The sequence below is a fragment of the Neolamprologus brichardi genome, chromosome 14, assembly GCF_056152115.1.
Source record: "Neolamprologus brichardi isolate AB-2024 chromosome 14, ASM5615211v1, whole genome shotgun sequence".
NCBI lineage: Eukaryota > Metazoa > Chordata > Actinopteri > Cichliformes > Cichlidae > Neolamprologus > Neolamprologus brichardi.
This window is the reverse complement of record NC_142117.1, coordinates 17081621-17144118: the sequence shown is the minus strand read 5'-3', so window position 1 is coordinate 17144118 and position 62498 is coordinate 17081621. Positions and strand designations below refer to the sequence as shown.

General features: G+C 40.9%; 1 protein-coding gene across 3 annotated transcripts; it reads left to right on the top strand.

Annotated features, from left to right (window-relative positions):
• Window positions 1-7785: 7785 nt before the first annotated feature.
• ets1 (ETS proto-oncogene 1, transcription factor) lies at window positions 7786-42755 on the top strand. 3 transcript variants are annotated; one of them, XM_035913825.2, is made up of 10 exons: window positions 7786-7859; window positions 9256-9332; window positions 12959-13106; window positions 31757-31876; window positions 32451-32651; window positions 32937-33014; window positions 33493-33741; window positions 35413-35673; window positions 39293-39411; window positions 39592-42755. In XM_035913825.2, exons 2-10 carry the CDS (start codon window positions 9264-9266, stop codon window positions 39805-39807), a joined length of 1461 nt encoding a protein of 486 aa, XP_035769718.1. In that variant the 5' UTR covers window positions 7786-7859; window positions 9256-9263; the 3' UTR covers window positions 39808-42755. The 3 variants fall into 3 exon arrangements, with proteins under 3 accessions (XP_035769718.1, XP_035769719.1, XP_006804698.1); XM_035913826.2 differs by having other exon boundaries at window positions 7800-7859; window positions 33541-33741; XM_006804635.3 differs by lacking the exons at window positions 7786-7859; window positions 9256-9332; window positions 12959-13106 and adding an exon at window positions 20614-20992.
• Window positions 42756-62498: the final 19743 nt, after the last annotated feature.

Sequence of the window (62498 nt, the reverse complement as noted above, 5' to 3'; positions counted from 1 at the left end):
TGGTAGAAACAAAGAAACACCAACCTGCAAGACAGCTGTGAAAAGCAGTGGGTCAGAGAATAAGAGGCCTCAGATAGAGACAGAGACTAAGTGTGCAGGACTGAAAGAGTGAAAGTGGATAAGAGACGACCCCGATTGAGATGAAAGACTTCCCTGTAAAACTCTCTTTGGTTCTGGAAATAGTCAAGTGAATTTGGCTGGGATCAAACCATTGCTTACCTGTGGCATACAAGGAACTTGGTGCAATTAGCAAGTTTTTTCTGGTTTTGTTTTAACTGAGAGAATTAATGACACCTGTGTTTATGATTTACATCACACATTCAGGGAAGGACTGAAAACAGCACAGAACCCCTTGAAAACGAGCCACTGAAAAGCAGCTCCTTCTTTGCTCTCATCACCCTGATAACCGCTCCTCTGCAGGTTACTCCACAGCCCATCACTGGCTAAATATATGTTGAACAGCAATGCTACTAGTGGCTGCATTATTATCAGTATTAAGACTCTAATGAGCATTTTGTGGTCAAAAAGTGGCCACAAAATACAAAGGTAGATTTGCAGACTCAAGCCCTCAGTTACCTAACAGATTGAAGTAGATTAACAAAGTGGTTATCTACAACATGACATTTCCTTTGGTGACCAAGCACATGCTGTTTTACGTGGGCTGGCGACAACATTTCAGAGACACTTTGACAGCCATGCCATAACATGGCTTCACAGCCTTGCCCATTGTAACGCAGCACTATGATGCAGCATAATGTGAGGCTTCTAATGTCACAGCTTTCCTCTTAAATCAGATGGAAGCTGGTTAATGGTCCCATATCCCTGATTGGGTTGCTTTGCCTTGATATACACTAATAGGCAATGCATAGTGTTGCACTCATAAACAGCTCAGGACGAATGTGCAAATCTCAAGTTATCGGAGGAAAATCGTGTAATCTCTCTGTGTTTATTTCTGGTAGCACTGAGCACCAAATTCCAAACCACGTTCTCATATCAAGATAATTATTAATAACATTAGTTATAAATATTATCATTAGTTTTTTACAGACAGGCGATTTTCCTGGTTCTTGTAACTCTGCTGTAATCATACACTTTGATCCAGTGGTAATTAATAATTACAGATATATTTCTAATCGTTATTTCCTCTGCCAAATTTTAAAAAAAGAAAAAGTTTTTAAAATATAGAAGGAATATTTTTGAACTGACAGTATGTATAAATACCAGTATAGTTTCGTAACAAATCATAGAACTGGAACAGCTCTTACCAAAGTCATCAGTGACCTGAAGAGCAACAGTGATTCACAGAGTTTCATTCTGACTTCTGCTTGATCTCACTGTTGCCTTCAACTCTGCTGATCTTGACATTTTAATTCAAAGGCTTCATGATTCAGTCAGGTTCTCGACCGCTTTCATACCTAAAGGGCAGCGGTTTTTATGTTTCAATAAGTAGTTTTAGAACTGCGCAAATAAAACAGGTGTTCCTCAAGGGTCTTCTCTTCGTTCATTGCCCTTTAACTTTTACAAGCTATTGCTTGGTACTGTACTATATAAAAACATCTCCTTTCACTCTTATGCAGATGATATACAGTTGTACCTATTATTTTGCTCTCAAGATCTATGAACTCCGCTGATGACACTAACTGCTGGATGACTAAAATCGTTTTAGACCTTTAGCCAAGACAGAAATATTTTTTCATATATATCATAATTATTTCTAAAACAGTAAGGAAGCATGGGCGGTGATTTTTGTTTTGATGATCATGTTAATAAAGTCACCAGAACAGCTTTTTGTCACTTAGAAAAATATGTGTCAAAAGTTAGAGCATTCTTTTCTCAGCCTGGCTCTTGGTCCATGGATTGCTGGCATATTTAGAATGAAGCAGAGTCACTCATACATGGAAATTTGAACATATTACCCCAGTACTGAGGACATTTCATTGGCTCCCAGTTCAATAAAGAATTACCTTTAAAATCATTTGATTAGTTCATAAAGGTCTCAATGATTTGGCCCTTCACTATATCTCTGAATGGTTCAGTGTATAAGCCTCTCTGGCCAGGTCTTTAACTGTTCCCAGAAATATATCTGAGTGTGCTGAGGGTTACTGTGATCCTGTTCTTTGAAATAAGCTGTCTGCTGACCTGAGGTCAGTTACAACTGAGTCTACATTCAGAAACATACTCAAATCCCTTTTATTCTCACAGACATACATTTAATAACTGTAATTGCAATTGGCATAGTATTAATACACTTTACACTCCACTGTTGTAGCATGAAGAGACAAAAATCATGGCACCAGTGAACATAGCTACAGCTGCTTAAAATACTTGTCAGACTTTGTCTCAGTTTTCACAAACAGTTCCTTTCCTAAATTTATGTTCAGTACACACTCCACCCCCGAGTCCCAGGCACAGTTAATAAAAAATGAGAACAAATTTGAACAAATTTTAAGAACATTTGCGTCACAACAGACTGCTGGTTATTGGTCTCCATGAACATGCGCAATGATGTTCCACTGCTTTGTTTAGCAGGCTGTAATTGTCTTTGCTGATGTTTTGCTAATTGCTTGCCTCTTATTTGTATTTAGAAGCAGCTCACAAAACAGGCCAGGGGTTTCTGGTCACCTACGTGGGGTTTACCTCTCTTACTGAGGACTTAAATTAAAAGCCTTCTTCAAGATAGCCAAACTCTTTTTCAAAAGGCTTTGAATTGTAGCATTGAATGAGGCTAAAAGAGGATGAATATGTGTTTTATTAGCGCCCACCCCCACTTATGTTGTCTTATTATCATTTATTACGTGACACAAATGTCTGTAAAAACAGTGTTTCTCTCATCGACTGTGTGATGCTATCAGGGCACCCATAGGGCATCCTTATGCACTCTGCAAGACTCGTATCCTTACACAAAGCGAGGAATAGCAGTGAAGGAAATCTTTCATGGAACACCATACTGGGCATCTCCATGAACTTTCATGTGATCACTACATTTTAAGTGTGCTGGACACTTAAAGAAGTGTTAATACATCAGATGCTTTTGTGCACATGCTAAAAGGTGTTGCTCTAATCCAGTTACTGATTAGTAGGTTGTATTGTGTGTTTTCCTTATTCCAAATTCGAGGGCCTAGCCTTCCATGAACTATAATTGTGCTTAAGTACTGTGATGCCAGCCTAAGCGTATACAATAGGCCTCTAAGCTGGCTCCACCTGTGTCAGATAAAGAAAACTCAGGTCACACGGGTACAGTATCCACCAGAGAAACAAATGTTCCAGATGACACATGAACAATTTTGCTTCATACCTGATATGGCTTCAACAAGAATCATAACATTTTATACTTTAGAGACTTTCTCCAGACTTCTGCTACATTAGGTGCTGAGAAATATACAGCAGTATTCATCTGTTTCTTTTGACTAATATCTTAGCTATCATAGAGACCGAGGACAGGTCATCAGGGCCGATAGTCATTCAAACATAAGCACAATTACATGTTTTTCAACAGCTAAGGTAACTTTCCCTTTACACTTATACTCATTATTCATACTTGACTTATCTGTTTCGTTTTACATCACATTTAAATACGATGACCCTGAGAGAAAACCGAGGAGGGCTTGGCTTAAACGACCTCTAGAAGACTTTTTGAATATTAACGAGAATAGCAGTTGACTGAGGTAAGTCGTTATAATTTAGTCCAGACCCCCGTAATTGTCAGTTGTGTCCCTAGCTGGCATGCGGAAAGTCAGAAACCTTGCCCCTCGACATGTAAGTCACTGTTTTTCTTGCTGCTCTAAGCACGTTATTTCCCCCCCCCTCCCGTGTTCTCTCTGTCCTTCTGTCCGTCTCTCTCCCCATCTGTCTCCCCTGATTGCTCTCCCTCTACGTGCCTCCCAGGCCTGCCTCGCCACCTCTCCTCTCTCGCTCCAGCCTTTTTTTTTTCCGCTTTCCTAATGAGAGCGTGCGTTACGTAGGCATTCAGAAAACCTCTGTTAATTACATGACAAGCATCTCGTTCTGGGACACTAATGAAGAGGGATAGCGAGCTGGAGACGCCACTGGAGTGGTGGTGTGTGTGTTGGTGTGGTGGTTGTGAGGGTGGTGAGGGTCAGTGCTCACCACTGGGCGGGGTGTTTGAACATGCGTGTGTGAGTATGTGTATGTTTGAGGGGTGTGGGGATGGGGATTTTGGCGCCAGGCCAGCAGCTTATCAACCAGTGAAAGTTGGACTGTGCATCTAGTCCTCTCCCTACATCTTCAGACTGCTTGCCTTTCATCTTACTCTACTCCCATCTTTTTTTTCTTTCAGTGTAGAACATCAGTGTTTTGATTTGTTTTTCCTAAACACCATTACATTTACACTTATCAAAGAATGCATTAGCTTTGAACAGCTTTGACTATGACACACACAACTGCTCGATATCCTGATATCGTGAGCTGTTCGTGAGCTGGGGGGGGGGGGGGGGGGGGGTGTAAAAGACCAAATGCATAGTGTTAACTTCAGCACGAATCACTTTGTCATGGAATTAATTAAACAAAGTATTGACTGGCAAAAAAGCAAGAGCTACAGTTCGTGCACACACATAGCTTACTGATAAATCCACACACAGTGGAGTCAGAAGACCAGCGGGGAAAGAGAGCATGAGAGGGAGAGAGAGAGAAGACCTAGGCAGAAGTCCAGCGACTCAGCATGTGATTTGGAGGAACTTGCTCTGTCAAGAGGCACACTCGAACAGAAGATTGCTGTCCCGTACCATCCCTCGTGAAACGCTTGAGAAACACAAACCATCTGGAGGCTATAGTGCACACTCTCAACCCATCAAATATTGAGGATGTTTGTCTGATTTACAGAGCCTATTTAGAACTGTTTGGACAACTTGGCTGAAGGATTGGTGCCTTAATTAAAAATAATATCAAGAGCTAATATTGCCCCCAAGACCTTTGCCTCGCAGTCAACAGTGCAACAAAGTCACGGTTCTGTGGCTGAAGATGAAAATCTGAGCCACAAGCACTTCTAAACGAGTATAGTCAGGCCCGAAACAAAGGCTTCTCCACATTCGTGATTTCACTGAGGTTACTGTCGCATGTGCCCCCCCCCCACCCCTTTTTCTGTCTGCTGATGCCAATAGCAACGTAGGCTGTTCTAGGCCCAAGTCTACCACAGTGATGGCATATTGATACTGTCATAAAACATTACATTCTTGCTTTATTCATTAGAACTGCGCTTTAATCTAAAAATATCATGGGCAGAGAATAAAACAGAGTTTTCAACAGCAGAAAGATTAGGCCTGCACTTCTCTCGCTGAGCACCACAGCTCGGAAACGCTGAGGCCCAAAATAGATGTTCCTCTCATAAAGGGCTCCTTCTTTGTAGTCGACATACAGCAACAACATCTGCAGGGCAGTTTCTATGGGGGGAACAGATTCGGGCAGGCTATCAAAGAGAGGCGATCTCCTGTGAGAAGTGGTGGGTGGAGGACTTCCATATTCTCCCTCTCTGTCTGTCTCTCTCCTTCTTTTTTTGTTCTCCTCCCTCGCTCTTTTTATCTTGCGCTTCCAAAAAATCTGTAGCAATCAGGACGATGCTAATAAAAGGCCATTAATATCACCTGTCAGTGCTATCTTTGGAAGATCCAAAACGAGAAAATGAGACAAAAGGATTCAGTCTGGAGCTGCTCAACAAGATGTGGGATACCAGTGGAGGACAAACGGCTGCAGCGCTTGAGCAGTGAGCTGACAGGAAACCATCAAGAAAACAAGAAGGATGATAAATATTCCTATGTATCGTAACTAAAAGGAAAAACGTAGTTTAAAGTGATGCTTGAGAACTGTGTAATTTCAGTATAAATATTTGCATATTTTATATAAGGGGTTGTGTTTCAGTATGGGCTGTACATAATGCTGTCATGACCTTAAGTTCACATGGTTTTAGATCAAATAAAAACAAGAAAAAAATGTATTAAATGTTGTTCTTCTGGTAAAAATAACCCAACATAAGTTTAATTCCGAGCTGATGCAGATGCAGTTCAAACCAAGAGAGTGATTGTAAAGGTCGTAAAATCCTGCAGGTTGTTTGACTGATGGTTTTCACCGACTGGGATGGCAAGGCGTTCACTATCTGTTTAATGTAAAACATGAGCAAAGCCAGCAGACAGGCTGAGGCTCTGAGCGGAAAAAGATGGCACCGTAATGGGGAGGTGCAAAGTGATGATAGTAGCTTCATGCAGAGCAGAAGTGTATCTGGGGCCTCGCCTTTGAACTGGTGAGCCGGCTAATTGAAACAGCATTGCCAGGGCATCGGCTGAAGATCTGGATCTCATTCACCCCCGCTTTTATTCAATTTGGTTTCATCACGGGGGCGCGTCTCGTGCTTTTTCTCTCCACATGGCAATAAGTCATACCCTCGCCTTTTGCCCTCGACGTGTTGCCCATCTGTGTCCCCTGGGGGCCCAGAGTGCTGAGGCCCTGAGAACGCCAAGGGATTCAGATGAGGTCTTGAGAAAGCCCCTTATGGTACTTTTTCACGCCTCTCACCTTGGACTTGACCCCCACCCCACATCCCCACAGCTCTTCACTCACTCATACACAGACACACACACCTCTTTACCCCCCAGACTTAAGATTTACTGGTAAGAGCAGTGGTTGTCAGGAGGTTTGGACCGTGCACTTTCTAATTCAAACAAATGCGGCACTGAGGTCACGCTATTATCATGGAGCCACAAGGTGTTTCAGATGCCTCGCAAGTGTTGAGTGCTGAGCTGATAGAGAGAGAGAAGAGGGGAGAAGAAGCAGTGTGGGGGGGAGCTGGCGCTTCATGCTGTTAGGGAGCAATGCTGTGGAAAGCTTGTGAGTTTTCAGCGTGGAAATAAGCAAACAAATGCAGCAATGAATAAGCAAATAGACAGATAACACTGCCCAATCTCGATTACTTATCACTATCCTCTATCAGAACACGTGGATGTAGATTTTGCCTTGTAGTGGGGGGGCTTCTTATTTCGCAGAAGAGCAGTCAGTGTTCCTACCACTGCTTTAATCAGTGTCCCGCATGCACCGGCTGACGCTTGCAGTTAAAGGTTGGAGGATGATATGATGGTCAGGGATGTACAGTAAATAAATATGCAGGTGCTTTCTGCTAAGACAAACTGATCTAACAGCCACAGTTTCCTTTAAAAGGTAATTTTAGCCTAGGTTGATGCTAGATCTAAGAAGTCTGGGATACTGTGCCAGGTTACACAGATAATACAAGAATGTAAAATTGCTGCTTGACACACATGCTCAGACATCTGAGATTCTTATTTTAAAGAGAGAGAAAGAGAGAGAAAAATGCATTTGTCAGACAAATAACGGTGTCAGAGGACAACATCGCAGGAAAGTCAACAGTTGCAATGATAGTCAAAACCTTTGTTTTTTGCCTCCCTGCTGTTTCCTCCCTGTCATGACTCTGACGGAGGAAGAGGAACAAACAAACCAAAAAAAAAAGGACATAAACAAACCTAAATCTAATTTAGCTAAAGAAAATAAATAAATACACTATTATATTTACTGAAAGAGAATATAGATATTATAAGCTTTTGAAACACAAGCTGACTGAAAATAGAGGAAAAGCTACACATGGCAGCACAGGTTCTCTACAAGTTTACACCTACTGTGGCTGCATGTGAACCACATGTGAAGTCCAAAGACTACATACAGAGGAAAAAATGGATTTGGAGAGGATCACCGTAGGACTGAGGGAGGGACTAAAAGTGTGCATATCATTTCTTCCTCCGTGGGATTCGCTGCGAGGCAGGTACAGCATCTCTGCAGTCCACCGCTCAGCTGTCACACTCAGCTGTCCAGCGCTCACAGGAAACTTTTAAACACCGCAGTCGGTAAGTGCAAAGTTGTTGTTTTTTTCTTCTTCTTTTCTTTCTGCATCTTCTTACAGGTCAGTGGTAGAATAAGAAGACGCTGTTATTATCTGCGCTCGTCGCTCCTTTGATCCAAGTGTTGGCTTTAAAGTTTTAGTTTTTTCCCGTCGGGAATTCTTCCGAATGCGTGACGCGTTGTTTCCGACCTGTTCCACCTTTACTTATTTTGCGCATAAAAACTTGCTTTCACGTTTTTGTTTTATTTTATTTTCTCTGAACAAGAGAAATTTCAGGATTGCTAATTGCCTTCAATTAACGGGCTTTAAACTGACTTCTAACAGAGCTCCGAAATGTAGCTTCATATATAAATAGCATCTCTTTATATGACTAAATGTGGAGTTAGACCTATATGAATGTTTTATCTAGCAGTGATTTATTGATTTTTTTTATTGATTTTTTTTGCCTTTTTCTCAATAAATCAGAGAGACTTGAACGGCTAAAAGTAAGGCATGCGTTTGATTGACAGAAGTAATTATTTACTTTGTGCTATTTTTTTCTTTCTACGGGAATAAAAGCATTTGAATCTTTTTTTAATTAATCAATTAATTTATTTATTTATTTTGATATGCCGAACATCTGCAAGCATTGAGCGGCTGCACATCTTTCTGTCAGCAGCTGCCACAGACTAGAAATGCCAAATTGCTTAACATATGAATGTGACGAAGATGAGACCTGTATGAAACACAACACTGCCCATATCACAACCCACCTCTAATGCAGTCCTTCAGTTCACTTTTCAGTCTCTTTTGTTGGTGCTGCTTTGAGTAAACAATGTTAAGTGATAAGCAGAAGCGTGGAGGAGGGCGGCAAGGAGAGGAGGAGGAGGAAGGAGGGTGAAGGAGAAGAGGAGGAAGAAGCGAGGTAGATGAAAGGAGGAGACAGACGGGTGTAATGGGAGGGAGGACGACAGTGGAAGAAGTGGTGGAAATGTTCCTTAGTGGATGGATTTACGTCAGCTGAAATCCATTTTTGTTGAGAACATACCAAGATTTTCTTAAAAAAATAACATCCTGTCAGAAGTAGCGCAATGTGAGATATTGATTGATTGACTATGTGAAATAAAGTAACGCAAATATATATTGTAAATCAAAAACAAATGTAAAAAATGGCATGAAAACAGGATGTTGTATTTTTAAAAAACAGCTCAAATTTCTATTTCCCCGTATTATCTTGTCTCTTTTTTGACCCCCGTCCCTCTCCCAGCTTTTCCCCTCTCACACACCTATGCATACATGCACATATACCACGGACCTGCACACACAAAGTGTAAACAGTGTGTGACGGATAGGCTGCTTCTCTCTGCCTGCACTGTTTGTACGTTGATCCCTTCAGCAGGCCCTGCTTCTCCTGTCCACAGTGTCCGTGATGAGTTACTACATGGATCCAGTTTCTTCCTACCCAGCCCTTCACCCCTGTGACCGTCTGGGCACACTGGTAAGATCTCCCTCGTAAATTATCTCTGTGTTAAGACTGCCTCGGCTACCTACCACACAGACGTCCACGAGTGTGAGCGAATGAGCGTTTGTGTGTGTGTGTGTGTGTGCAAACTGCTCAGTGCAGGAATGTGTGCAGGAGCATTAGAGTGGTGATCTTGTCAGTGTATTAGCAACTCTGGATTCCATCACCTTACAGGAGATACTCTATTTCTTTTTCAGTTCACTCCACCAGGGTTTGCAGTAAAAGCGCCTGTATCTGTACATGCTGTTCCTCATGATTTCATCAAAAGTTAGGAAACAGAGCTGTTGAACAAGACAATTCTCTACACGGCTGTGAAATTGCCCTTTCGAGCTCCTCTGTGTTGCAGAACAAGCCTGCACCGTGTACTTCTCTTTAGCAAGTAATATTGTAAATAATGAGACCTAGGCCTCCAGCCTTGGCACTAACCAATCAAACTGGAGTCAGGCAATCCCAGCAGACCAGCACTTTTCTCAGCTGAGCCACCCGCACTGTGCTTTGCAGCAGTGTGTTTGCAAGAACCCTTAACACTTTCCAAATGGTAGCGCTGAATACAAAGTCAGAGACAGTTGCTGGGAACATTGGGATTCCTGTCAGGTGAGCATTTGAAGGGTGAAGGCCACTGTGCTGCAAAATAAATGGCTCCATTTGTATGCAGAGCGCCAGCACATTAGGATAATAGACTGAGGTTACATGCAAATGGCAACCCCACCCCGTTCAAATACAAAACACAGAATGATGCCTCTCCCTGTTTCCTAATTGGCTCAGGTGGTGGGGCTTGCCTTTGAAATTGAGACTACTGTATACAAGGGCAGCTTGGTCAAAAGGTGAGCCCATGTCACCTCGGTAGCTTTATCCTCTTGAATTTACATAAATTATCAGCAAAAAGCAAAGGCTCTGATATTTTTTTCTCTCTTTAAGACAATATCTAAGTTCTATGTATTTCACAAAGGCAGTATTCAGAAAACAGCTGCAAAAAGAAAAAGAAAAAAAAAGAATCACACAGCTTGTTGACAATGAAATGGATACAAATGCAAATAGTTTCATTTGTAACCTTACCTTTTGTAATGCATTGAATTAGTCCTTTTCTTTACATATCTTTTTCACACAAATAATGAACACAATGAAAGAACCCCAGACATGAAGGATGGAGTGAACAGCAGCAGGTTGCAAGGGCTGTGCCCAGAATCACTCATTACCTCCACAATATATGAAGAAAACTCATTGTTTTACTCAAAAGTGAGTTGCAAATTTAGATTTTGGATATCTGTACACTCCAAGTTGTTTGCATGGACATATGGATGTATGATTTCAGACACGGCTATTTTTGGAAATTTACATTTTGTCTTTGCAGAAAAGCAAAAGTGCAAAAGATTATAACCTGTTAACAACACATCATTTGTATTAAGTATATTAAGAACCCTTATAGACCACATTTCAAGTAACACAAAGGTATGTTTAATTAAATCTGCCTGGTTTGCTAGCAATAGACAAGGGCTTTCCTCTTAAAACCACTCGGTGGTAACTGAGTATGTGTTTGTGCGCATATGTTTGATTGTGACACAGATGTAGCACCTTGTAAGAGTGGGCGTTTCAGTTGTTTTTACATGTGCACTGTAAGATTTCTTCACCATATTGCAAAATATGTTGCAATATTCTAAAGTTATGCCTTTCTGTACATGGAATGGTCTAACTGGATTACTGGAGTGAGGCCAAACACAAAAATACATCTAACTGTGTCACATACATGCTATATAAGAATGCTGAAGTCCTATACACCAACGACTATTCAGTTCTGCAACAACAGTAAGCATGTCATGCTCTCACTGATTAATAGATATAACGTTTTGAAAAAAAAAGCAATTTTCACACATTCCACTACACATAAACTCAATGTGCTTCACATAGATTATTAAAACAAATAGGATGCTGCTAATACTCATACTCAAAAATGGTGAGCATTGCAAGCCCCACATCCAAAATATATGAATTTTCATTTACAGTAGTCGACAGTAGTCTTCCCCCTGAGAAATTACTTGACCCTAAACTTCTATTAGATTTCCCAATACTTTAGTCCCTAAAATAACAGGTAGGCCATATAAAAGCATGCATTATAAAGGCAAGCTCCTCCAAATATAGGCTGACCCCGACATTTAAAGTTGTTGCGCTGAATATTATGGTGTCGATGGTATCTTCATTGGTATCTGCGACAGCCTGTCTACTCCATAAATCCTCCATGTGGCTCCCTTCTTCCCTATCTAACTTTCCCTCCTTTGCTGACTGACTTGATAGAAAATGCAAATCTCTCGAGAACCTTGTAAACTGGCCTCCTCGATTCTTTGGTCATGTTAGTCATCCATAAAACTAGATAGCTACTGATAAATGGTGCAGTGCTTAAACAGGAGCTGCTTATCAGATTGCCAGTCACTCTGTCTGCTGGGGCTGTCACTTACACGTGTGACATAAATCATAGGATGCTGTAGCTCTCAGTCTCTTTCCTTGTGCTACAAAGTCAACTGTCTTGTACTGAATGACACTGTAAGTGAGACATCTATGAAATCAACATCATTTCATTTCATTTCAAGATAAATTGCATGTTGTAGCGTGAATGCTGAGCATGTATTACTCCAGCATCAACAGGCTAAACACTGTATATCAGTATTTATAAGACATTGATGTAAGCTCATTCTAGGCTGGATGAATTGGATAGTTATATCCAATTATATATCCAGTTATATAAGCCGTCATGTGCCTGTGAGAAAAGCGGCAGTTTTAAAGAATGCTATTTCCAGATGTTTTTCACGAGTGGTCAAAGTTAGATTTTGATTTACTAAAAATGGCTATCTTCTTCACCACTGTCTCTTGTTTCCTCAAAGAATTTCATATCGCTTTAGCTCTGCTGCCAAGTGCTGACTTTAGACTTCCCCCCAGTGCAGCCTCTTACGTGAACAGTTCTGCGATAAGCAGGATAAAACAACAGAGCAAAGATAAACTGAATGAGTCAAATTTAGCTGCAGGGGTTATCTGTATGTGAGTACAATGAAAAAATGTTTCCAAAATACAAGGTTACACTCTGGGACAAAGCCACCGGACAGCTATATTGATAAGCTCATACGTTAACATTTTTCATTGGTTAACACATCAAATTTAGCTGCATAATTATTCCATGGAAAGGCACACTAAACAACAGGCTTTTCCTCTTGTTCTTCGAGGGTTCAAGTGATTTTGGGTGATTTTAAACCCTGACCATATCTTTTATTCTAACACTTACACACTACAGAAGTTTTAAAAGTAGCATTTTCCACATACATGCTCATTAGCTATGCTATCTGAGCTCACTATAACCAAAATCACAATTAGTAAGACTGTATAACTTACTGTTAGAGGCATAAACTAAGCCCATACCACATTTTGTGTTGCTAACTGATTTATTTAATGTTTATCAAATAAAAAGTCCCCATCCCTCGTTTGAGAAGTCTGAGTGATTTTTAAAAAGATTTCTTTTAAGATTCTAGTCTCTGCATGCAACTGCACATTCTGTTTGTCATCTTGTGGATAAATGATTACAAATTAAATTTTGTCTCCATTGTGTATTTTGTCTCCAGAGGCAGAGTGGAGGTGTGGCAATGGGCCCACAGACCCAGCACCCAGGTGTGGTTCACCCCCATCAGCAGTATTACCCATCACAGCCCCTTTACCCTCACGATATACCTCTGCAGGAGGTTCCGGACGCACGTGAAATGTGTCCTACAGGTAAGAAATCATCAGTCTGATGTCAAATGTATGTAGTATTTATGAACTGATTCTCAACCAGGACCCATAATTTAACATTTTTTAATTGTGATAGCATTTTGATCAAGTTAACCTTTTACAATAAAATGTTAATGTTCCTAAAAGACCCTTAGTTGCTTGATAGAAACATTGTCATAGCTTGTATGAAACCACAAGACGCAGAAGTGGTAATCTGTAAGAAAATAGAGATTAAAATTTGCCTCCTTTTTATTCCTTCCTGTATGTGATTCGGCACTACAACAACAAAGAGCAACCAAAAGAGTTTGTATGCTAAATGGATTCATCTCTTTGATCATGGCACACCAAATCTTGCTCATTTTGTTGTTATAACACAATAAAGCTATTTTAACACATGTATTGTCACCATGAATGTCAAACCCCGATGCCTGTTTCAGTCAGAGCTGACAGCCTTTAACTTATCGTCTTCCAGGTACAGAATAGTGAAGGTAATTGTCTGGAAAATTCACACCAAGCTGAGTGGGCATCATGTGCTTAGCTGCCTGCATAGGCTCTATGCAGGAGGCATCAGTGCTTAAATAAAACTGAGTATTTCCAGTTATGTGAAAAAAGTCCCTGCTGTATGCTAGATGGGAAAAAGGGAGCTCAGGACAAGGGTCCAACCTGATTGTCATCTTCCCTAACCCGCAACCTAACCTTAAACCAAGCTTTCAAAAGTAAAATGTGATGATTTACACTGTGGACATGCGTTGCTCCTATTAATAGAGACCCCAAAGTGGAGCAGATTTATGTCTCCACAACTTCAGTATTGCACACATTTAAGGACACACACGCACACACACATGCACGCGTGCAGAGTCTCAACTTGGCCTGTTGTTCTGCGTCTGCTGCACGGGGGATGTTGGTGATGCTGACCCTGAGGGCAATGCCTTTACCAGATACCCTCATACCCCCCTCTCTTACGTTCTCTATCTTCCTCCCACTCTGTTTCTGGGGGCAAATGCTCTTCATTTTTCTTCCAACAGCCCTCTCTTTCTAGGTTTTTTTTTTTTGTTCATTGTTTTTCAAATTAGTTTTATTTTAAACTGGAACATTCCTCCCAGTGCATTTGCCTGCGTTTGACTCTGGCCTCTTCTACTTCTCAAAAGTGATTGATGCTGTTGGACTGGGACGCACGCCACGGGAGTAAGATAGGGGTGCTGGGGGGCACAGGCTTTCTTCCGTCACCTCCCTGAGCTGGATGCAGGGGCAAGACAGGGGGCCAAAGGGCGGCCATCTTTTTCCCAAGCCTCTGGTTTGGTCTCTGGAGAGGTGGAGGGGGGCTAAGTGCTTGTGTGTGTGTGTGTGTGGGTGAGAGAGAGAGTGTATGTGTGTGTGTTTGTACGTGTGTGTGTGCATATGCTTGCATACGCCAGTACAAGAGGGAGTCAGGATTTGATGGGATTTGCTGATGTTTGTTACAGAGACACACTCTTTTGGAGCACTCACTTCATTCCTCCCAGCGCTAAACCATTGACATAAACATTGCTAAGTGGAAAAAAATGACAGAGTGCTGACCTTCTTTTTTTTTTTTTCTTTTCTCGTTCTCGTCTCCAAAATCCATGGAGACCGCAGGTCTCAGAGCATTTGAGCCACCTGGAGATGCGGTTAGAGTCATTTAGCTCTTAACAGCAATGTCATAAGAACTGCTTTGGTTTCTGTCCTACCACCATACGCTGTTATGAGTTGCCATTAACCTCAAAAAGCTGCTCAATAACCCCTGACACAGTCTCCACACCCCGAGCCGTTGATTTGACTCATTTCTTTCAAACTGAAAAAAACAAAGAGAAACTTCTCTTAATAATTTCACATTTGCAAATTCTTAATACCCACAAACGATTTGTGTAGACTTAGAAATACAGGTGCAAACAATTTTAAGTTTCTGGTGCTGTGCAAGCAGAGCTTTGGAGATTTCTCGTATTTGAACACATGCTTGTTCTTTTTCAGACAACTGAGGTTTTGCCAATTTTAAATTCTGTTATTTTTTTCACATCTTTAAACCCCCCTCTTTATGTATATTCATGCAACAAATCCATTGGCGCTATAAATATAACCGCAAACATGTCATGTCTGTCTTGGATATTTGGGATGAAATATTTTGTGTGTCTTTTAAGGTGGTTAGAGCCTGATTTTGCAACTGAAGTCACTATTTTTTCTCCTGTGAATGGACCGGGTGTGCTTAAAATGAAACGTGTTACTGTGAGAAAGAAAAGAGTACAGAGCAGATGTGAGGCAGGGATTTTGGATGTTACATGCTTGGCCCTGAGCCCAATGTCACACACACTGCTTCCTGACAACAGCCATGACATGGTGATGTTTACACTAACCCAGCTCTACTCTATACTCTCCAACACTCACACCAAAGGATCTGTTGCAAACGCCCACTGAGGAAATTTACTTTATGTGCATGTGTGAGTTAAGTATGCGTGTGTGTGTGTGTGTGTGTGTGTGTGTGTGCTAAAAAAAGAGTGAGCGTGCATTTCTGCACAATCTCACCAAAATCCAGGCACAGAAATCACACACATGCAAACACGCTCCACCAACATCCTAGAGTGATACACACTCGCATATTCATTCATTAAATTCACACCCTGCACTCTTGTGTGTATTGTATTACAGCATCCTTCCATTCAGTGAAACAGGCACACACACACACATACAGGGAGCCGCACACACACACATACATTCACTCCCAGGCTCTCCTGAGTTCACTGTACATTTAAACATGCACTCCCATTTAGTACACGCAGACACAGCTGTGATCTGGCACTCAGAGACCATTGGCCTGTGTTTTATATGATGTGATTTGACAGCTGGACAGTTGCAAGAAGAGGGGAATTGGGGGGGGTGGGGGTGGAGTACAATTTTAGGAGAGAATATGGATAGGGAAAAAGAGAAGTCACAGAAGTGGGACTGCAGTGGTGGGAGGAGAAGAGATGAGGGGAGGAGGATCTAAGATGTGGGGCCTTGAGTGGAGTTGGGGGGGGGGGTTCGCCTCTGATGAGGGGCACGTCCTCACGGGCGAAGGCCCATTTTTTATTTTCTAAAAGTAAACAGGCAGCCTGCGGGGGTCTGGAGGGTTATGGGAAAGGAGGAAACATTGATACTAATCAGGCCAGCGCACACTTCCCCCTCTAACAATAAAACAAAACAAGAGTGGAAACACGGAAAAGCGACAGACAACTGCGGGGGAATGGGCTACACAACTGTGCACATTTGAAGCGTATGGCATGGTGATAGAGCTAAAGCAAGAAATGCAAGTCAATAAAAATAGTGAAGAGTTCATCTGCTTCTACTACACTGCACATTTGTAGTTTTATTTTTAGATGTCTGAACCGTTTGAATGAGTTTCCACATTAGGCTTCTGAGACACGGTTTACAATAGAGCCACTCTGGAATCTCTATAACATAATTCAAAGTTCTGCTTCGGTTAACTGAAATCTTGAAACTATTTTTTCGCTTCTTCTCCTTTGATGAGCCATTTCCTCCAATGCTTTTTTAAAATATCACTTGAGATCGTCAGAAATGCGTTTTTCCCCTTTTCACCTACAGCTTTTGGCATTGTACCCTGATTGAAAAAAGATTGCTTTCTTCCCTGTTAGCGTTTTAATTTTATTTATTTATTCTCTTTTGGAAACGCTCTGCTTTTAAGTACCAATCATTTCTTAAACTTCCCTTTCTCAGAGTTCTACAGGCCATATTTCTAGGAAGTGTTCGTGTAGTAAGTTCCTCTTGATAGCGCGGTGACTAATTACAAACCACTTCAGTAGGAGAACATGCAGTTCTGAAAGACATGCAATCACTGATGGGGATGATGATGCAACAGATGCCAGCTCACCAGGAAAGGTGGTGCTTTAATGAATCCTGTCATAGACCTCCCATTGTTTTAATGTTTATGTCGTGAGCATAGCAATATGCAGAGCCTTTAACAACAATGAGCGTACTTTACCAGTAGCGGTAAAAGTGAATTCCTCTGACCGTATCCCGTAATTTGCGTTGGTTGTTGAGTCAAGTCCTCTTTATAGTAGTTAATGATCAGTTACTCACTTTAGCATTTTAATATAAACTGAATTTATACAACAATTAACCAAAGGAAGAAAAAGAAGAATCCCACAACTGCTTGTTTCTTAACTGAGTGGACCATTCCTTTGGGCATTGCTATTTACTATGATACACAACCTTCATTTTTCATATGAAACATAGAGTAACACTGATGTATAATCCCTTTAGCTGTGAGGACTAGCAGACTGCGAGACTGTGCTAATAACGGAGAGGAGGGAGGGAGGGAGAAGAACGCAAGACAAGTAAAGGGAGGTCTGGGAGGCAAAGAGACGCGGAGGGGGGTGGGGATAATTGAATTATCTGCACAATGGAGTGATGGGGGGCACGTGGTGCCGCTAATGGAGGAAGAGATGTCCTTTTTAGCGGAGCTAATTGTTCAGAAAAGAGCTGAGCCTTTGTTCAGGGAGGCCCTGCTACTTTCCCAGTGCACTTTACATCCACACAATTTAGCGGCGTGTGCGCACACACACACACAAAAACACATGCACACGCACAAACACATTCTGGAAGAAAAAGATTTTGGAATGCGAGGCATAAGAAAGAGATGTGCACAAGCACAGTAGACATCTATGAGCAGAGACAGACTCACACATACAGGGACACAGCACTCCTGTCCCAGCTAACCCTCTGATCTCAGCAGGAGTGCAACCAGCCTGTGGCACCTTCAGACAGCATCCACCACAGATAGAGCTGAGACTGAGCTGTTAGACAGAAGCCACAAGGACCCCACTGTTTTACTGTTTGACTGTCTGCCCTGTGTGTGTGTGTGTGTGTGTGTGCTTGAGTGGCTGTAAATAAATGACTGACTGATTACATGCTAAATGGCTTCTATTCACGCAACATACCATACCCATCAGATCATAGACATTCTCTGGGACTTTGGGATTTTATCCCGGTCATCTTTTAAGGCTTCACGTTTAGAAATGTGTGAGAATGCACACGCCAAACATCAAAAGCCTCAGAGCATCCAAGGCTCCTGCAACTACTGCAAGGGTGCCGCCATCAAAGACAAATATCACTTGACAGCTGTATGGATTGCTCTAAATCAAATAACCTTTCAGTTAACTCTGTGAAAAGTAGCAGGTGCAACGGTTACATCTGAGGATTATAGACAGGCAGAAAGCACAGATGTGCCAGTAAGAGACTGACAGCAAGCAGCAGCGAGGAGAGAGAGAGAAGGCTGTTTTTGCCGGGGGTGCTATACAGCAACACAAATGAGTGAAGGCAGCTAACTGTCAAAACCATGGAAACAGCATTTGCCAGGTGAAGAAAAAGAGACACTGCAACCAAAACTTGTTTGATCTAGGACATGTGTCCTGGGGGCACTGTACATGCGTGAGACGATCGTTTCATGTTTATTGCTAAAAAGAAAATGACACGATTGTTTTAGCAGTTGCTTATGGAATTCAGATTGTTCAAAACTGTGTTATAATAAGCTTGTACCACTGATGATGACAAGTTGATTGTTTAGCATTTAACCTTTCCTCATGTCAGAGTGCTGTTCGCCTTGCTTTTAAGGGTCATTGTACACCAGACTATCTAAGGCAATGGCCACTGCTCTGAGAAACAGCTCAACAATGTACTAACATAATATAAATATATTCAGATGCATAGCGGAGCCAAGAATTTAAAGAGCTTTTGTAATCACTTTTTAACAGGATTATTATTAAGATATTAGCTTACCAATTAGTATGCACGTTTCATCACTAAAATCAAATGAAATATTAACAAAATATGTAAACCAGTAGAGATGGACAGGAACAAAGTGAAAATCATCCAGAGTGTCACCAGCCCAGATATTAGTCAGCAACACCATTAAACTCTAAATGGCTGCCCTTAGGCACAAAAGGACCCAGGCTGTCCTTTTAAGAACAGATACAAGGGAGTTCATTAACAGAAGACAAAGAGGTTCAGTCAGAGCGTTTGAGAGACCGACGTGCTGACTGCTGGAGAGCTACTGTTTCTTCCTCCATTCTTCTCCTCCAGCACCCCCTCTACTTTAAAGCTCCCCTCCCTCCCTGGTGAGGCAGCTTTTCTCACCGCAGAACCCACCAGCACTCCTCACAGATGAGGCTCCTATCAGGGCAATGAAACCCGATCCAGGGCTGCTAATGGAGTCGGTGAAGTACCACCAGTTGAAAAAAATCCATGCGTGATCAATATCCCTGGCTCCCCAGCCTCCTCCCAGATCGTCCCATTTAGACATACAAGTGTACAAGACATGCAGATGTATCGTGTGGATGTGCATCATAGGATGTACCATTGATTCATTCTAACTACTGGCTGTGGGAAATGTGCCCTAAAGAAAATTATTTACATTTTAAATTTCTTACAAAACCTGGTTAAAAATAAATCATCTGTTATTACAGCTTCTGTTGCCATGGGAGGTGCTCCTTGATGGTAGTAGCTTGTGAAGAGTGGAGTCCTACTGTGGCAAAAAGCCCAGTCTTTCTTTTTTCTTTATTCTTTTTCAGCAGCAGAACAAATACGTGATTCAATTTCCAGTGAGGCATGGTCATTGTTCCTGATTATTGGCAGATAAAAAAAAAAAGCAAGCAGAAAACTACAGAAAAAGCAGTTTGCATTTCCCAAACTAGATTTTCATTGACAGTCTCGGTGAAGCAGATCGATTTAAACATCCAGACAACTAAACCTCGCATTACTTTTGTGCCTTATTTTTATTTTATTTTTATAGCTTCATTTTCAATAAAGGTTAATAGGGCAACTGTTTCTAAAGACAAACTTTGTTATGACTGTGCTGCAGCAGCATAAAGAACACAGACGTGGCTGACTTTTATTGATCTCTGCAACCTGAACAGGAAATACTCTGAGGTGTTTATGAGGGTGAGTTACAAGTTATGAGAATGCCTGGACCCGCAGAATATATAGGACAGAGACAGTCCAGGTTCTTTTAGCTCTTAGTAACTTCATCTCAGCTATATAGCTTATTTGTTTTGAGATTTTAGTAGAAATACTATTTCCACACAGTTATTTAATAACTCAGACTCTGATTTATAGATCAACATTAATTCATTCCTAATGTTGTGGCATGCTAAATTAGGTGATAAAGACGTTTTTCCGTTAGTCTCTCTTAAAAATATGTGTATACATATTTAAAATGTTCATCATCAAATCACCAGCGTGTTTCTCAACATCAAGTGCAAGGCGCCAAGTGCGTGCGATGACGTATGTAGGCTGCTCGGGGTCACAGGTAACAGCTTTCACATGAGCTGGTGTGTGGGGGGGAGTGTGTGTGTCTAGAGGGAAGAGGTGGGTGTGGGATGGGGGGTCCTTGTAATTGAATTGTGAATCAGCTAGCAAGTTATTCCCAGTCACCGCCCCCTTCTCTGTCGTCGCACTCTGGTTCTTCACAAATGCAACGCCCATAGCCACAGATACAGAGGAGGGAGTAAGTGAGTGAGTGTGTGAGTGAGTGAGTAAGAAAGAACGAGGAAAAGAGGGAGTGTGTGTACCGGAGAGGGAGAAAGATAAGTTAGGAGTAAAAGAATCTGAATCGTTTCTTTCTTTTCTTTCCCCTTTCTTTTTTTTAGAGTGAGAGGAGAATATTATATATATATAAATATATATTTTTTTACAAAACCAAGAACTGATCGGGACGCCAGAGGAGGAGGAGAAGATTTTTTTTCCTTTGAAATATATTGCGCTTTTGGAGGTGTTAGAATTAAAGAGGGAGGCGGCGTTATTAATTCACGCTGATCTGATGATCATGACGGCAGCTGTCGATATGAAACCGACGTTAACAATCATAAAGGCTGAAAAAATGGACGGTGAGTAATCTCAACTCTTCTGAGCGCTTTGACAGCTAACACGAGACTTACTGTACATTACTCCTCAATGTTTCCTTGTAACACAAGCGGCTGTCTCCGGATTACGCTCACAGTAAAGCACGCTGTTAATTCTCGAGAACAAGTAGATGAGCTGAGAGAGGGACATAACGTCCTGAACGCATTTCTTTGATGAAGGCGCTGCTGGTTGCTCAATATTGGACTCTACAGGCAAGACTTGAGAAAAATGAAATCATGCCTGAGGGTCTAGAGTCTTGCAATAGACTGTACTGTATGCATACATGCATGCGTGCGTGCGTGCGTGTGTGCTCCTTATTGCTAGAAATCCGGCTCTGACAGGTGTGACTGTTACAGATGTGATGATGTGCTAATATGAAAAAAAAGTTAGGACACTGGACTTTTTACATTTGTGATCAGTCATCACAAAGCGTGCTGCTTTGCATAGCATTGGCAATTTTTACTAGTACATGCAAACAGCAGTCTGACTTTTACTGTTTATGTGTGTGTGTAGCTGCCACTTTAAGACATGCTGTATGTTTTATGACAGTTCTCTGATGATCTCAAGCATGAACAGCTATCCGAGTTAAGTTTTGCCACATTTCCTCTTTTTGTACAGATGGTAACCCTATCTCTCTAATCCTGCTTTGATCTCACCTAACACTGACCCATATATTCCATGCCATGCTGGAGAAATCCGAGGCATATTGCCCAGCCGGCATGGGAGACAGGCAGTGGTGCCTAATAACCCCCTCCCCTCACCCACCAGCCAAACTGCCTCCTCTTTCTCCCTTTCTTCTCTGCCTCCCTCCCCACCACCTCCTCCTTTAGTGGCTGAAACTGACTTTCCAGAAATCAGGAGAGGCAGGCTGAGGTGATGAATCTGCAGTGCTGAGGCTTGCCTCTCTCTTAACTCCACTGCCCAGAACCCTTTGGTTCGCTCCAGGGGTAGTCCAGGGCGCAGGCAGGGGAGGCCGCAACTGTAAGCTGTTTTCGTGTTGGGGTTTAAACCTTTGCGTGGTTTCACTTCTCTCTTTATCTTTTTTTTTCGTAGCATATGGTGGCATGTTTGCAGGATTTGCATTCAGCAGCTTTTTACATTAACCAATCCCCCTGTGCTTTTGCAGTTCAGGTGCAGAGAACCTATTAGCAGAGTAGCAAGCAGCACTGATGCATCATGGAAATCTGATACTAATTGCTAGTGCTGACCCACTAAGGGGTTGTGACTCACCACATTAACCGCCTTCTCCCTGCTGTCAATACCTGCAGAGCATAGATTCATACATGCACATCACACAAAACTCACAAATTCTGCTGACAGCTGCAGAATTGTTGCCAAAGCGTAGCACAATCTTGCAAAAGCATTTCGCAACTCTCGCTCCTACTTACGCTAAGTTGGGTGCACTCAGGTCAAGCCAAGCCTGCCAAGGAGCAGTTCACAACTTCACACAAACACATCCTTTCTTCACCTCCCTCTCGCATGCATACACGCACACACTCACGCACACTGTTCTTGTTTACTTCTTGGTGTTACCATAGTCGCAAGATAGATGTACTACCAATGCCCAAGGCTGTTCTTCAGCCTGATAAGAAATAACAAATTTACAGGCATGACCAAGTTGCACTCGCCCTTTGCTTACTGCTTACTGAAAGAAAGTAGTCCACACAGGTCAAGTTCTTGGACTGTTACTGTGAGAAGCAGCTCTGCAGCAAGTGGTGATGGCAGCTCAGCTTTAGCCCCGTCAGGTCTACGGCATTGTTTTGAATAACACCTGCAGTCACACACTGCACATGCATGCACACCCTGCTAACAGGCTTAAGTGGTTTCTAGCCCACCTTGCTCTTTTGTTTGTTTTCTTTTTTTGACGGAAGTGACAGCAGAGGTAACTCTTTAAAAGTCATTCGCGCAGAGGTAAACCCAAAATAACACTGCTTACTTCACTGTTACGGGATTCACTTCGAAGCACCCCAAGCTTACTTTGTTGTGACCCAGCCGGTGGGGTTGTTGTTGCTGAAAGCCCTCTCTAGCCACGAGGAAACTTCTACAGAGACTAATTTAAAAGATAGTGTAGAACATTACCTCACCAGGCATATTGTAGTACATTTGAGAAACATTTATTATGGCTGCCCAGTGATGGATTTAATATTCAATAGAGTTAATTATTTACAATACAGTTTTTAGAGCTGAATGAGCAGTCCCTGTTTTGTTTATGTCTCTGCCAGGCCTGAAGGTCGAGGTTCAGTGAAAGACAGGAATGTTTTGTGAACATGCCCTGCTGGGTGGTATGCATAGAAGCATAGAAATAGCTTTGGCAAGGTTCAGGTTTATCTGATCAAAAATGCTGCACTTTGTTGTAACTGGCAGTTCTGACGTTTCTTCCGAAAGACCTTATATGGCATCCAAATCCACACTTTAAAAAAGGCGGCAGACGCACAAGTACATACAGGCCATGGCAAAAACAGTAGACTCATAGAAGGACTTCACCTACTTTCTCTTTCATGGTTCCTCTCATGTTGGTGCACTATGGAGAGGAGTAGTAGCTTGAGTCAGGAAAGAGGGAGTTACATAAGCTTTTTTTTTTTTTCTTTCTTTGGTGCGTTTGTGACAGCACTGCTTGAGTAGCACAGTGTAATATATGCCAGTGTTTGAGTGTGCGTGGCTGGCTAGCAGCTGTGCAAACACTGTTTGGGTGATCTGTGCTTCTCTTGATGTGGTCTGTCAATGAACTGGGCCAAACAGAGCAAACGGGTCAGTTTTTCTTCTGATGTCTGGCGTGTCGAACTGAAGACTATCTGGTTTGTGAGATCAAAACTTTAGTCCAGCCTCACCTACTTAACATGAAGTTTCATTTTAATGGGATTCGACTGTCCCTAGAGGGCAACATATACCAATTTGCTCAATGGGACTCCCTGTGACAATTTGGCTTTCACAATGACTCTTTCTTTCTTTCTTTCTTTCTTTCTTTCTTTCTTTCTTTCTTTCTTTCTTTCTTTCTTTCTTTCTTTCTTTCCAGTGTTGCACAGTGGTGCCACTTTGTTTCATTAAATGGGTTATTCCCGCATCCAGTCAGCCAGCCATTCACTGGTTCCTACATCTGTTGCGTTGCCCATAGAAACATAAAACCGTTATTGTGCGTGGGTCTTTCTTGATGCTTCCCTCGTGACTACACACCTTAATATTTGCTTATAAAGCTTAGTCATAAAAAAGGCGTGCTAGCTCCACAGACAGCAGTCGACTAAATAATAAGCATATGGTGAGTAAGGGGTTGAGGAGCTACCAAGGTGTGGCCAATGAGGCTACAGTAAATGGGTATAAAAGCAAAAGAGATCACAAAGGCTAGAATGTCTTTCTCGCAGCTTCTCATTTTATTTGCATTACATAAAAACACCAACAACCAAAGCAAAGGAGAGAGGAACAGAAAGCATTAACAAGCATTTTTTGCTACTCTTTTCAGTCATTCACCCACCCACTGACTCAATTCCTCCACTAGCATTCTTCCCCCCTCCTTTCCCTTTCTCCCTCTATTTCCATGTCTTTCTGTTGGCCACATGAGTTTCTCTCGTGCCCTTGATGTGGTATATACTGTAGTGAGTTCCCGGTGAATGCACTTTGTCCCATCCCCAGTCATTCCTAGTTTGTAATCCCTGAGTCATGGGACTAGACGCCTGCTACACCACACGCCACTGGCTATGCGCCGGTGTTGATTAGCTTACAGCTATCACAGTCCTCTGCCCCTCATTACTAGTATGACGGGGAACCCTGAATAGCTTTTCACTGTCCAGAAAGGCCTCCAACAACTGCCCACGGATCTCTACATTGTCGTGAAAATCTTTTTCTGTTTTATATTTCCACATTTAGTAGCTGTGTTTCCTATAATAAAATGGAAACTTGGCTGGTTTAGGAACACGCCTGCTTTGGGGATCAGTCCACTGTCTTTAAAGGTAGTCGGTTTGTTTCAGTGCAGATGTTCGGCTGTCCACAACGAAGTCAGATAACTTATTTTGCTCGGCGTGTGCTCCACATTGTGCTCACTTTCTTCTCTTTTGTCTATGCTTGCTTCACAACACCTGTTTTCGGAGTTGGTGTGCATAGCATGCTCCTTTTGTAATCAGGTGAGCAAATGGGGCACAGCCACCGAGTGTGCCTGCATCAGACCCACAGCATCAGATGTATGTAGATCGACCAGCCCGCCAGAGCAACAGATGACAGAGAGGGGTGGTGTTTGCTTGGCGTTTAAGTTTGATTCTGCGATGCCTGTAATGACCGACACAGTCAAATGGAAGACACATGTCCAGAGTGTGTGTTTTATGGGCTGTGTTAGTTAGAGTACTTTTTTTTTGTATTAAACATTTCATCACCATCATTCTGTCGTAGAAATTGGGATTGTAGACCATTGTTATTTTTGCTTCACGTAAGTTCTTATTGCAGACACTTCTTTGTTGCTCTGCAACATGTATTTGTTTTACGTGTGGTTTCAAGGTAACTGTGACCACATTTTGAATCACCAGCAGGAATTTTACAAGATCTGGTCATTGCTTTAATCATGACCAGTCACATTGTCAAATAAAGCAGCACGATATCCCCGTACGTCCAGTCATCCTTTGACTAAATGAGTCACACCCTGTCTATGTATGCTTGTCTATGTGAGTGTGTGTTTAAGAGAGAGAACTAAAGAGAGTGAGATAAGACATTTTGAGCACCAGTTTACACAACTGCAACGTTAGTCTCATGTTTTTTGAAATCACTTCCATCTTGTATTGCAAAACCCTGAGTTGTAACTTTCCAGCTATCAAAATCCTAGTTTAAATCTTTCAATCAGTACAGTCAGCCAAACCTGAAAAGTTTCACAGCATCGTGAAAAGCGTGCATATCTTTATAAAAAAGATAAAGGAAGAAAGATGTGGCCAGATGTTTTACGCTCCTATTAGCTGTGGAGCTGACACGGAGCCCAAAATAGAAGAGCGATTCATCTTCTTGAGCTGAGACCATTTTGCCACTTAGACCGCGAGTCATTTTTGGTCACATTAGAGGAAAACAAGAAAGCTGTGAGAAGCACATTGGTGATTGTAAAACAGAGGTGGAATGCGAGCCATGCAACATGAAAACATGGCGGTCTAGGGAGAATTTATTTATCAAGTATCCATCTGCCGCCCAAAGTTCGCCGTCAAACAAGCAACAGTCTTTTTATATGTGTATACGTATGATGTCTAATTGGACCCAACCGTTACAAGCATACATGTTGCAAACCGTAAGCATGGTTGTGTTGCAGACGGCTCCATCCAAATGTGTGAACGTGCATCTTTATACTGTCTCACATGAATCGTGCGTATATCAGGAACCCGATTGTGGAATGTATCAGTTTGGACTAAAAATGGGGCAGGCACCATGTTTTGTGGAAAAAATGCAACACAGAAAGTAAACTGTTTGTCAGATATGTCGTGTGTTTGGTTTAACGCCTAAACAGTTCCTCCAGAGCATCCCATGTCTGTTTATAACAGCAGTGGAGCCTGGACATGGCTAGGCTAGCGCCACCTGCACTCTGGACTGTAGCACTTCCCTGTCAACCCCCCCCCCCCCCCCCCCTTTTTTTTTTTTCCCACTATGCACTGATGCATAAAACCAGATGAACTGATCTTATTGGACTAAGTAAGTAAAAACAGACCTTTTCACACTGTCAAAGACAGACCAGTGCAGCTTTTAGCCAGTTAAAGTTGCAGCAAGGAGCCAAATCCTGCTGAAAGCTCTTTATTTTTTATTTATTTTTTATTTTTCTAGGACAGAATTTTTAACAAGCTTTTAGCAAAAAAAGAAAAAAAAGAAAAACAATGTTAAGTGTCTCTTGGTGATGGCGTGGATCAAAGTGAATGTCATATCAAGCACCGAGACCATAGCATAAACAGTAGCGTTAATGCACTTTCACATCATGGGCTAATATGATTTCAGAGAAGGAGGGAGTGGAGGAAAGAAAGACAGAAAGGCAGCTATGGGGTATTAGTCTGACTTATTGTCTGCTTCAGTAGCCAGTGTGTCTGTGGTGGTGATGATCCTGGGCAACTCTATTTTCATGGCCAAAGACAGATGTCAGCAGTACTAGGCTTGTCCCGTACAGCAGCTTTACACCACCACAGGCTTGTGTTTCAGGAGGGCAGCCAGAAGGCAGTGGTGAAGATCTAAGAATAAAACTAGTTATTCAGCACTGCTGCCTGTGATGGTGGGATTGTACTGGTTTGCGTGTGGGAGGACTTCAGCCTGACGTTGTCCTGCTTCGAAGCATGCTAAGGTCTGCTGCCGGTCTGGCCGGCTTCATCGCCTTGCATACACTTCAATTCCTGGTTTCTTGGCATTGAGATGGAAATTTAAACAGTCTGGCTGACTGAACAAGCAGCCCTCTTAAAACCAGACCGCCACCCCGTTCTTCTCCTTTTGCTCCACTGCAGCCTTCAGTCACCACTTTATCACTCTGTGGTGCTGAATGGGTCCCCTTCATACCGGCCAAGTTTATGACCCTGCTTTTGCAGACCGGGGGTCTAGATATGTATCTCCATCAAAGGCGTCCTCAGATACCGCTGTCACCTCTGGTCAGCTGTGGGCTGATCTGCCTTAAAGAACTAATTATAAGCTCTTAACTATTAACCAGGAGCTCCTGTTTTTTTTTTCTCACAGCTTGCCGTAATCCTGTTTAATATGTACGTGTGTGCATGTAGGAATACTCAAGAAGGGTATAAACCCTTAGTGGTTGTTATGAAATGTTTTAACCCTCACCCGAACCCTCAATTCACCTCACCTCCCACAGGAAGTGGCAACTCAGCCACAGGAAATGGACTTATGCAGATCTTTATAAAGACGTCCCCCCCCCCAATGTGCTAAGATGTGCGTATAGTGGGATACCCAAATTGCCACAATCTGATATAAATAAACAGCTATGCAGTCCTAAGTACTGGCTCCTTACTATTGACAAAGGCTATCAAAAGCCCAGCTTTGATTTACCCTTTCAGATCTTGTCCTTATTTTTTTATTCACAGTCCGTTCTTGCTTCCTCACACCAACACACACCCACTCATAAACTAAAGGCCTATTTATAGCTCAATCGCATGATAGAAAGCATACTGTCCCTTATTTGTTGGGTCTGGTTGCCTGCTCTGTTGTATCATTGCATCATTCGGAGCAGAGGCAGCAGTCCAGGCTTTATGAATGAACTGACTCTCCGCCAGAGGCTGGAAGATGGCACCGATCCCACTGTGATGTCATGCCACAGACAAGGAGAAGAGAGGGAGCTTCATGAAACCTCCCATTCATTGGTTTCGCTCTCTCTCCCTCGCTCTTTTTTTTTCTTTTGCCCACCCCTCACTCAACTCAGTCACCCATCACCCACCCAAGATGCTTTCTTGCTATCTTCCCCAGCCCTGTCCCGCCCCGCCTATTCGTGCCTATTCCAGCCCAATAGACTTTGGCCCTGGCTGTGAAAATCCCAATTTCACACCCACGCTCTGGCGCACAGGCAAAGACGGCCACTAATTTGGTGTGTATGTGTATATGTGTGTTTATGTGAGTCACTTTAACAGCCTGAGGTGCCAAAGAAGTACCTCTGTCTAAAGTTGGGTTGGGCCTTGCTCACAAGGGCAGAGCAGTAAAGGTGGAACAGCCTCAGCGAGAACCCCTGGGGGAAATATCGTCGTCGCACTCAGCAGCTTGTCCATTACTCATTTCATGGCAAGAGGAGAGTGGCTAATCAATACCTTTTACTGTAATCTAGACTAAACATCAGTCTCAATTCGTCAGTGATTCTTAGCATAGATGAACTTAATATGGTTTTTACCTCATTAGTAAAATTGGTTTCATTTTGTACTTTTTGCTGCAGAAGCTCTTTTTCTTTTTTTCTCTTCTTTTAAGTCAGATACTTGTCAGTGAAATGCCATAATGTTGCCTGTGATTTACATCCATTCCCACATTTCATGAGCTAAGTGGATGGGACTCATTTTGCGGACAGACCCACACAGTCTAATGTGGAAAGTGATGACTAGTGGATGCTCTAGCTCTCAGTACATACTGACCGTTCTCTATCTAATGGGGCTCGCAGGCATTGAAATCGTATCAGGACTTCATCATTTACTCGAGACTGTCTAGATCCAAGCTCGCCTCTCTCGCTAATGGATGCACATTGTACATTAGCACTGCCGCAGATAACTTTCATATGGATCATTCACCATGGAGACTGCTCTATTATCACTTCACTGTTACGTTTAGCATTCTCCTTTCAGCCTTGCTGAACATTCTGCATCATGTTTTTAGGGGATCAGCTCAGATCAAAAAGAAAAATTTACAACAAAGGAGTGTATGTACATAAAACACACTATTTGACTGTCACCTGACAGTCTTTTTTTTTAAATTGTGTTTGTGGTTTGAATTAGAACAGGATTTCAAGAAGTATTAAAACAACCCAATAATGATATGCTTTTGTAGATGGGGTTCACATTTTTCTTTTTACTCTCTCTAGTGTCTAATGTTAGTTCTCATGCACTGTAGTGTTAAGTGTCTTTGATGGAAGATTTAGTGCTAAAGTGGGTTCAAGTCTGTGTGGGCAAGTACGCGCTGCGGATGGGTTGATAAAAGCGGTGTGGAGGGAGGGGTGTAAGCGGTTTGAAAGTGCAGACAAACTCCACTTGAGCCAGCTTAAATAAACTGCCACATTTTGCCTTTGCTTTCACATCAAAGCACAGACTGTCTGAGCCCCGGTCACATCTCAGTTTGCAGCCATTTGCAACATGTACCTCTCTGCATTACCAACACTACTTAAAAGCAAAACGAGCTCAGTAGAAACTTAGACAACCTTGCAGTCTATTTTTTTTTTGTCAAATAGAGAAACCAGCTTTATTTTGATGTGTGAGCCATGTCTGACAGTAGTTAAACAGGGTTTTTGTGTGAGACTGTAAAACAATGGCTGTTCTCAACTCTTCAACCTTTTACCTTCACTTCTGACTGAAATGGTTACATTCTGTTTGTTCAGACTATATTATTACAGCCCAAATTGAATCACAGGAAGAAGCAAAGAGCTCCTCTGTCTTCTTTCTCCAGTCTGCTGCAAAAAAGCTTGAGAGGGGGAAGAAAAGGGGAAAAACGACCTAAAGACCGAAAAAACAGAAACTGGGAAACCTAATTTTACAAACAGCCAGACAGACATTGGTTACATGGGCGAAGTAGGGACGGGGGGGTAAGCTGCTGTGCATTCCAGACAAGGTCGCGACGTCAGTGAGTGGTGAAAACAAGCATGAACTGCATGTTGCTCTAGTATACTGCTAGCAGATAAAACCACCAGCCGGTGGAGATGCCAGAACATCTGTGTTTGACACATGGCGGTGCTGCAAGTGTGACACACCCACTCCTCACAGCTTGTTTGCCCTGAAGACAAGCCTTTCTGTGATCTAGGATTGATGATTTGAAATTGCATGTAATGGACAAAGAAAAAAATGATCTAAAGAAATAGACTCACCAGTGAAATCAAGACCTGGCTGACTCTTTGATTTTTTTTTTATGTGTTGGCATGTTAACCTACTTGAGACCTAAGCTGACCTGTTGTGTTTTTAAGTTTTGCAGTATGCACGTTGCCCAAAGTTGATTACACAAGATAGTGACATTAAGCTTTACTGCACAGTAACAGATAATAACAGATGTAATTGTGTGCTGTGCAAATGTGTGTGGACGGTTTGGAGATTTAAACGATAAAATATGCCCTAAGTGAAACTCTAGGTTATTTTTTTGTGGCTGTTTACAAGTTATTTGTTGAGCCTAGGTTGCTGTTTTTTTGTTTTTTTTTTTGTCTGTTTTTATATTGGAGGCCAGAGGGTCTTTCCCCTTCCCTCCTCCTCATCATATCCTCTGTTTTGCCCCCTTATCGCCATACTTCTGCAGCCCAGTCAATCTAATTAGATGAGTGCGAGTCATCAGGCACTGTTTAAAGCCATCAAAGGGAGCTCTGTGTCCCACTGGTTGCCCACTGGCTGTGAGCCGAGAACAGTAACCCTAGTGTGTAACTGAATCCCCTCGAGACGGGCCACCCCCGACTTTCCAAGTCACTCGCCAGCAGCCGCAGTGACATCATCACCTCATCCCTTGACCCTTGACCTGTGAGAATGCTTGACCCCGTGCTGGGTTCTGTGACAGTAGGCCCACTGTGTTGGGGCGACGTGGTAGGAGGGCTAGCAGAGGTCATAGTGTCGCTGATGGGCAGCACTAGCCACTGACCACTCTCCCACCCAGGATGCACAGGTAGAAGATAATAAATGTGGGGTTTACCAACACAGTATACACACAGTGACACAGCTCTCCCTTGCTTTTTAAACAGGTTAGAGCCAAAGCTGTGACAGTCCTTGTTTCAATAGATTGGAGCCGATATGGAGACAGTGTCTGTCTAGACGGAATGTAATTGTTGAACCATGTTGTTGATCACGGTAGATATAAATGTTTGCTTTGTTCGTGTGTTTGTGTGGACGTGGATGCACGTGCGCGTAACTGTGTCAATGTCTAACCGAAGCGCACATTCACAAGACTCTTCCCGCCGCCTCTTTGTCTCAATTAAATTTTCCATTCAGCGAGCTTTTTCGGCATGAAATATAATACAGGATGCACTGCCGCAGCCTCAGTTGTCAATAGGAGTGAAAGGAGCATGTAATATTAGTCATTTGGATTTCAAGTCTAACAGATGCTGGTGTTACTCAAAATAAATATTCTTCTTTGTGATTTGTGATTTGCAGATCCCGAGTGTGGAGATGTCCCCCTGCTAACTCCAGGAAGTAAAGAGATGATGTCCCAGGCTTTGAAGGCCACCTTTAGTGGCTTCACAAAGGAACAGCAGCGACTGGGTATTCCCAAAGGTAAGACTGCCAGCTGCTTTTTGCTGTCATTAGTTCCTGTTAATGTTTTCATTTGAAAACTCAAATTGCAGCACGAGCCCTCTAAGAATACCTTAGTGTGTCACATATCAGGCGCACACATCTGCAGTTCTTTCACATTTCGGCTTTCTTCAGAGGATTCTGAGAAAGCACCTCTTAGAAAGACTGACTGAAATGGAAACGCCCAGTTGTTCCAGAAATGGCGTTGCATTATATATATTCAGTCCAGGCAGACTGACTGACTGCAACATCCCAAGAATTGAGACACAGAGACAGACAGCAAAGAGATAGCATTGAAAATTGAAGCAATTACAGCAACCCATGTGATCTGCAAATTATGATTTTTTTAGCTTTTCATTACAACTGTGGTTTACAGTCACTTCAGCTTCCCACTTTGCTGTTGGTTATTAAGTGAAAGTTGGCTCCAGCTCAGACTGCAAAAAATGAGAATCTGTCCTGTCTTATCATTCACAAGCTGACCTGAATATTTGAGTAAATGTGTCTGGATGGTGTTGTCGACGTTTAACAGTAACTGCCACTCTGCAATCCTGTGCAGATCCTAGACTGTGGACAGAAAAGCACGTGGCTGAGTGGCTAACGTGGACCGTGAACGAATTCAGTCTGAAGAACGTCGATTTCAACAAGTTTGGCATCAACGGAGCCAGCCTGTGTGCGATGGGGAAGGAGCGATTCTTGGACTTGGCGCCTGACTTTGTGGGCGACATCCTTTGGGAGCATTTGGAAATGCTTCAAAAAGGTAACGGCGTAAGATGGTTATCCACTGATTATCCGATGAGTTTAAGAGATTTAAAAGTCTCAGTTTTGTGATGCAAGTCAAATAAGAAAGCTCTCACCACACAGGCTGACATCACTGCTTATTCCAGTTTAGGACTGTTGGTATTTGCTCTTGTAACAGGAGCCAAACAGGAAGACACGATTTAGCTCAGGTCATTAATTTTTGATAGAGCAGGATGCAGTTACACGATACATAAAATCAATGATGAGGTCACTGATTCTCATTCTCCATCTATTTTTCATGAAGAGGATACAAAGCATTACCCCATGAATGGACTCAACTCTAACTTCCAGGAATCCCGCTTTACCTCAGACTACTTTGTCAGTAAGTATTCATCACAGTCAATCTAATAGCATAAGAAAACAAATATTAAAATATGAAAGGGAATCCAAATAGAGGAAGTAGATAAGGTGGTTCAGTGTGGTAAGTAGGTTAGCGTTAGCAAATAATCCCCCCACGCACATTTTTTTTTCTTGGATTTATTTCCTAGATATAGATCCTCAGTACATCTTTGCAGCTGTAGATGAATAGTGACCACACGTACAGTGGCATCACTGTGAATTTTTTGCTGAGTTTAGCTCTAATCAATATGTCTTGCTGAAAATCTACAAGATTGTTCCCGTGTGCTCAGGGCTATATTTTCTTTTGGACTATTCACACGCCGAGAACTTCGGTGGCGGCTCAGCACAAGAGGGATAATGACTCCACTCCTTTTAAGATCGATCTTCCTCCTCTGTGTTGCTCCTTGCTTGCCTTCCTTCTCTGCTTTCTATCTACACTCATTTCCCTTTGTTTGCTCCAGGCTATGGTGTTGAGCACGCTCAGTGTGTCCCTCCTTCTGAATACTCAGAGCCCGGCTTCATCACAGAGTCCTACCAGACGCTTCATCCCATCAGCTCAGAAGAACTGCTGACCCTCAAATATGAGAGTGAATACCCTGCTGCGGTCATCCTCCGGGACACGGCCCTCAACGGCATGCCGGGAGACTACTTTTCTGTCAAGCAAGAGGTGGTGTCACCTGACAACATGTGCGTGGGACGCCTCAGCAGAGGTGAGCGATCGTACAATGCATAAGTACGTGGCTGAGATTTGAGGAGACATTAAAGAATGTGGGATTAGCTTTGCAGTGAAAATGTGGTGCATTTACATTTTACTCAGAAGGTTTGCTCGAATTACCTGCTTACCACATGCACTTGCTTGAGTTTGTCTGAATGCATGTAAAAGTTGAAGGTTTCTATGGGTGTCTGCCTGCGTGTGATTGTGCTGAAGCTACCAGAATCTTGTCATGCCACATCAGTGTGCAAGTATTAGAAGAGAAGAAAAGCAGGCCTTCTGGTTGGCTTGTGGTTCAAGCAAACCCGACTTGTACACTCTAGACTGGGTTGGGGAAAAAAAAACTCTATTGTTTTTGTCAGAGCGATACACGAACCAAAGCCACAATGTGTTCTGTTCTTGCCGCATGTCCCTTATGTAAAACAGTTCAAGTGGTGTAACCTTCAAAAAAAAAGAAGGTATTTTTTTCTCTTTCTTGTTTTTCTTGGCCTCCTTTCTTCGGCTCAACCTTAGGGTTCTGGGTAAGGAGATAGAGGTGTCATCCTCAGTTAGCAAGCGTGGGGTTTTCTCATGAAACTGTTTGCTTTTCTGAATGCTCGAGCTTGTTTTCTCTCCCAGCAATAGTTTACAGAGGAATTAGCGGTATGATTTAGACTGTTACCCATAAAGCTAGGGGTTTTCTTCTCCCAAATCCCCAGCTGTATAAATTATTAGCAAGTGCCATGTAAACCATATGAGTCCTCCATCCAGTGCTTCAAGCATTTGCCTGCAAGGCTTGAGATCCAATCCCCATGCATCACACATACCAAGTGTTTGCGCATTGAACTGTGCTCTCCCGACGTGGGAAAGTATTTTGTAGCACAATTGATATCCACATGTGGCTCCAATTTTACCAGTTGAAGATTTCAGCATCAATAGCGGCACGGCATTATCTGTCATTTGTTAATGGCTTACCACTGAAAGACTCCTCTTATCGTCCTCAAGGCCAAAAATAGCGGGGCAATTTCTGTGAATGTCTTCCATTTAAAATCAAACCCAAATGCTGGTTGTGAAAGTGAAATGAGGTGTGAAATGGAGGGACGTGGCACTGTAGAGCAATAAGCTATAGCTTAGTGAGGAGCAAAACAATTTACTTCTAAGGTGTGGCTAATGTCCCTTTTGTCAAATCTCAGCAAGGTTTTCGTAATTAATTCAGAGTTATTTGCTATTGTTCAAGTTTCACCATCCGACAGTTTTGGAGGTAATAGTGATTTGTCATAGAATCTATCTGTGTCATATAGCGAGTGGACTTATTTCTTTTCCATCGGTTCAACTTTGGCTCTTACCGAAAGTCCAAAGTCACTTTCCATCAGGCTGTGGTAGACTTGGTTCATCTTGGGATGACTAAAAAAACATAGCCTGTGTGTGACTGTGACAAATTGAATGATGCTATAAAACTGAGTAATCATTAACGTGCAATGCCAACATCAATGCAACATTGACGGGAATCATCTTAAGATTTTTGCCATCATCAAACTGGCCTAAATGCTAAAATTTTAATATCATATAGCTTGTCCACAAACAATGTCAGAGTTTGAAATCACAGTAATGTGTGTGAGTGAGTTTCTACCTACATAACAATGGCTTTCTTGCCAATTTTAAAATTTTTTTTTCGCCCTTTCCGTTCTAGGTAAGCTTGGTGGCCAGGACTCGTTTGAGAGCATTGAAAGCTATGAGAGCTGCGACCGACTGACACAGTCCTGGAGCAGCCAGTCTTCATTTAGCAGCCTGCAGCGGGTACCGTCTTATGACAGCTTTGACTCAGAAGACTACCCCGCTGCCTTGCATGGCCACAAGCCCAAGGGCACCTTTAAAGACTATGTGAGGGAGCGCTCAGACCTCAGCAAGGACAAACCCGTCATCCCAGCAGCAGCACTGGCAGGATACACAGGTAAGATGTCTAGAAATCACACTTTATATTTATATGCAGACATTATATTAAAAGAGTAATATTGGTCTATATATATTTTTTCTGATCGCGTGCATGCAAACAGTAGATGTTTATGGAAAACCAGTCCGATTGTTGATTTCTGTGAATATAATTTTAATATAGACACTTCTGTAGGGCACAAAATGCAGTGTATAATGTGGTGTAACAAACTTGTTGATGCTCTGCAAAAGTGCCAAATCTTGTGGTGCCTGAATGCAACACTTTTAGACCAAAGAAGGGAAAAAAAGCACACCTTTTACCCAGGCAACCCAAGTTATGCACATCACAGGAAATAAAACAGATTTTACTCATGCCTCCTTTTACTTCACTTCTTTTTCTCTCGCTTTTTTTTTTCGCTTCTTCTTTTCTGTCTTCTCATCTACCTTCTTCTTATCGGCAGCCCGCATCTCAACCTATTTTTTCCAGGTCGTCCTAGCAACGCTCGTGAAACTTAGAAATTATGCCTGCCCCTGCACATAACACCAGAGCAGAGTAAAATTATCTCTTCATCTCATGAGGCATCTTTTCACTCATGCATGCTGAAAAAGCTGCTTTATGTATGTTCTTCAAGTTCAGTAAGATGGAGAGATATTTTAAATGCTCTTGTGCAGCAAATGCACTATTTTAGCATCTGGCATGACTTTTGGTTTCAAAAGGGTGCAAAAAAAAGAAACCCAACTGCTGCTGTTGCTACTTCTTAACCGTTTATCAGCACTGAGCCATAAATACAACTTTTAAGTTCATATGAATCAAGAAAGATGACATAAATAACTCAGTTTTTTTGGCCTCAAGTTAGCTGTCTTTTAATGTCAATTGCCATACAAACATACGAAGAGAAAAGTTGTCAAATCCTTGCAAAAGGGTTTAATTCAAGTTATTCTAGTTTAAAGCTGAACTGTAAACACAGCTGAACACTGACACAGTTGAACGCTGATGCTGAATCCACTCTTCACAGAGTGTTTGGGACTTTTTCGGTCTTGTTGAAATTACAGTCACACGGCAGTAAGACTGCCAGTATTGGAAAAAGGGGGAAATCCAAGCATATTTTCCAACGTCACAAACAATGCATACATCAGATCTCTGCAGAGTGCCCCAAAGTTGGTATGCACAAGTTAATTGGTCAGCTGTATGGTCATTAGTTCAAGAGCCACTTTTAGAACAGTAAGTCATTTATGAAATGTTGGAAAGATATAGTTATGAATTTATAATCAAGTGGATTAGACCAAGGCACAGAGCGTCTCTAGAATGATCTAAATCTGTTTTCTCCCTGCACGCTAAACCAGCGGAAGCAATGCAAACTGGCTGCAAGCAGTCACGGCGTAAACATATTTTAAACGAGTCATAGTTGCATAGTTTCATAATCTGTCTTTTTATGTACTACATGTTTCAACTCCAAATTGTGTACTTGTAAGGAAAGCATGGCAGCTGTTTTCAGCCTAATGTGAGAAGAGACTTGTTTTGACTATGAAACTATAACCATGAAGGTAATAATGCCACAACACTCCAGTTTTTAAGACAAAAAAAACAACCAAAAACTTTTAACTGCCGCTCTGGACCCTGCTATTTTAAAGAGTAGTGCAAAGAGAGTTGTGGTCTTTCAAAGATGGAAGCATTTTTGTGTTTGCCCATGTGCATGTGTGGGTGGGTGAATAAAAACAGAAGAAAAAAAGGATCGGGGGAGCAAGAGAGAGAAAGAGACCTCTATCTGGAAAAAAGAAATCCCTCAAAATAAAGAAACAACCTCTTGTACAATTCCAAAACAGTGTTTATGACAGCTCGACAGCTTGCTCTTGCTCGACTTCCTGTTTAAGTCACGGGGTGACAGGTGACACTTGTAATGAGGACAGGGGACCTGATAAGGCTTCAGGGAGATAAGGCTCCAGTTGCCATCTGCGTGGTTTCCTGCGACAATTCATCATTTACACCTCTGTCTGCAATAACATCAGGCCACCTTACAACATAGCGAACTCTCATTTTGGCTCATGATATTTCGCTCTGTCTCACTATTGCATGTATTTGCTCGTACACACAGAGGGCTTTTGCATTGCAACGCTGTAAAAAATAGTAATTTGCCAGTCAATATTAGCTGGTCTCGCCTTAAAATTTTATCCACACCTTTGAATTATTGTCCTTTAAATAGCGACATAGGTTTTAGACTCATATTGCCATGGATTCAATACTTAATGTTATGAAGATGAGCCCCAACCTTATGCTTGTTCAGTGAGGCCCATTGTGCAGTAAGATTTTAACATATTTTCAAAAGGGTTGCCTACATTGTGGCATGAAAGCACGAGGTTCTGGTATTATGGTACCCTTATGTGGGCTCACAGTTACTGCAGCAGGAACACGAGTCAAAGCTTTCTGTATGAGTGACACCCGATGTTGCAGAGCCCCTTATTTTCCAAACTCGGAATGGCTGCTGTCATGCACCTTCTTCAGTCCCTGCGAGGCCTTAGAGGGCTCTAAATTTCGAGTTGTTCAACCCACACGTCTGTTTCCCTGAACGCTTTTGTTTTTGTTACAAAAAGGCTACGTTTGGTTTTCTGAGGCACTCGAGAGAGGTGACTTTTGCTCAGCTCCAGTTTTGCTTAGGCGGTGCGCTGCACTGGCAGGTGTGATTTCAACACGCAAGCCTCAAAAGTGGGTGGGTTCGTGTGTATGCTGAAAAAAAAAAAACAAACAAAAAAAAAACCACACGATCAAAGTGCACTGCAGTGAATCTAGTTCAGAGACAAAACCAGGCTTTTTTTTAATCGCCTTTGTTCTGCTTTCCCTCCTTTTTTTTCCATGAACTCTAATAAACTTTTTGCTCTGACATTGAAATGATGTTTTACTAGTTTATTCATTTACTGTTACTCTTGGAAAAATGCACCCTCTTAACTTTGCATTGAACTTGGCAACTGCTCTCTTTCTTAAAACAGACTCTATTCAAGTACAGTAGATGTGCTGCTGAAGCCTAAATGCAGCCCTTCTTATTTTTAAAATAGTGATTTCATCAGTGTGGAACGCTTGCAGACACAGACTCTCACTCTAAATTCACATACTGCACAGGGCAACTGGCAGACAAGGGAATACATGATGAATGGGACTTCTGTGCTTGGGACGACATTTAGTTCCACTGCTGTACTTCAGTCTGACCCAGATTAGAAGCTTTACTTTGTTCCTCTTTTCAAATTAAGTGAATAATTTGCATGAATATGTAACACTTTTCATATATAGCATAAGTACTTAGTGTCGTGCTTCTTCTGGCCGTGACTTTTATCACAGACAGGACATTGTACAGAGAGTGCTGTTCCTCAACGCATTCTGCATAGCACATGGACTGATGGGAATATATCTCCTAGATTCGGCGTATTGTTATGTGAAATATACTAGTTTAGTTCGATAAAATGTTAAGCAGACTATGGGACTTGGGAGCATTTTCCAACAACAGGAGATCTTTTGCTCTGAACTTAGCCTCACCTCAATCAATCCCCACAGCAACTGGCATCTGCACAAACAACAATGTGTCCTCTCAGTGTATGTAGCTCTTCTTCTTAAACGAACACCTTCTCCCCTTCCACCCCCATCTGCTCTGCAGGCAGTGGCCCCATCCAGCTGTGGCAGTTTCTTCTGGAGCTACTGACCGACAAGTCTTGCCAGTCCTTCATCAGCTGGACAGGCGACGGCTGGGAGTTCAAGCTTTCTGACCCAGATGAGGTGAGAGGTTGCGACCCCACTGGTCATCTAGCACACGTGCTGGGAGGTCTTAAGTAGTTAGCCAGATGAACAAGATGGCTGCTTGTTCCATGTAGCTCAATTAATTGCAAGTTTCAACAAAAGTATGTATTCTAATGTTTCTGGCACATCTTGACAGGCTTGTTCACTGTGCTTTTTCAGGTTGCTCGAAGGTGGGGCAAAAGAAAAAACAAGCCTAAGATGAATTATGAGAAGCTGAGCCGTGGCCTGCGTTACTACTATGACAAGAATATCATCCACAAGACATCTGGGAAACGCTATGTCTACCGCTTTGTCTGTGACTTGAAAAGCCTGCTGGGGTACACTCCTGAGGAGCTGCATGCAATGTTGGATGTAAAGCCTGATACGGACGAGTGAATCAGATATGAAAAAAAAGGAAGTGAAGACAAAAAGTTAAGGAGCCACTTGGACTGAGGCTCATAAAGTGGTCTTAACTGTTTAATAGAATTGGTAAACCAATTATTTTGGGGACCAAAAATGTTTTGTTTTGGTTTTTGGGTTTTTTTTGCTGTTTTTTTTAAACAAATAACTGTGGTCTTTGTCAACTTTGAGCTCCTGTCTCTCAGACCATAATTTTAAAACCGAAGGCAGAAGCCTAAAACCTGTATTCTTACCCTGTTGCATTTGAGGTGCGTGTGTGTGCACGCATGTGTGTATGTGTGTATGAGTGACTTATACTGGTGTCATTTAGCAGCTCAAAGCAGACAAAGCGTTACCGGGTAGATTTCAGGTTCTGTTCTGACTAAGTAGCAAAGTGGGGGAGAACTGAGAGAGAGAGAGAGAGAGAGAGAGAGAGAGAGACAATAAAAATTTTGGGCTAAACGAAGCGGAAAGTTCCTGCTAAGAAAACGGTTGCCAAAAAAACCTGAACTGAACTGAGGAAGGTATAATCTCATACTTGCATACATGCTTACTGTTTTTCCCTTTGGCAGTGACAGACTGTTTTTCAGCTAGGACCAAAAAAAAAAACCAAAAGGAAAAAAAAAAGTGTCTGGTATAAATTGCTGTTTACGCTTGTGCCACTATACTAATGCCGATTTCTCGAAACAGTCGCTGTACATCTTTCGGATAAGTGTTGTAAAGGGTATTTTTTCATATTGTTCTCAGTGACGGTATTACAGTGGAACCAAACATTAGATGCCAAGTTTTACTCGTCTGTTCTCAAGGAACCTTCAACTGAAATGTGCTGATGCGTTATCAGACAACACTATAGACACTGGCCCCTTGCTTTGTAGAGTGTGAAGACCTGGTGAGGTTACTCATAGCAAGAGTGTCTGAAAGACAACTGAAAGTAGCCGTTGCTTTTGAAACTGACACGTTCACCTTTATGTACATGTTTGCCACCTCGTTAGAGACGCATATTGTGACTGAAAGTCGTGCATTTTTTTTTTTTTTTGCATATACCACCAGTATTAGCAAACTGTAGACAATCTTATATGGGGAAATTCAGGAGTAAGAGGAGCTGTTTCATGTGCAGATTAGATGCATAATTTCATTTCACTGCTCATGTAAGCTTACTTTTAGATATGTTTTCATATTAATTGCCTAGAGAGTAAAATTGCAAGTTGGTTTGCTGATGTTATCTTGCATAATTCTCTTTCAGATGTGTTGTACGTTTTGGCCATAAGGAAGGGTAGTATAGTGTGAAGGTACAGTGTAGGAAAGCAGGTCAGGTAATAGGAGAACTGACTATAAATGTTGACTATAGAGAATCTGAAACTTTAGAGGATAGATGAAGGTGATGGGTGATGTGGATAATGTAGGTGATCTCTCGTGATGTCTGATGAAGACAGGTTGATACAAGTGATGCAAGTTAACTTAGACATATAGGACGGATGTCAGAGGCTTCCATTTCAATTTTACATTCTTTTGCAACTTATCTACATTCAGTTCAGATATGAATGACTGGTTACAAGCAAATTGGCAACAGTTTCCTCCCAAACAGTGGGAACAGTGGCTGTACACTAGCCTTATGGGAAATGCCAAAGTTGAGTATTATATTAGAATACAATGTTATTGTTTACAGTAGCTGAAAGTTACCCATATGGATGAAAATAGCTTCTGAGATGTCTATTTGTACAGATTCTGTTTCATAACGCTTTACTGAGACCCAGATTACACAAATAAGCAAAAGACAAAGCAGGAATAATAACCAAAGCCCATGTGAGGTCTTTGGCCACGGTGCACCCACAACGTTAGAAGATGGGGACCAGAAACCTCTCACGTATTCGTGAAATGTCGTCTTTTATCTTTTGTTAATATGTCAGAAAGCACACAGCTTAAGGACAAAGAGTAACGTCTTTGCTGATGTTTTTTATTTTTTTATTTTATTTTTTATTTTGGATAGCCGCTGAGTTTAGGTAAGAGATGATGTATACGTTCATACTGTGTAACTGGTAACAAGCTTGTCCATTGTTATTCAGCACTGGCTTAGTGTTTCCTTATCCAAGATAAAGAATTGGAAGTTAAACAGTTGGGTCAGTAATAAGCTGCACTGTATGTTCATTCCTTTATTGCATATGTTGACGCCAGTGTTTTGAAAATCTTCTTTCTCTCTTTTTTTTTTCTTTTTTCTTTGGTATTGTTCAGGTATTTTTCTGATGTCAGTGTTCTGTATTAAAGTGAGCTTAAAAGACTTATTTTTTATCTGTTTGTATTAAAAAAAAAGTTTTCTTTTTTCCTCCCAACACAAACGTCATAATGTTAGTATGGTTGGCTTCATAAGATCAATGTGCTCGAAGAAAACATTTCTGTTACCTAAAATGTTAATATTTTGACATTTACTTTGTCAGGAAATTATACTGTTGTTAAATGTCAGAGTCTACAGTCTACTGCAGGTCTTATGTATTAATGAAACCTAGTCAGGCAAGTGTACACCTAACAATATTTTGTGGCATATGCATATCTCGGAATGGATTCAGAAGGAAAACTTGTTATTTTGGATGTTGTTTTTTTTGTATATTTTATAGTGTCTTTGTATTTTTGTTATGAGATCATTTTTATTGTATTTAGTTCACAAGCATTTGAATATTTTTCAATAATTTATATTTTATAAAAGACGAGATGCAGACAGCTGGTGCTTTTATGGGAATTTAAAGGTAGCGCAAGACAAAATAATGTAGCTAATTTCTTTTTGTTTTTGTTTTTGAATTCATTTTTTATATAGAAAATAGACCTGTCTGCTAGAGGTAAAAAAGGCTGATGCTGGCCCATCAATGATTTCTGCTGGAAAGGTTTTATAAACTGTAGCTTCTATTTCCAAAATGTACTTAATGTACTTCAAAATGTTATAAAATATATGTGAAGAAAGATTTTATCACTGCGTGTGGTGTTTTTATTGTGAAAGTTCACATGAAAGGTTAACCATCTGCCTACCTAGTGATTTTCTTCACTTTGCTATATAGTTTAAATATAGATTTTGGTCACAGTTCAATGAGAGTATGGGTGTGAAATGTAGGGATTACATGCCATTATTGAAAATAACATATATGGAAATATTGTATGTATATATGTAATGTGCTTTAATTCGCAGAGTCTCTTTATAGCTCCCTATATTCATACTTTGGCTTCAATACTGTTCTTGAACAGCAAACAACAACTAAATGATGAAATTGAATCATAGTGTTATTAATATTGCTGTTTGCATTTCCAGATATTGTGCTATTGTCACTGTGATAATACTGCACAATAACTGGGCAGTAAAATAACAGCCCTAGTTTAGAGTTTTCACTCATCTGCAGATCACTTTGTAAAATATGAAGTGAAATTAAGAAAAACTATTAATCATGTCAAAGTACATACCCCACACACTTTATCAGGTACAATTATTGAACTGCTTGTTAAAGTGAACATCTAATTAGCCAATCACATTGCAGTGTATTTAGGCGTGTAGAAATGGTCAAGATGACCTGCTGAAGTTCCAACTGAGCATCAGAATGGAGAAGAAAGGTGATTTAAGTGACTTTGAATGAAACATGTAACAGTTGGACTGGTCTAAGTTTTCAGAAAATGCTGATCTGCTGGGGTTTTCCCTGTACAACCATCTCAGGGCTTTTCTAAAGAATGGTGGAAATGAATCCTTTAAATTGTTCAGAAAGCATCAAATAACCACTGTTTATAACCAAGGCATGCAGAAGAATATATTTTAATGCATAATATACTGTAACTTGAAGCATATGAGCTAGAGCAGCAGAAGACCACACTGGGTGCCACTTGTGTCAAATAAGAACAAGAAACTAAGGTTACAATTCACATAAGCTCAATAAAATAGCACACAGTGGAAAAGCGTCGGCTGTTCTGATGAATTTATTCCTGCTGCGACATTTGTATGGTAGCATCACAACTTGGCATTAACAGCATAATAATGTGGATCAATCTCACCTCAAATGTTCAGGGTGCTGGCAGTGTAATGGTATGCGGGATATTTTCCTGGCACACTTTAGGCACCAGCTGAGCATTATTTAAACACCTCAACCTACCTGAGTGTTGCTGCTGAGCATGTCTATCCCTTTATGACCACATTTTGCTCATTTTCTGGTGGCTGCTTCATGGTATCTCACAAAGCTTAAATAATCTCAAACTGCTTTCTTTTAAGATGACAGTGCGTTCACTGCATTCAAATGGCCAACACAATCATCCAATCAATCCAGTAGAGCACCACTGGGATGTAGTAGAACAGGAGATTCACATCATGGATGTGTAGCCAACAAATCCACAGCTGTGTGATGCTATCATATCAATATGGACCAAAGTGTGTGAGGGATGTCTCCAGCACTTTGTTGAATCTATGCATGAAGAGTTCAGCCAGTTCTGAAGGCAAATGGGGGTATCGAATAAAGTCTCCAAAAAGTGTATGCCTGATGTGTTTATTAACGTATAGTTTTGATTTACTAATGAAGACAAACAAAAAAGATGCACAGAAAAATTGTTGGAGTAAAGACCTGATTCTGTAATAACCTCAAGGTCATAGTGGTACAAATTTGTCAAACACATTCATCCTTTGTACATATTGCTGTGGTGCTTCAAAGGAGGCGTATCGTTTCCCTTTGAAATACATTCCGTCCATAGTGTGTCTGAGTTTTAACAATTGTGCTTCGTGCACACTGATGAGGTGACATAAAAATGAAACCAACACACTGAGGCTCATTCAACCCTTCAAATTAATTCCACTCTAGATAAAAAAAAAACATGCAAGGCTGTTGCCTGCTGCCCACAGCTGTTTGGCTCCACTATAACAAGCTAAAGTTACAAAAATAATCGTTAAACATATTTTTGTATTTTTTTTTTAAATTTGATATGTTATTTTTATTATTCCAGGGAGTTTAAATGTATTTATTTAGACAAGTATATTTTATATTGACAGTTGTACTCCTTACAATAGACTGCCATGTAAAAAAAAATATGTAAAGTGATAAGATTCATGATCTGATAGAGCTGTCTTCTGACAAAATTAGACCCATATTCTTCTCTTGGATCAGTGTTTTGTGTTCTTGGCAGAGGACAAGCTGAAGTTACGCAGGTGGGTCTTCTCTTCTTCCACCTCCCTCTCTCTGACTGGGCTGATGATCCAAAGCAGACACATTCACGAGGCAGCTTTTTAAAATACTTCACCAGACAGTGCATGTTCCAAGAGACCTGGAACGAAATCCAAATCATTATGATACTACTCATACCCACCTCTTCCTCATCCAGAGACACAAAGCTGGCTCACGCAGAAACTACTCTTTCTCCCCTTTTGTGCCTTATTCAAAGAAACCTTCCACTGATTTAAGCAGTGTCTCAAGGTGAGAAACAGAAAACTGAGACAGAAAAGGAAAAGGCGACCTGTGTTCAAAGTGAGAAGTGTAACACCTGTCAGTCTCGGAAGGATATTAGATCATTTCTCCATTTTCTGAGGTTCTAAAGTAACTTGCAATTAACTGTCGAGCCATTTTGTGTTCAGACAAAGGCTATTGCTTCATCATTACATTTACAAATGTATGAATAATAATGACTGCAATATATGCAAATGCAATGTATGTATTATCTAGAATCTGTAACATGCCAACTGGTTAAATTACAAGATTTGTTTTTGATTTAAAGTAGTACACATTTAAATGCAAGACACACACACACACACACACACACATACACACACACACACACAAACAGTAAGAGATTAGACAGTTAAAGGGCTTACTTACTCATCAATAGCCATATTAAGTATTTTCTAAAATATTTTAGGATTAGTTGCAGAGACATATGTGACACTTATACATGGAAATTTAAATACACACAATGTGCCCTTTGCCTTGGATCAAGGAGCAGCATAGCATCCAATTGTAATTACAGGCAGAATAGTTGCTGCGCCAGATTACAGAATCAATTTCAACAAATCCCAAATAACAAGATGTGACAGATGTTGCAATGTTGTCTGGTCCCTAAGTAACATAGTAATTTTTAATAGATTAAGTAAATCACCCTTTGGCTCATTTAATCAGCCAAACTCCTCAGCGTTTGTGAATGGAACTAGAACAAGTTGTGGTGACGCAATAGTATTTGTACTCTATCAGTATTTCGTATTAGACTACATGTATACAGAGTTAGAACATCTAAATGAATTGTGAAGAAAGCAGTAGAACTGGAACAACCATAAATCCAACACTGGAAGGCAAAGCATGTAATACAGTCTACATGTTATTATATGTCATATAATATGGAATATATAATATGTCACTCAACATATTATTGTAGGGTCTTTATCTCAAAATATAAAGTGCCTTAAACTGATTGTTATTGTAAACTGAACTCCAAAATCTTTTCCAACTTTTAATTTCTTCTGTAGCTCAATCTTTAATGTTAATGACCTAAAATTCTGCTGTGGACAGAACATAACTACATCTATCTTCACTGCCCAACATTATATCCTCTTCATTGAAACAGAATCCCTGTGACGCACGAGACAACAGCTCAGTGGTTCCATTACGCAGTTTTGAAATACAACCAATGTGTCCCTGTGGGCCCTTATGGCCCAAAAGAAAAAAAAAACTGTTATCAGAGGACAAATTCATGTCCTATTGCCCTTCAAAGTTGTGCTGTCTTGTGTTACTATAGTATGCAGGCACTAACATAAACAGAGTTAAAACCCTTGTCTCAAAAAGACCCTGCTAAACGATTATGGGGGTTTGCCCTGGTCTATCTCAAAAATAGACTATCATGGAAAAGTGAAGGTGATTTTTAATTACACTTCAATTTATTGTTTTTTAATATATATATATCAAATATTTTCCAAGATCAAGCAACAAAGTTTTATACAGAAATGTTTACCTTGTAAAAAGGTGTGTTGATTTATGCATTGATTTATTGATGCTCCTTTACAACAAATTACTGCATCAGTGTGGTGTGTTATGAAGGTGTTACTGCTAAGGTGTTACTGAAGTTGCTTTCATAGTGGCCTTCATCTTCCTCTTGACAGTTCAGGCCAGGTTAGTTGGGTCAAATACAGTAATAACATGGTTAGCAAACCTTTTCATAGTTTTGGCATGGTAGGAAGATGCTAAAAAAGAAAATCTGCATCTCTGTAAAGGTTGTCAGCAGATGGAAGCACGAGTTAATCTAAAATCTACTTGTAGATGACTATGTTGACTTTGGACGTGATAAAACACTGCAAACTGACACCACAGGTCATTGCAACGCAATTCACCACAGAAAGCAGAAACTTCAAACACCTTGGATTCTGTGACTTTCCGCTCCTCTTCTAGACTGTATGGCCTTGATTTCCAAATGATGAAATGCAAACTTTATCTTTATGTGGAAAGAGACACTTCTTGTGGCTTTGGTTGAGGAGTGGCTTAACATTAGGAATTCAAGAGTAGCCTTGATGTACTCAAACTAGCTTAGTGCACTCTTTGTGAAGCTCTCCCAAGTTTTTGAAATAACTTTTTGAGACAATGTGTACCTTTTGCTACCACACTTTCCTGTCCACTAAACCTTCCATTAATATACTTCAGTACAGCACTCTACCAACAGCCAGCCTTTTCAGCAATCATTTTTATGGCTTACCCTTCTTGTGGAGGCTGTTGATAACTATCATCTGGACAGCTGTCAGGTCAGAGTCTTCCCATGATTGAGGGTGTGTGTAATGAACTGGACTCAGAGATACAGTTTTTGCTAGTAAATCATGCTGAATCCTACACACTTGGCCTTTAACCTTAGTATGGAATATATCAGACAAAACATAATGGATTAATTTGCCCAAAGTTAACAACAATGAGGATACAACAGATTTTCCAATAACACCAGAATAGCTTCACTGCACCCTGGTATGAACTGCCCAAGTCTCTGGAACTACTAGAAATATCACCCATCAGTCTTTTAAAAAACATTTCCTCTTTTGGTGTTATTTTGATTGTGGCGAGTGCTGTCTAGCATGTTGGTTTCAAAATGTCAAATAGGTGTTAAACCATGTTGAAGTCGTTTTCATGAGAACAAAAAATAACTTGAAGAATGGTAAAAGGTTTGTAGAGACCAGTGCTGTTCAATTGCATATTAACTTTTTTTTTTTCTTACCCAATACAAATTGTACATAATGGGGACTTCTAGACAAATCAATGAGAAGTGACAGTGATAAGAAAACTCTTTTAGTTACCGGTGTTATGGTCTCGAGGATAGACGCACACGCTCCCTTCCTCTCACTCATTGTATTGTTATGTTTGAGACGTGTTGAACCGCATGTCTTAGCAGGTGTGTGCTGACTGTATTATGCAGGCTTATGAAGGGCAGATCCAGGCCATCCCCTGCTTTGGATGGCAATTTGCATTTTTATTGCCATTGTCACATCCTCAGTTAATACACCATTGACTCCCGGTGCCACCCCTGAACCTGACGGCATCACCTCGCTATCCCACCCGAAATGAGAGCGCCTGCAGGGCCCTGGATCTTCATCGACCGGAGCTCAGGTACCAGTCGACCTGGCATTCTGAGACGGAAATTGAGTGTCTTCTCATGTTAATGTGGACTTTCCATTAGGAAAGATGATTGATTTGTGCTGTGCCGTTGCTGTGAATAGGCAATAGACTGGCACAATAAAAGAGTGAGATGGAGCTTTGTGTGCAGGTGAGGCCATATGTGAACTAGACTGTGACTGAATCTGGGTGCTGAAGATGGAGTGAGAGGGGGCTGGGGGCAGAGACGAACAGAGAGATGAGAGATGGAATAGAAAAAGTTGAATGCAGGAGGGTGAAGGTTAGGAGGTGAAAAGGAGCAAAGGAGCAGTTCAAGGTTTAGAAGTGTGAAGGGATGGGGAGATGATAGTGCGAGGAAACTCTCATTCGCATTCATTTGAGCCGACTGGATGACAGAAAAGAATTAGAGGTCTTAAAGACATTTTTCTTACAGACTATTCTTCAAAGGTTTCTTTTTGTGAGGCAGTTGAATGAATAACAACTTGAAAAGCAATCCATTTCAAATGTATAAATCTGTAACACAGTGCTAATGTATTCACTGTCAGCTTGTACATGCACTGAGAGTTCATCTGGATTAAAACATGCTTTGGTCACTGTCCAGTTAACCAAGCAAATGTTTTCGCTTTCTTTTACTGTGAGTTGAGTGGGATTCAGCAACTTTCCCAGGACATCTGCTCCCAACGCCCACGTTCACGTCTTCATCCAATAGAAGTGCTTAGTTCACCCCAAAGACCAGAGGGTGCTCTGCAATGATTGGTTGCCTGGGCCAGGGCCCAGAAAGGGAAGGCTGAGCCCTGAGAATTTTCCGAAACATTTTCTTTGCTGTCTTGGCTTTCGCCAACATCTGTTTCCAATCAACGTTAGTAAAAAGGCCGCTTTTCTTTCTCCCTGCTGTCTGGGGTGCACACACATGGACATATATACACAGACACATACACATACGCACTCTTCTCAGTCATCTGCATTCCTACTTGTTAACATAGAGGAAATTTTATGTTTTTGGCAACATTAAAGATACTTCTTAGTCAAGTTTAGTATTTTACTATCTTTACACACACAATTTTATGCTGATATTTGATAGATAGCTATGATACATCATTATTCTGTTCATGAAATAGATCTCAGTGAATTGAGTGAGAGCAAACATTGTATAAATTGGTAACATTTTCAAAATGTACACACTCGAACACATGTTGAACATCCTTGCAACTGCTGTCCTCAGCATAGCGTCCTGTCTTTTTCATGATTAGTACTAAAGTTCAGCTTCCTAACGCAAGTTTTATGTGTTTTGCTACTGCTTCTTACTTTCTATCTTTGAGTCACAGCTCTTCCCTCCTGTGTGGTCATTGCTGTTGCTTCCATTGTATCACTTTTGACTGCAAGTCAACAAACTCCAGAAAACCCTGCTTATTATAGCAGGTACTTTCCACAGATATTCAGAAATAACCATAGTGATTCACTGTATCCAAAGAGAAACACACAGTGTAAGCAGCAGTTCCTTCAGTTCTTAGCAATACCTCCCCATTAGTAAGGCTGCCTGTGTTATTTCTGCCAGCAAACTACTTAATAGGCTTTGGCCCCCTTGGCTATACAACCATGGGAGAAATAACTTGGAAGTTATAAGGCTGGTCAAGTGAAATTTAGGAGTTCTTGCAGACAGTTTTTTGGAGCAGCTGGAGCAAACTGTAAAGGCCAGCCCAGCTACAAATCTAAGCATTTTAAACAGGTAAATAAATGCTTACTTATGTTACCTTTGATGAAATACACAGTACTGAGATTGAAAGATGATTCAAACATGCTTGAATGTCATTATATTTACTTTTTGGTATTGTCTGAAATTACATTGTAAGCAATTGTTAGTATAACAACTGTGTCATTTAGTGTAGATAAAGTTATAACTAGCAGCTGCCTGATTTTGAGCTTCCTCCCAATGACCCTTGACCCTGAAGGCTATTGACTTTGTGATCCTGCTCCTGCTGGGCACAGCTTGATTTACAGCGCAGTAGTTACTTGGTCTTTCAATGTAATCCTGGGTCAGACTGAGCTAATAAATCTGAAGTGTGCTACTTTTGTTGGTATTTTTTTTAATCGTTTCCTTAAAGATTACATTTTTTAATCATAATTTGTTAATTTCATAGTCTCTTTATATGACTGTTACAGCATTTAAATATCCTGCCTGCAACACATAACACTGGGTTTATACTTCGGAACATGTTACAATGAGTTACATGTCTGTGTTAAAATGAAACTACAGGTGGTTAAGTGTGGAGGTTTGGAAGTTTACATGAGACTTAATGAACGTATGTATAATTCTGCAATGCAAAGCATTTGGAGAGAAGAAAATGCCAATCAAAAGTAGTAAGCATTGTGGAAAAGGAGAATTCATATCTCTGCCGACTTCTTGCTCTACAGAAGTGTATAATCATACCAATTACCAATGATTTTTTTTAACAGAGCCTTTATATTGCTGTCAATCTCTCCTTAGTTTGAATGACAAAAAAGTCACTTCCAATTACCTTTGCCCATGCCAGGCATTTCACAGATGAATGCCGAAAGAAAGAGAGGCTGATGATGGCGGAAGAATGGATTAAAAAAGAAAAAAATGGCTAAGGGTAAGCTGAGGAAGCGTGAAAGGAAAGGTGTACACCTTGAATTCAATTTAAACCAGTTCCCACAGAAACCTCCCTTTGCATTTCAAAAAACAAAGCAGGTTGATCAAGTGAAGATGTGTAATTTCCATGCTTTATTTGGGCTTTGCACACATGATTTGCACAAATAGAATCTTTTCCATCTCGGAGGTCCCTTTACCGAGGGCAGAATCTGAACCAAAAATTGAACCATTTCTTAAACGTTGCCAAGCAATACATATTCACCATGCTCCAATGTAGCATTTCTTGTGCTTTATTTCCTGTTGAAAAGGTTTGATAACATCAGTGTTTAGTGGATTTTTACAAATGTATTTACTTCCTAATTGATGGTTTTCATGAGGGTCTTTTATCCATTCAGTTCAGGGCTGTTCTTTTGTGAACAGCTTTTTTTTTTTCGTAGCTTCCTTTTAAAGGAGGTAAAGGGGATTGACAGCTGATTAGAAGCAATTATTGGTTTAACACTCAGCTGCTCATTTGATGGTAAGCTGTAAATAATCAGTGAAAGCATTTCTGTTTAAATGAGATATTTTGACGTTGTCTTTAAAAACATGGTCAGTGTAAATACACCAAAGTGATATGTAAAGAATAAAGGAGAAACCAAGTTTCACAGCACCTGCTGATCTGCAGTTTGTAGTGAGTCATGAGAACTGGCATATGATGTGTTTCATGAGATGTCTCAGGCTCTGTTTTGGCTTACCTTCTGGACAACGGGTCTGAGAAACTGTCTCGTGTGGATGAGCCCAGCATATGATTTTTCTGAAAAGATAAATTAGATTGGCATTAAGCAAGAATGACAATGAGGGAATAATAGCATTATGATCCAAATATATTATTTACTGAGTAGCCTGAAAAGCAAACAGAAAGTTAAAATAACTAGAGAACTGATCGATTTTAGCATACACCCTTATGCATCTACAAAAATGACTGAAGCACACCGTTTAACCTTTGGCTCTTGAGAGTTTGGAGCTTTGTGTGAAAGGACAGAAACACCCAAGAATTGTGTGAAGGCATGTATATACAACATGAGTCTATCTATGCTCTGATAACACAGTTAAATATATGTTTTTTTTTAAAGTATCAGTGTTATAACTAGAGATGGACCGATCCGATATTACGTATCGGTCCGATACTGACCTAAATTACTGGATCGGATATCGGAGAGAAATAAAAAATGTAATCCGATCCATTAAATATAAAAAAACACCTCACAAAACTTGCGACACGGCGTAACTCGGCTCATAACCGTAGCACAGCGGAGCAGTGTGGTCACGTGATAGAGCGGCTGTGTGTATTTGTAGCCTGCTAGCAAACATTTCATCTCCGAGGAAGTTATCTCAGAGAGAAGTAAAGCAAGTGTGTAAGTTCATCTCTGAATGTTTGTAAAACATTCCCGCGTTAAGCTTAACAACCGATATATGGAGCGACTGCCTCTCTCTCTCTCTCTCCTGCTGCTACTTCAATCGTGAAACTGCTTAATGATCAGCTGATCGGCTTTTCTGTCGCGAGTCCGTCTCTCTTCTTTGTTTTTGGCCCACTTTGCACCAGAAAGAGGAAACCAGCGGCTGAACAACAGCAGCACGTTTAACCTTGATAAGCTGTTGTTAGAATTTATTTAATATTACTTTCTACACCAGGATCTTTTTCTACGTAGCTGACGGCTGGTAACTGTGCAGGGGCGGATCTAGCAAAGTTTAGCCAGGGGGGCCGATAGGGCATTAACAGGGAAAAGGGGGCACAAAGACATACTTTTCTTTCTTATTCTCATTTAAAATGTCTAGTTTTAATAAATAATTATCTGAATCTTACACCCAAAGTTTTAATCTGATGTAAAATGTATAGAAGTCCATTACTGTATATAGTAACTATTAAGTCTAATATACCCTAGTAAGCTATAGTACTTTTTCCTTTGGGAAGGTACCATCTGTGAATTCTGCAATTCTGTTGAAGAAAGATGTTGAATCTATTTAATTATTCTTGAAAAATAATTGATTTCTGTGCATTTTTTCACCCTGCATCAAATTAAAGTTGATTACATTGATTAAGCATCATGAGGAAGAGGGTGGTTCCCTATTTTCTTTTGCTGGGAGTTTGCAACCCTATTAGTTAGGTTGCTTAATATTTCTGCTAAGTACTCTTTAAAATACCAGAATAGGGAGGATGGAGTAGGTTTAACTTTATTAGATTGATCAGTATTGCTGATCTATGAAATATTTTGGGTGCAGTGTGTTTTTTTTACATACAGGTATAACAGAATAGCTTTAGTGTTGTTGTTGTTGTTTAACTTGAGTATGAACTTATACAAAAAGCAGCAAGATATTTAAAAAACAGTTTTATTGATTAAAAAACACACTATATCGGATTCATATCGGTATCGGCAGATATCCAAATTTATGATATCGGTATCGGTATCGGACATTAAAAAGTGGTATCGTGCCATCTCTAGTTATAACAGCACTAAACAGAGGAAGAGTGCAAGCACTAAAAAGCTACAAGTAACTATTACATAGGAAGAGGACTCCTAATCAGCTATGTATATGGATCATCACAGCATTATGTTGATACAGTCAGCTATAATCTGGTCAACAGAAAATATATTAACCTCCTAAGACCCGAACTCTTTCATGGCATGCATTTTTAATTTCTCTTTGCTATTTGGGCTGATTGGGACCTGATGAATGTAAAAACAAAGAATTATCTTTTGTTTTTTAACCTGATTTTTGTTTATGAGAAAAATGAAAACCACGTATGCGGACATTCGTATACTGTTCTATCGCATACGTCGATAGAACAGTATATAATTTCCTCGTAAGTGGATATTAGGCCCTTGCCGAGCAAAAGGTCCTAGTTAATGAATTTAAAAGAAAATGAAGTTAATGAGAACATTAAAGATTCCACTAAATCCCTTCCTGATGTTATATAGCAGGGGTGTCAAACTCAAATACACAGTGGGCCAAAATTCAAAACTGGAACAAAGTCGCGGGCTAACATTAATATTTATTGAAAAACAAATCTTCCTCCAGATTTAAGAATGAATCTTTCCTTATGGACTCAAATAAGTTTTGCTGAAAAACTGAATATGGAACAAGCAAAGCTTAACACTAAACAATATATATATTAGCTGTATAATACCAGTAGGCCAGCTCCAATAGTAATTTGGTATGGCTTCGCGGGCCAAATGTAATTAGGCTGCGGGCCAAAGTTTGACACCTATGTTATATAGCATCAATCTCAGCTATACTTTGTAATTTATGGCAGTTAGCAATTTTAGCATGCTAGCATACTAAACTAAGATTGTGAATATGGTAAAAACAACGACAACAAAAAAAACCCCACCCTCTTTTTTTGCATTGCTACTGTAACCATGTTCTACAAAGCATGCTCAAAACACCACTGTGCCAAGTAGTCTCGGAGAGCCATTACTGTAGATGTTTGGTCTGCAATGCTTTATGTAATTATAATAATAGAGACATTTAGCAACTTGGATCTTCGCTGAACCGAAAAAAGCAACTTTCCCGGGCCGATAATGTCTAAGCTAAATTATTTCTATCTTGCCAAAGCAGACTGTCTGATCATGTTCCAGTAAAACAATTATAAAATCTCTATAACTCAGTTGGAGTAAATGCATCATGTCGATTATCCGCTATAGAAGACGTTTTAGGAGAGCTTTGAACAGATTTATTTTGGAGTAGACAAAGTCCCATGATTCCCCTCTCGACTTCCAAGCTTTATTTTTAGTTGTGTCGCCAAAAGTCAGCAAATACCTGCAAAATCATCCATCCATTCTCTTCCACTTGTCTTTATCAGGGTCATGGTGACAGTTTAAAATATGTGTGTTTAGTTTAAAATGAAACGTAATTTCAACATTAAAGTCTAAACAAATATAAGGAAAACAATGACTAACTTCCTTGTTTTCAGGTGTACAGTAAGTGACATCAGTTATAAATATACGCGACTATTTCTCCTTTAACTGTAACCACAGAACATTAGTCATTTTAATGAGCTACAAATACCCTTGAAACCCACAGTCAGCAACATCTTGCCTGTATATACATGGACATGCTAAAAAACTCTCTGTGGTTGCTATGTAATCATGTGTTTACTGCAAGTCTGCAAAAATAGTCTTATTTTTTTAACAATAATACTGGTGGTGTGCTCACATCCTCCCCTTTCTCACAGTGTGTGAGAGTCATATGACAATGTGCCAAAAAGCTCTTGTTCAGATAACCACAAACCAATCCCCACGCCCCAACTCGCAATCACACACAGATACAGGGGGCAATCCATGCTTACGCTGCTTCCCCCAAGGCTATGACATTGCATGTATCTCGACAAATCCAAGAAACCTGAGTAAATAAACTGTTTTCCCAAGAATCCTTCTCTTTGACAGCACAAGCATGACTCTCCTTGTGACTCAGAACTAATGTAAAGCAGACGCTTGGCAATCTGGTGCCAACTGGTCACTCTTTCACTGAGACAATGAAACTCAAAGATAGCATAAAGCTGTGGAGAGTGTGGAGGGGGAGTTTTTCACATGGCGTGGAGGGGAAAGCCACGCCTCAGGTCACAGAGTTTTCCATACAAAGATTTGCTCCCTCACATATGGACTGTGAATCAGTGCAAAACTCTCAGCTGAGAGAGGGGGTGTGTATGTGAACATATAGCAATCATGACGTCTGATTCCTAATTATCTGCACAAATAATAATAATAATAATAATAAAAGCCCTTTCCCCTTCTTGATTTGATCTACTCTCATAAAAACATTGTGACACAGAAGGTGCAAGCTGTGGAAAAATATTTCCATTCCTATGGCAAGAACTTCTCGTGAAAACATGCAAAAGCCTTAAAATTATAATGCTTTCGAAGCCTAGATGAAGGTCAATGATCTCTTTTTCTCTTTCCTCATGTTTTGGCGTTCTTATCCTCTCTGCTGATGCAAAGTCGATTTATCCGTCATTGTGTGAGCATGTGCGTGTGTTTGGCTTGTTATTGCATTTGACACTGCACAGACGCTCCTGCTCTTTGTCAGCATTACAAGGGAACAAGCCCGAGATTACTCACCGAGCCACCATGCAGTCCCTCACGCTTGCCATGGAGGTTGTGTAACTTTCAAATGTTAGCCACGCAGCTGGAGAAGAGTCATTACACTTGAAGCGGTTGTTAACAGTAATGATTATAGCAGTGGCTTGTTACAAAAGCGGTAACAAGGCAAGAAACGACATGGGTTTCAAAAACTGCAGGTCCGGCCCGGGAAAACAACTCTGAAGCCAAACAGATGCAGAGTGTATGGAGAGCTTTTTAAGTAGTAACACAAAGTCACGAGTCACTGATGCAATGCAGCCTTACTCATTCCCACTGCAACTTGTGTGGCAGTTTGTGTTTGGTCTGAGCCACGGTGAAACAACATGGTAAAGAAAACAATCATGAAGTAAGCCTTCTGTAACGAGCACAGCCTGGCCTGCTTGATGCTGCAGCTGAGAGGGCTCCAGTGATAGGTTTTAAGCCCGGGACGTCTGCCTGAGCACGCTCAGTGGGACACCCTCCCCGGCTTTTCCCACATCACTGGGGGCCGGGGAAGGGGAGGTGGGGGGTGGTGCGGTTGTGCTGAGGCGAGAGGTGGGCTCCTTGCTCTGCAGCAATCTTTTCGGGCTGTGGCTGGGAAACGCTACGGCCCACTGTTCTCACCATCTCCCCCTGTAGCAACTAACCCAGGAGAGAGTGAACAAGAGGGGGGGGCGGGCGGGAGCGGAGTTAGAGATGACAAGTGACACTGCTCGTGATTTTGGGGTAAATGTTTATTGAGAACTTGGAGGGATATTTGCTCAATTGGATTAACGTCAATGTTTCTCTATCGCAGACGTTTTTGTGTACGTCTGTTTCCAAGCCGAAGTGAATGACTCACCAGACAACTGCATAATATTATCAACTCAGCTGTGCCTACGCAACATGTGAGCCTCCTGCTTACATTTTAGCATGTATTCAGTGTCCAGACAGAAGTGTTGCTTGATTCACTGCACAGCATTTGATTTGTTTGACTTGAGCCTATTTGGCATGAGAGCATTGCGTTCATTGTTTTGTTTTGCCAGGTATACATCAGTTTATCTGCTCGTCCATAACCCCGGCTGAATTAGTGCCTGTATTTATTGATCAGTTTTATTCAATTGAATTCCGTTTTATTTATGTAGGGCCGAATCCCAACAACAGACGCATCAAGGCACTTTGTAATGACAAAATCTATATAATAATAATATATAATAACAGAAAACCCTGACCCGTATAAGCAAGCACTTGGCGAAAGCGGTAAAGGAAAACTCAGTTTGAACAGGCTTAGAGAGAGGCAGCCATCTGTTGCGATTGGTTGGAGGTGAGGGAGACAGGACAAAAGTTAGATTTGCACTCATCTGTAACTATTACATGCTGAAATATGAGCATTAAATCACTCCCAAATTACTCTTATTTTATTTATTTTTATTTCTAAATGGCTTTTTAATGATAAATGAGCAAACACTGATCCCTGTTGTGATCAGTGGGAAGCTACAAAATCAAATTTTGCCCAGATCTAATTACAGTTTTACAGAGTACAGTAACAAAGAAACTAAAACAAAAAACCCTGTGTAAAAGCTTTAACCCACTTTGCATGTCTTTATAGTTTGTTAGGAAAATGGGAAATAGGTGGAGCAATTTATTGAAGTACAAAGTGCAAGAAACAGAGTTTGCATAATGCTATTGCAAAAGACCAGTCTAAAGAAACCAGTATTGGCTCAAGACTTTTGCACGTCACTGTACTTTTGTCTTATTTGTCATATAGTATGACATAAGTCACATAGCGTGCTAACTATGAGACAAACAAGCAAGACAGAAAAAACAAAAGAAAACAAAACATACCTTCTGTTCGACAAGCTATGATTTAAAGTTCACCTTTCACTCATAAACTTGTCAGCTGTATGTCAGCAGAGTGCAGTGAATGGAAACAGTGGTTTTAGGCAACTGCGGCAGTCAGTTTGTGAGTGGGCATGAGCATTAAGTTCAGCTTGATTTGGAAAAATATCTATTGAGGATCATGACAAAATGTAAATTTTACTGCCCGTGACTTTTAAAAGCCTGAGGTGATATCCTGAGTGAATCTTCGTGGTTTACAATGTGACTGAGTGTTAAAAAATGAAGTTCAGTATGCTGCATAAAATGCTCGAGAAAACTGACACACAGGAGTGCCGTCTTGCTCACCCTTGAAGTAATGAAGTAGAAATCGATGTGTTTACCTAAAGCCGCTACGGCACTTTCAGTTTCTGCAAACGTGGTCATACCTCCCATGTTGCGAATGAGAACGAGTGGGCGGCAGTGGCAGCACAGATAAGGACTGGTAAGCAGGAGGAGGAGGTGGGGTAGAAGGGTGGAGGGGGCTGTGTTTTGGGGTCATTGACCAAGCAACCATTAGCAACTTGCTATACAAGTTGTAAACACAATGTATTCGCAGTGGAGAGGTCACACATGAATATCAGCATGAACATGTACCTCTATTTATAGACACACACAAACACACGCAAAGTCGCAAACGCACACACAGGAATGAGCAAGAGGATATATTCTGCTGATTGCACAAACCCTACTTTTTATTTAGTTAGAACTGCTGTCTCTCCATCGCTCTCTCTCTCTCTGCGTTCGACACACGCACACACTTTCTCACTAAAAGAAGCACATACAGGAAGTCATATGACTTCTTTTTTTCTGCACCCGCAAAGATGATCGCCTTTAACCAGCTCGAGCTAAAATATGAGCATTGTGACGGCGCTGCACCACAAAGCTCTCCAAACAACCATTTCTAAGAAAAAGGAAAAAACACCGAAGCAGTGTAGTGTCAGTGTAGTGTGACATAATAAGTAGAAGTATTAATATAGTTCCTCAAACTTTCAGATGTCATTAAAAAAAACAAAAAATAAAACCTGTTTTGACAGCGACTCACTACCTCTGTCTACCTCCAGAACCTCAAAGCCAATACATTTTCATCAGGTCAGAGCTCACAGAAATGACATTTATAGTATAACCTCTACCAAACAGCTTCTGGTAAGATCCATCCAAAATGCCAACAGAATTTAGAATTATTTATCCCTCTGACAAGACCTCACTAAATAAATGAACGTGGTAACATTGTTGCTTAATGCTGGAAACTGGGCGATCTTGCCAATATAAGTGAAGTTGCCATAAAATTCAAACTTGCATGCAGGTACTTTACTATATGTAACTAGCGAGTGAGGGAAAAAAGACAGATCAGCATTGTTCGAAAGGAAACTCCCAAACCGCTCGGGGTTTTCTCACATTGCTGCATTTTTCATACCTTGTTAAACATATTTATAACAACGTTTACATGAAGAAATCCGCACAATGTGCATTCGTCACAGTGCAGAAGTTAATGTTTACAAAAGAGTGATGAATAATAATCGCAGTGTTGATAGTGGTTGTAAAAATGGGGCTTTCGGGTTGGAAAGAGTGTAAACGCTTGTGCGGCTGGGACTCGGGGCTGTGCGAGCAATGGCAATTTCTAAAATATAAAGTTTATTTTTCATCATGAGTAGATGTCATCGGCAGGCTTTGTCAGAAATGAATGTCTGTGTTAGTGCTGATTAAGAACTGTGCTATTGGAAATACAGCACACAAAAGACAAATGTGTTGTGCTAATGCTCCTGCTATTCTGAGTATATCTTGAAAGATATCTATCAGCTTTTTACAAATTATATTTGACTAGGATCTTTGTTAAAGCTCTTTGGCCATCTACCAAATCATATAAGTTTATAAATGTATCTTAGTACTTATTACTCTTAAACTGTATGCAGGAAATTCAGATGCATGGCAAGTTCTAGCCATACAACTGCTGCAGAAATAAGAATGAATTCCAGGGGTGTACATCTAGAGGCAGTTTATAAATGATTGTATTACACTGAAGCCAGGAAGGTATTAATGCACAGCATCTGTGCAAGTCAAGGGGTAAATCTATGTATTTCTGACCCAAGTTGTGTTTTTTTATTTACCCATGAATGAATAAAGAGCTGATTTATCAAGTCACCTCTTGTGTTCTATGCTCTTTCATTCCCCTCCTCTCCTGTGGAGAATTAATCACTCGTCTGACACATCCACCAAAGCAGACAGGGAGGTAGACAGAGTGAGGGAGATAGTAAGAATGATGATGATGATGATGATGATGTGTGTGTGTGTGTGTGTGTGTGTGTGTGTGTGTGTGTGTGTGTGTGTTTGTGTGTGGGGGGGATAAGGGTGGCATGAGTCAAATTGAAAACATATCCTTTCAACATGTTCTACCTGAGCATTTCATCTGTAAAAAGAGGCCTGGGGGTAGTGCTAGTGGTGTCACACCGGTGGTTCAAAGGCCCAGCTCAATTCAGTGATGAAAAAAATCAAGAAACCTAAACCTAAACTCCTCAGAAACCTAAACAACTTCAACAGCTGCCAAGACTCAGAAGTATCGCAAAACCTGATTCCCAGCACCTGCAACCCTTCAGACGGCTCTCATTAAAATTAAAAGAAGCGCATGGGTCAACACCAAGGACATACTCCTCCCCCTTTTAAGAAGAAGGACTTGTGAACCTATGGCCCTCGCCTTGTTTCTATATATATATATATCTGTGTCCAGGTGGGACTGGATGTAGATGTGGCACCTGATCACCTTTTTCTTTCTCTTTCTTTTTCTCTGCGTGTATGTGTGGTGTGTGTTTGTGTGTGTGTGCGTATTTGCTTTGAGCAAGAGTTTCCGTGCTCAAGCCTAACCCTTTCAGTGCCTGCTTATGCCTGATTCCCTGGAAACTCGATGAGGCTGAGCTGGAAATTCAATCAAACAGTGAAAAAACAGCTGCATGTGTGCATCTGAAGAGTGTGAGCCCTGTAATGATTTGGAAATCATATAACCAAACAACAACTGTTATTTCTTGATCCTTTTTTTTCCTCTTGCAATGTGCACAAGATGTTAGCTGCTAACATTGCTTGTTTGGAATGGGAGCTCCCCAATCTGTCTTGCAGATCACCTGCTCTTTATGACTGACAACAGAGGTAACTGTGGCATTAAAATAGCTTGGGGGTGGAGGTTTATATTTTTGTATGAAAACAGAATATGATACAATCCTATACCAAAAAAAGAAAAGAAAAGAAAAAGAAACTGCTCAGTGATGATATTGCAGCTTGACCACATTATAGGCCCATTCATTTTAAGTGCTAGGGCAACAGGGGGTCATGTCTTATGAACCACTGGCAGGGTAGAATACCCCAGGCCCAGTGGGTTAACCTAACAGGAAACCTGAAGGATACACCCTATTAGGCCTCTACTTCCTGCTACTTTCAGGCATGTACAATTTATGAGCCGAGAGGTACAGTGCACCACTGCAGATCTGATGGATTTCCTCTCCAAAAGAACTGAGCCAGAGCATTCTATAAAAGAAAAATGATTAAAAAAAAAAAAAAAACAGTCCAAAAAAATAAAAAAGAGCCAGATAAGGTGAATAAAAGAACCATCTGCTGGGCACTCTGCAAAGCTTTGTGCCAAACGGTCTGGAAAGAATCACACATCTTGGCAGTACACTCTATAAATAAACTCTGATCCTTATAATTCAAATGAAATGTAGGAGGATATTAAATGGATCCTCTTGCCTCAAAGCCTCTTGCATATTAGTGCCAGTGGTTTTAATACAGCATGAATCAAGAATAGGTGCTTATTAGAAATAACTCAAAACTAATAACAAAGATGGCTTTAGACCAGCTGCAGTCTTATATTGGGTCTCAGATCTATTTCGCAACAAACTGATTCTCCATTTATTTCTTTTCTGTGAAAATGCTTTCAAATGAATAAGCAGAAAAATGACATAACTTCAGCATCATAGTGATGCAGGAATAGAAAGCCACAAACACAGCAGAGCAGTGAAAGACATAGGACCCAGTGGATTTCTACAGTAGGTGTTTTTGTGCGCTAGAATGATTACCTACCAATGTTGTATGGCTGCAAAAGGGCAATGAACACCCCCCATTCCTCGCCCCAAGTGTTCCTCTTAACACACATGCCTCTGTTAAAGTTCACATCTTAAAGTTTTTGCAGTTTGCTTTGGGGTTTAAAAAATCTGCATAAACTACCGTGTGTACGGTCCTGGGGTTTTTTTGTGTGTGTGTGGGTGACATACATTTGCCAAACCATCAAACAGCGTCTCCTGTAATCTGTCTGAAGCTTTCAGACACTTCACTTTCATGACGAAACATGTGCGTCTTCTCCCCCACCTTGTCGTATAGCACCTCGAACAACAGAGACGTTGTGCTGTGGTAGATTTTATTTTTTTGCAAATCACAGAAATCGAGTGCATGCTGTTCTGAAGGCAGATGAAATACTACTGCTATTAGTGCTACTGCTGCTAAAAATAACAATTATATAAATAATGAAAAATTAGAAAAAATAATTCATCAAAAAAACAATGG

What these genes read in the sequence shown, in the direction of transcription:
- ets1 (XM_035913825.2), top strand. Translation starts at nt 9,264, where the DNA reads ATGAGTTACTACATGGATCCAGTTTCTTCCTACCCAGCCCTTCACCCC. An exon ending in TTTGGAAATGCTTCAAAAAG is followed by an intron (nt 32,652 to 32,936) that starts GTAACGGCGTAA and finishes TTTTTCATGAAG; the next exon opens with AGGATACAAAGCATTACCCC. An exon ending in AGCACTGGCAGGATACACAG is followed by an intron (nt 35,674 to 39,292) that starts GTAAGATGTCTA and finishes TCTGCTCTGCAG; the next exon opens with GCAGTGGCCCCATCCAGCTG.